Below are 66,439 nucleotides of genomic sequence, written 5' to 3'. Positions count from 1 at the left end.
AAAGCACTCTCGAGGACTCCTAGACATCGCTTCCTCTGATCGAACGCTGAAACTAAGGCCCAAGCACGCTCCTAGGGTTTTTCCCTGAAAATCCCCTACACGTCTAGCACACCAGACGCGTCCGTGATTTCCGAAGTTCTAAGACGCCATCGAGGACTCCTCCGCGATCCTTCCCCTTCGTCGAAAATGCGCCCCAGGCTCCGCGCCTCACTCTGCATTACATATGCCCTTAACTACGTTCTGATCTGATTCTACACACGGGTATGTATGCAGCCTATACCAAAAAGGCACGGTCACTCCTCATCCTTACCTCTTCTCTCCTCCGAGAAGTGCGTTGATTGGAGAAAACCTAGCTCGAGACTTTTGAGTTCACACCTTTGGCTCGGGTGTGGCCACTTGGTCCGGCCTTGGGTCGAACCGCCCGACACTTTTAATAGTTGTTCATTTTCGTGCGACAACATGAAAGCATACTACTTGGTTTTATCTCTTTTGGAGATATGCTTCTCGATCCTATTCAGCTTTGGGGAATCCTGCTTATGAGACAGGCTAAAGATTTCCTCTATATGAGTATTCAGGGAGTGATACTTGTCGAACTTACTAGAGAAAGGCTTGGCGGATCCTGCCCCCGAACGACTCTTCTTCGGAGGGCGAGTATCCTCGGACTGTCGTCTCCTTGGCTCTTCTTGTCGTGTTTTTCGGAGCTTCAACCTTTCATTCCCCCAATCTGGCTTCCTTAGCATTAATATAGTTCTTCATATCACCTCAGGTCCGGCTCCTTGTAGCAACATCCATGATGTAAAAGTATCGAGGTCATCTATAATGTCCGCTTTTCCATCGTAGGTCATGATGCTTGACATCTTGAAACGATCACGCATGGGATATTCTAACAGCAGAGCCGTGAATGAAGAGTTGGATCTGTCTAGCCCAGTGCTTCTTCCTCTATTCGATGCTTCAATTTTTTTATGTTGGTCTCATTGGTGCTTGCTTTGTCTTTGGTTTTGAATTGTCTTTGGGACCTTTCATGGTCTGAGACGCTCCTTTCGGCTGAGGGTTGATACTGATCATGAATCTTTTCTTGACTAGCCAGGTACCCATTAGAATTCGAATTATCTTCATCCTTATCATATTGATATTTAGCATGCTTCTGGGATTTCTTAATCCGTGGCTCCTACCCAGCATGTTCTTTGCCTGATCGGTGTGAGGGTTCCTCATTAGGAATTCCCACCGCACCTCGTAGGGTTAGCCTCTATGATCGAGTTTCTCATCCAGTTCCTTAATGATGGCTTCATGAGCGAAGAGACGCTCTTGCATCTCTTTGAACTATTCGGCCAAGCTGGGGCGAGGTAGATACTCAGCGAGTTCCTCAGGGGCAAGTGGAAAGGTGCGGTTATGGTGCTCAATCTAAGGATCGATACCAGTGGTAATGTTGGCATCTCTGGTTGGAGTTTACGAACTAGTCATCGACCTTCAACGATATCCTCTCCTTAGCGCCAAACTGTTGACACAAAAAATTAGTACAACAATTGTCTCACGAAGAACACTTGGTTCCAAGCACGCAGTCCCGAGAACTTCGATTATCTGGCAAGATAATCTCTAAATACAGACGAATCTAGTCAAATAGAGCAGGTATTATAAGGTGTTGAATGATAGGTGAAACTTCTGGTGTGTGCTTGAGCGTGCAAAAATGTGAATGCCTCCTTTCATCCATCTCTTCTTATATTTATAGAACTAAGGGCCGAGTACGTAGGGTGATCAGTCCCACGTCTCCGGAGTTTATCAAGTAACTATTCCCATAACGTTCATAGTGGGCGGTTATTTTTTTTGTCTGCTTGGCATAACCGTTGAGGTGAGCGTTTTACTGAAGTTTGAATTTGTTTACACATGTTTATATTTGGTTTGACTAGTCTTTGACCTGCCATTTTCTCTTCTCTCAGAAGTTCTGCTTGATAGGATTCGTTCTTAACTTATGAACAAGTCATTCCTCATCCTTTGTGAGTCCTCGGGTCTATTTGATTCGGGCACGATGCTGGATTCCTTCCGTTCTCAGTGTCTCCATCTTGCTCGGACTGTGCTAGTTATATGCGCAAAAGACTAGTTATTAAAAATACATAATTGTTATAAACAACTATTTATCATTATAAAAAAAAAGTCTACTATTGACTTTTATAAACAATTATAAAGAAATACGTGGAGAGAGAAAATAATAAAATTAATGGAAGTTTTAGTTTTGGAGTTTCTTTGCTTAAAAAATATCATGAGACAAGATGACCACATTGCGATTAACGGTGCTAAGCGAGTGGTGTAGGCAAAGAATTTTTAAAAGTGTGCGTAGGGTAACTTCATTTTATAAATTACATGGTCAAAGTCTGGCTACTTGAGATTTCAATAGATTTTTTTTATTCTTCTGATAAGGATAAGTTAAAATTGAAATACATACTTATTGATACTAACATTTTTATATTCTCTTTTGTGTTTGATACTAACATTTTTATATTCTCTTTTGTGTTCTATTTTTCCATTTGAACAAGAAAAAGATTGTTGGGAAAAAAAAAAGCACTCTAACTAAAGGCAATGTAACTTTTAGTAAAAGATGAGTTTTTTTTATTAGTTGTTCACTAAATTAGAAAATAATGTATTATTATTTGTGAAATATATGAATGGGAGATGGTAGCACATGGATTAATTAATAATTACTTAAGCTCCTTATATATGTTCACTAAGAACTCATTCGCGCTTTGCTTACGCAAGAAAGTGCGATCACGATGTCGTTGACGTCAGTCTTGGGCTCGGGCTCAGGTTTGGGCGTAGAGGGCCAGTGACTCTTATATAGGAACACTTAGGCATCGTGGCGAGTCTGTTCAACATTGTGGTTCATGGGCATGCTTACGGAGATTCTATATATGGTAGTTGCCTCTACAATTTTCGTGCCCTCTAGTTATTTGTTCATTATTTTAGTTACTATTTGAAGGAATAGTCATGTCATCTTGAAAGAACAACCGTTAGCCATCTATCGTGTTGTTTGCAGTAATAATTGTCATTCAAATATATATGAACGAATGTTCATCGTTTACCTTTGACGAACATGTGCAATTTCTACTTTAACAACGTTGAGTTTCTCAAAATCTTCACTTAAATTTGTATCAATCTCCTCTTTTCGGATTCCACTGTGTTTTGGTGGAATCCAAATTCAGGTTTATCGTATCTCGCGGCATTGTTTTTTTAATACATTCGATACATTTTTTAGCTATAAGAGATACTATAAGAAAAACGTATCTCATGTGTGATTTAAATAGGGATATTTAATAAAAAAAAACAATTAACGTCATTTAACGACATAAAAACACAGAGAAGGTTTAAAATAGACGAGGTGACGATTGGAATGGTAAAATAAAGAAGAATAAATTACATAAATGCCCCTTGTATTACAGGCCTTGTAACATTGTGCCCCCTATAATATAAAAATTCGATCTTTGGTCATCAATATCATGTTTTGTTGACTAGGTTGATTAGGTTTCTCTTTAGCTTTGGACCCGACCAGAGACAGTACTGCGAGGAAGAGGAAGAGTGAGACTTGGGTTCAAGGTTGAGCCGAGAAATAGTTGTGGACTCAGACTCACTTTCACTACTTGCATTTTCACCTCATCTTAAATCGGACCAAAAAATATTATCGTCAAGAATCTAATCCAGGGACGAAGAAGAGAAGATTTGATTCAACAACAGAGTGGTTTGCTTTCCAGTTCGTGGGTTCGTTGTTCTTCTTCCTTTTTTGAGAACGAACAGAGCAAGCTTGAATGGAAGGAAAAATAAATAAGCAAATTAATCTTGTTCCAAAGTTCGGGTCTTTGCTTGTTTCAATATTAAACCCTTTTTGAGCATTAAAGAACAAAAGAATAGTGAAGCCAAAAGAACAGTGGTCTCCTGCTTGAACCCTTTCAAGTCAAATTTCAGGCAATTTTTTTTCCATGCTCTTTGGTTCTGAGAAACTAGTTTGGGGATTAGGTCATTAGGGGTTGGAATTGAATTGTTTATGTATAAGAATGATAATTTGAATAAGTGGCTGAGTGGGAAGAAGATGAAGAGATGAAGATGGGGATGGTGATGTTACGAAGAAGAAAATGCTGAGGAGATAAATTATTTTTTGTTTTCTTTGTTTGTAAATATATTAAATAAATTATTGATTTTTATTATTTTATTTATGAATATATATTGTTTTATTGTGAGTTAAGGGTAGTGATGTAACTTCAATTATTTTGTGTCTCACGTCACCATTTAAATGACGTTTTGGTTCCAATATAAACGGAATGACTGTATTGATACAAAACATGATATTGAGAACAGAAGATCGAGTTTTTATAGTATAGGGGGCACGGTGTTACAAAGTCTATAATATAAGATGCATTTATGTAATTTATTCAATAAAGAACATGTACAATAAACTATTATCAAAATAAATGGAAGTGTAAAAAAGATGCCACCAATGGAAGATTATGAATTGAAAACCATAGAACAAAAAAATTGCTCAAACCTGTATTCAAATTTTGATAAAAGAATATATGAATTTTGCTCAAACTATTAATTCTCTAAATTTTATAATATGTACAAAATCGCTAAAATCGAGTAGAGATGAAGTTAAAAATCTCACGTAATTTTGCAACGTGTTTTAAGGGTTTGTACTTATTCAATTACATTATGTGATTTGTGATGTGCTTTATTGATAAAAAAAAATTCATCCATTTTGATAAGTTAATATTAATCGTGATGTGCTACCAATATTGTAGTCAATTACTTTCTTCAGTTCACGTTACCTTCTTATTTCGCGTTCATAAATATTATTTCAAGCGGCCGCCTCCTCATGGGACCATTCCATAATACATTATTAGTCGTCGTCGTCGTCATCATTATTTTTATTATTATTATTATTATGGGCTGTAACCCAATGACCTTTTTTTAAAAAATATATCGTGTCATTTTATTAAAAAAAATAGTCTATCACAATAAATTACACTAATTAAGAGTTATTAATTTGAAAAATTGACAACATTAATATCGTTTGCTTGACAGTTACCAAAAATCAACTAAAACCCAAAATATAACACATGTATTACTAAAACACCTTTGCAAAGACTGTAATATCTTTAATGAAATCTGACACGAAATCGAAGGATTTCTTGACAGGTCTGTCACGAAACTGAAAGAATTCGTGACACTTCTATCACGAAATTCTCCAATTATGTGAAGCATTTGTCACGAAATTCTCTAATTTCGTGACGTATTTGTCATGAAATTCTCTAATTTCATGATACATCTGTGAAAAGTGGCTATCTAGCCATATGAAACGTTAAAAAAATTTATATAGTCAACGTTTTTTTAATTTTTACTAATATGTGTAAATAACATTAGTAAACGTCATATTTTTTTGGTTATTTACAAAATATTTATGGTTATTTACGAAAAATTTACAAAACATTAGATAAAATGCAAATGCTTATATTTTTGTGTCTTATATCGCTAAATATTTGTTTAAATAATGATATTAATTACTTACTCTAAGTTAACATCTTAATTATTAAACTCATTTCACAATCAATTTGGCTTATAATAAATTCCGTATGGTACAAGAGCTTATCCCTAATTCGCCGCCTCTATATAGTTATTATTTATTTTTCAATATCAGCCTCTCGTTTTCAAATCGTTGGCTTATATATCTATAAATTTCCTAGCATTCGAGATCCGCACGGCAATGTCCAGTAAATAGCAACACTAAATTGACTCCCAACCCCACTAGTACAACGCCACGTCTCATTTCGAAATAAATAAAGCAAATAATGAAGCCCTATCTGAATTTGTAGTATCTCAAATATCTAGCTCACTGGTGCGGCGTACAATACAGGAAGACTAAATCAGAAAATTTAATATATCCATAGTAATCAGCACCAAGTTAGTATTTTCTATATATATATATATATATATATATATATATATATATATATATATATATATCTCAGTATAACAAGCTATATATAAATCTCAAGGAAAAAACAAAACTCTACATCATTATCTCTCTTATACAAATGAAGCTGATCATAATCATAGTAGGCCTAATAAGCTGCCTGTGGGTGAGCGCCACGTCAGCCCAAGAGCCGGTCCTCGACACCGACGGAAACCCTCTCAGGCGAGGCCGCACGGCGGAGTACTACGTGAAGCCGGCGGCGTCGGAGAGCGGCGGCCGGTTCACACTGCTGGGGCGTACGGACAAGGCCTGCCCGCTCTTCGTCGGGCAGCGAAACGTCACTTCAGACGACGTTCGTGCGGTCAGGTTTTTGCCCCACGACACGGCGGAGGACACGGTGCTCCTCGGCCGGAACTTCAGGGTCAAATTCTCGGGCGAAGCGCCTTGCGGGGGCTCGATGACGTGGCAGGTGGGAGGGTTCAATCCCCCGAACAGGCGGCCCGTCACGATCGGCGGCAGCGACGACGGCTTCACCAGCTATTTCTTCATCTCCAAGTTTCAGAATTTCGATAATATGTACGTCATCGAGTGGTGCCCGGCGGAGCTCTGCCCGTTTTGTCGGTTCGCTTGCGGTTCGGTCGGTTTGCAGATCGTGGGCGGAAGAAGGTTCTTCGCTTTGGACGGAAACGGGACTGGATTTCCTTTCACCGACGCTTTCCCGGTTGTGTTTGAGAGGGTTTATTACACAAGAGCTCATAATGACAAGGATGCTAAAATGAGCATGAACTAATCATTTGCTCTATGTACACCACATGCTAATGGCCCGATAATATAAATCTTGAACATCTATTATAATAAGAGTACAAGATTCATAAAAATAGCAATGGTTTGTCAAATTACTCCTAACTTTATGAATTTCGAAAGTATGCAGTTCACATAATTTAAAGGGTTCTAATTTAAATGCATCGTAGAATAAATCTGGAAAAAAAACCATTAATAGCCTCTATTAAAATTTAATCTCTCAAATGCATATTACTTTTTCAAATCTATTATAGAGATTTGCTAAGTAACTAATTTTGTTTTTATAAATTTTAAGTAAAATATAGTTATTATAGTGATGTGAATTTGTTTGACCATTTTAAGCATGACGTTTTTGCCTTTAAAGTCTGATAATTTATTTATAATTCTTAATGTTTATTTACAATTACTAACATCTTTTTTTGTTTTTTTTTTGTTTTGCGAATAAAATCTCGTGACTATTTATTTAAAATTGATCAATCACAAATTCTCATATAACTATTTATACAGAGAGTCCTTACTTTTTTATTCCATAATTATCTTTTATATATAGATTTTCTTTATTGTATAAATTTATTTGGCTTTTTTTTTTTTTTTTTTTTTCATTTCCAGCTTCAGTTAAAATAATGAAAAAGTTGTATGAAAAGTTAATAATAAAGAGACATTTGTTGAAGATCATAGAAAGACTAAGCGCCGCTCACTAATTATATGGTTAATGAAATTTGTAAATCGGCGGATTTTTTTTACATTCAAGCGTGTAGAATATTAGAACGGGGTATTTGTATAATTTTCCTAATTGAATTTAGTAGACGGCCCGAAATCCTAAAACTAAGAAAATTGGGATACTACCAATACTATCTCAATAGTTTTGGACTAAAAGTCATTAAGTGGATTTTAATTCAAAAGAATGACTAACTATTTTGTGTAATTATATTTCTACTTTTTATTCATTTCACTCATTCTTCCAATTTAATCAAAACATCAGCCAATAAAAATAAAAACCACTCTCTCTCTCTCTCTCTCTTCAATTTTCTCTTCTTCTACATTCCTTTTTTCATTTATGTTCTTCCTCTTCTCAAGTGATTCCTATTCTCAACTAAAAAATGAGAACAACAAAAACCGATATCATTAGGACAAAAAGTAATTTTGGATGCGACATTTATCGTATCCAAAAGTCTAATAGTCGCATCCAATAATCAAAATGGATGCGACATTGGATGCGACAGTCGCATCCAATAGTCCGCATCTTTTGACCATAGATGCGACTACTTGCATCCAAAAGGCATGGACTTTTGGATACGATTTTTTGATGCGACTTGTCACATCCATTATCGCATCCGTAGTTATTCCACCATATTTGAATGAATATATCTAGGATTAAGAAAAGATTATCGCTTCTAGCAAGCGGTAGAATATAAAAATTTCTTTTAAAACACGTAAAACTATTTTACTACCTAGACAAAGTGCATGAACGTATAATTTAAAATTTAAAAACTACTATGAGTTTTCACTCGGTACCAGCCTCGTTAGAATCTTGAGCGTTGAGAAGTCTTTGGGAAAGTTGAATCGCTCGTCTCCCTACTAAGCTTGCCTCCCTCGATTCTTCTTGAACCCGTGAGTAACCACGAACGTTTCTACCACTAGAGTCTTTCGAGTATGATTAGGATTTAGTGTGTGGGCACTTTTAAACACTATGACTCAAGAACTTGTCTTGGAGCCAAAGAGCTAAAACAAAATACTAGGTCTAATGATGACCTAGGTGCCAAAACAAAAGAGCTAGAAGAGAGAGAGAGAGAGAGAGAGAGAGAGAGAGAGAGAGAGAGAGAGAGAGAGAGAGAGAGGGGGGGGGGCGGCCAAGTCTATAAAGAGAAGCTCTCAATCTCAAAAACTTGTGTCTTCAACACTGTGAATGAGGTGTGGTATTTATAGGAGGAGGGATTGCCTTGAAGAGGTGGTTCACTCTTTTCTATAGAATATCACATATTCATGAGCACAATCTTTATTTTCCATTCCTATCAAAATACCAAGGTTGGAAATAGTTTCCCTTTTCCTTAGTCTTGACCGTTCATACCACTATGACATGTGCCATAAATTTGTTTCATCTTTTTCTTTTTGGCAAGTATCTTCATACATCAATCTATGCACAAAATAAATTCCCTTTCTCTTGATGGAGGGCCACGAAATTGAGCATCTAGAACAAGCTTCTAGATGTTTCTTTATTTGTTCATGACAATATAAGAAAAGCCAATGTAGAATTTTCACATAAAATTTCATAAAATGAAATTCAATCCTCAAGGCCCAATTCTCATTTATGGCCATGTGGATCAATTTATATTGTCATCATATGACAATGACCAAAATCTTATTTTGACATTTATACCATCTTGTTACCCTTTAGACAATTTTTGTAAAATTCGTCTAGTTCAACACTTGAACTTGTTTTGACTTAGCTACTATTTTAACAAATTCTACTCTAATGACTTGTGGTAGTGATCTCATGGATCCAAATGAAAAAAGCTTGAGCTAGCATGCTTGGACACAAAAGTTCACAAACCTTTTCCAAGTTCTAGCTTAATGGCAACTGACTTCACTAAAAAGTTGACACTAAAAATCTCTCGGTTCAAATGAATATATTTTCTACTAAAAAATTCTACTTAATTGTGATGTGTGGATCCGTTGAATATTATCTATGTTTACCCTTCATGAATATCATCAACTAGATGAGATTTATAAAATTACCATTACCCTTCTAGTTGTTATTTCCTCAACTCCTTTGTCATTTGTGAATAAGTTAGAAACAATGTATTGACGAGGAGCTAACAAGTCATGTTGATTCATCCAAAAAGAGTCATGACTCAATTTGGACACTGGTCAGTTCATTAATTCACATTCCAATGAACAAAGAATGAAGTGATATACATTCATTTCAGCAATCTTGTAAATTAATTTCATATCTATGAGATCTTCCCAAAGTTGTTCATGACATCTTCATAACTTAGTAGTTCACCAATAGGTCTTGTCTATATCACATAGTGAATCTAGAACTCTGACTTTCTCAAATGAGAGTACGTAAGCTATGAAATGACATGTCTCATTTCAGGATTGAGGTAAGCATGGCGCAATTCATATAGTGACTTTGAGACAGAAGAGGTTAAATAGTTTGTTCTTACAATGTCTCTAGAAGTGCACTGGTCAATTCAGTATCTTCAGATGATACCTAGGAAGAACTATAGAGTCTCCAACTCTCTATGTCTCATAACCAGACATCATAGATTCTCCTAACAATCATACTGAGATCAATAGCCCTTTGATCCTTAGATTGTGAATATACTGTTTTAAGCAAACCGTGAAGAGTTTGTTCATGTAAATCTATATTTGACTCTTCATTTGTTGTTAGGTTTGTTTAAGGACTAAAGACTAAGGTTTATCCTAAAGCTTCAAACAAAGAAGAAAGAATGAATGAAAGTTTCAACTCTTTATTAATTATTCAGTAGTTGCAGGCAAGAGTCTTCGTGAGACTTTATTACATCAAATGTATATAATTTATGACTACTACTCTTCTTGTGGGCACCAATGCCAACAAACTCCCACTTGTCTCGAAGAAAATGTGAGTAGTCCTTCATGCCCAATCCCTCTTGATGTTGGTCGAAGACCTTGGTGGCTAAGCCTTGGTGAATGGATCTGCCAGGTTGTCCACCATCGAGATCTTCTTCACCTCCACGTCTCCGCGCTGCACGATCTCTCGAATCAAATGGTATTTCTTCTCAATATGCTTAGAGCGCTTATGGCTTTGAGGTTTCTTTGAGTTAGCGACAGCCCCACAGTTATCACAATGTCATGGGCTCGTCGACTTTTGGTACGACTTCCAAATACTTTAGGAATTTTTTAAGCCATACAGCCTCTTTGGATGCTTCACAAGCGGCCACATATTCTGCTTCCATTGTGGAGTCAGCAATGCAAGATTGCTTGATACTCCTCCAAACAACAGATCTACCATTTAGGATGAACACAGATCCTGAAGTGGATTTCCTGAAATCCTTATCTGCCTGAAAGTTGGAGTCGGTATATCCCGTCATAGTCAGATCAGTACCTGAATATGTAAGCATCAAGTTCCTAGTTCTCCGAAGATAATTAAGAAACATGCTTAACAGTAATCCAGTGCTCGGGTCTAGGGTTGGACTAAAAACGGCTTACTACGCCAACTATAAAGCAGATATCTGGTCTAGTACAAAGCATAGCATACATGAGACTTCGCATGGCTAAGCAGATATCTGTTGTGCAGTCTTGGGAGACTGGTCCTTAGAGAGTGAGATTCCATGCCTAAAGGGTGTTGGACCTTCTTGGAGTCTTGCGTCGAGAATCGATCCATCACCTTATCAATATAAGATGCTTGAGAGAGCGATAGAGTCCGGTTCTTCCGATCTTGAAAGATTTGAATCCACATAATGTACACGACTTCTCCTAGATCCTACATATCGAATTGCTTTGTTAGCCAAATTTTAACCTCAGTTAACTTACCCACGTCATTACCTATGAGTAATATATCATCGACATACAATACCAGAAATACAATTTTTCCCTCGTGCATTAACTTGTAAACACAAGGCTCATCTATCGACTACTCAAAATCGAAGTTTTTTTTACAGTTTCATCGAATCTAATATTCCATGACCTAGATGCTTGCTTTAATCCATCACCTTATCAATATAAGATGCTTGAGAGAGCGACAGGGTCCGGTTTTTCATATCTCGAAAGATTTGGATCCCCAGAATGTACGCGGCTTCTCTTAGATCCTTCATATCGAATTGCTTTGCCAGCCAGACCTTAACCTCAGATAACTTATCCACGTCATTACCAATGAGTAGTATATCATCGACATATAGCACCAGAAACACAACTTTACCTTCGTGTATTAACTTGTAAACACAAGGCTCATCTATTGACTGTTCAAAGGCGAAGCTTTTCACAGTTTCATCGAATCTGATATTCCATGACCTAGATGCTTGTTTTAATCCATAAATGGACTTAAGCAACTCATAAACCTTGATCTCTTGACCTTCTTCAACGAAACCGTCTGGTTGAGCCATGTAAATGTGCTCGTCAAGATTGCCATTCAGAAAGGCTGTCTTGACATCAATTTGCCAGATCTCATAGTCGAGAGCTGCAGCTATGGATAGAAGTATGCGGATGGATTTAAGCATCGCGACTGGCGAGAAGGTTTCTTCATAGTCAATACCTTCCTTTTTGGTATAACCCTTAGCCACTAGTCGTGCTTTAAACGTCTCGATGTTCCCATCCGGACACATTTTCTTCTTGTATATCCACTTACACCCTACGGGTTTAATCCCTTCGGGAAGCTCTACAAGTTTCCAGACATTGTTGACGTACATCGAGTACATTTCAAATTTCATGGCATCAAGCCAAAGGTTTGATTCAGAACCAGCCATTGCATGGATGTAAGAAACATGGTCATCCAAGTAAGAGACGGCTACGAGAGTATCTCCGTAAGACATGTACATGTCAGGCTTTTGAGAAGCTCTCCCACTACGTCGAACTACTACTTGACGAGATTCTGATGAGTTAGGTTGTGTTTCAGTTTGGGTATGAACAGTTCTTACGGATGAGGTAGAAGCATCCTCACCCAACTTTTCTTCAAGCACAAATTTGCTTCTAGGTTTTACATCTTTCATAAAGTCCTCCTCAAGGAAACGAGCGTTCATGCAAACGAATGTTTTGTCATCCTCGGGACTATAAAATGTGAAACCTTTGGTTTCCTTTGGATATCCAACAAACATAGATAATTCTGACCTGCTAGCCAACTTGCTAGTCTTTTGCCTTAGCACATGTGCAGGGCAACCCCAAATTATGATGTCGCCTAGATTTACTTTATGGCCAGTCCATTGTTCATAAGGAGTACCAGGAACCGTTTTAGACAGAACTTGGTTCAGAATGTAAGCTGTTGTTTCGATGGCATATCCCCAAAAGGAAAGAGGGAGTGATGAGTAGCTCAACCTTGATCTAACCATCTACATTAGAGTTCAGTTCCTTCTCTCTGACACTCCGTTTTGTTGGGGTGTGCCAGGTGCTGTAAGCTGAGAAGTGATACTTTCTTCTTTAAGAAAGTCATCAAACTCTCCATACATATACTCACCACCTCGATCGGTTCAAAGGGTTTTGATCTGTTTGCCAGTTTGCTTTTCCACTAAAGCCTGGATGACCTTAAATATGTCAAAGGTCTCGGATTTGTGTTTGAGCAAATAGACAAAGCCGTATCTTGAATAATCATCGGTGAAGGTAACGAAGTATTCGTATCCTCCCCGTGCCTGTGTACTGAGCGGACCACATACATCAGAATGTACGAGTTCCAACAACTCAGTGGCTCTTCGTCCCTTAGCTGAGAAAGGTCGCTTAGTCATTTTCCTTCTATACAATCACAAGTAGGCAATGAACCTATTGCAGAGGCTTGGAGTGGACCATCTCTCGCAAGTCTCTTAATCCTGTCTAGACTGATATGACCAAGTCTTAAGTGCCAGAGATATGTTGATTTTATTAGATCGGAGGAATAAGAAATTTTGATCCTCTTTGGCTTCCTAACTCGATCATTATCTATTTTAGTGTCTAAAAGCGAAGGTTGCGTGAGATAAATGTAAAAGAGAGCATTCTTCATACATGCATCAGTGACGAAAGAATTATTCGAAAGAGAAATACGAATTCCATTCTTAATGAACTTTAAACAATAATATTAAGTTTTTCCTGAAGGAAGGAACATAATAAATATTATTCAAATTATCTTCAAAAGAGAGCGTCACTGATCTCACGGCCTTCGCTAACACCGAGCTCCCATCACCCCATCTGAAGGAGAAGTCACCTTCCTCTAAACTTTTCCTTTTCCTGAAACCAGTCAAGGAACAACAAATATGATTAGTAGCAGCGGAGTCAAGAATCCACGTTGATACATTATCAGGTACTAAGCATGCTTCGGTAATAAGTACAATACATTTTTCCTTAGTTTTGAGGTAGGTAGGACAGTTCCTGCGCCAGTGTCCGGGTTCATTGCAGTGGTGGCACTTGTCGTTAGACTTGTCCACCTAAACTGCCCGGGGCTTTTTCTTCTTCCGAACCTTGGTTTGGTTCTTCTTCTCGGCCTTACAAGGTCTCTTCTTAGATCCAGAGGTGGAGGCTCTGTGCTCAGTAGCCTGTGCCTCTCCTTGATTCTTCTTTTTCTTAGTGAGACCTTCAGCAGTGTGAAGCTCCTTCATTAGCTCGGTAACAGTGTACTCTAGCTTATTCATGGAGTAGTTCAGCTTAAAGGTATCATTAACTCGGAGTAAAAAAGCCGTAGACGGCGACTCCGATGTCTAATTGAGCTAATTCCAACTGTTTTGGAAAGTAGACTCGCATGCCTTTAATTTGGTTTAAGAACCATTCAAATCCAAGTTTCGATCAGTTGGAATTGAGCTAATTCCAACTGGTAGTAGTGCCTCAAGTGTTCCGTATTCCACGGGTGGCGGATCGAAGTTCCGTCCGTGTGTTCGATGTAGGGGCCTTCCCAGTTCGGGCCTAGGATGCCAGTACCTTACACTTGTGTATTCTGAAACACCCATCTGAGTACGCGACTTCCGACGGCAAAAGTTTGTCTTTTGATCTTGGAGTTGTAGTATTTTTCGACCTTGCGCTTTTGTGCGGCAAGGCGATTGAACGCTTCCGACCTCTTCTCATTGATTAAGTCTAACTCCAGGCGCATGGCCTCGTCGTTGTTTTCTTCGTTGAATGTCTCAACTCGGAATGTGGGGATCTCGGTTTCGATCAGCACCACGGCTTTGATCCCGTATGCGAGGGAGAATGGCGTCTCACCGGTGGCATTTCGTGCGGTCGTCCGGTAAGCCCACAGGACGAAAGACAGCTCTTCAGCCCAGGCACCTTTTTTGTTTTCGAGCTTCTTTTTAAGATTGCTCTTGATAGTCTTGTTGACTGCTTCGACCTGGCCGTTGGCCTGAGGATGACGCGGCGAGGAAAATGTCTTGCTGATCTTTAGCTGATCGCAGATATCTCTTACTCGCGCGTTATCAAATTGTGTGCCATTGTCGGTCATAATCGAGACAGGGATGCTGTGCCTGCATATGATGCATTTCAAGATGAAGTTCGTCGTATTCGCTTCAGTTATTCTGGCGAGCGGCTCGGCCTCTACCCACTTGGTGAAGTAGTCTATGGCAATTATGGTGTACTCGTATTGTCTTGGCGCTCTAGGGAGCTTGCCAATAATGTCAACGCCCCATTTAGCAAAGGGTCGTGGGACGATGATGCTGCTTAGTGGGGTCGGCGGCCGTCTCGGGATTTCAGAGAAGCGTTGGCACTTGTCGCAGCGCCTGGCCCACTCACAAGCATCTCTCTTCATGGTAGGCCAGAAATAGCCTTGTTTAAGCGCTTTGAGCGCGAGGGAAACTCCAGCGGCGTGGTTCCCGCAGATGCCCTCGTGTATTTCACGGAGGACCTTGGTCGACTCGACGCTATTGAGGCATCGGAGCAGCGGTGTTGAATAACCGCGCTTATAGAGTGTGTCATCTCGAAGCGTGTATTTGGATGCTAAGACTCTCAACTTATCTTCTTCTTTGTGGTCTGTGGGAAGTTCCCCTCTTCGCATAAACTCGATAATTGGGTCCATCTAGGTAGGCTGAGACACAACCTCTATAGTCCTGACTTCGTCTCGGGAGACGGATGGCCGTGGGTGAAATTCGATGGGTACGGTCCCCAAGCCGTCTGCGTCGATGCCAGATCCGAGGCGAGCAAGCGCATCAGCCTCTGAATTTTTCTCTCTCAGGATTTGGAGAATCTCGATCCAAGAGAAGGCATCGAGTTTGGAGTTTTTCTTTGCCAGATATGCAACCATAGGTTCCTTGGCAGTATAATCTCGTTTAACCTGGGTTACGATCAACTGCGAGTCGCAGTGTATTCGCAAGTTCTTTGAGCCGGGCTTTTGCGCTAGCTCTATCCCTACAATGAGAGCTTCATACTCGGCCTCATTATTGGAGGCTTGGAAGCCATAGTGGAGGGCGTATCGCAACTTTTCCGTGTCGAGGTTAGTCAAAATTATTCCGGCGTCAGCCCCCTGGGCATTAGATGCTCCGTCTACGTATAACTCCCAAATAGGACCCGTTGGGTCAACCTTTCTTTTCCAAGTCAATGCGTTATCGGTTAAGTCATTTTCTGCTCTTCCCTTATTGGGAGTGTAGGAGAATTCTGCCACAAAGTCGGCTAAGGCCTGACCCTTTATAGCCGCTCTTGGGTGAAACTCAATCTCGTACTCGCTCAATTCTTGGGACCAGATCGCCATGCGAGTCGATGTTCCCTTTTGAAGAGCCTTACCGATCGCGATGGGGTGAGCTTCGAAATACGGACGCAGCTTTTTGGCTGCCATTACGAGAGCCAGAGAAAGTTTCTCTATCTCAGTGTAACGCGTTTCTGCGTCGAGTAAGGCTTTGCTCACGTAGTAGACCGGCCATTGGACCCTATCTTCTTCGCGGGCAAGAACAGCGCTTACGGCTCTTTCAGAGACGGTGAGATATACATATAGCATCTCGCCCTCTTTTGGTTTGGAGAGGAATGGCGGGGACCCAAAGTAAGCCTTCATTTCTTGAAAGGCTTTTTCGCATTCGTTGGTCCATTCAAAGCCGTCCATCTTCAGAGCTTTGAAGAACGGTTGACACTTGTCGGTGGCTTTTGACACGAAGCGCGTCAGAGCAGGAATCCGACCGGTCAGGCTTTGCACCACTTTGACTCATCTTGGAGACTTCATCTCAAGAAGTGCCTTGATCTTTTCGGGATTCACCTTTATCCCTCGTCGGCTGACGATGTAACCAAGGAATTTTCCGGATCCAACCCCGAACACGCACTTATTGTGGTTGAGTTTCATTTTATACCGGCGGAGGATTGTGAACATCTCCCTCAGGTTGTGTACGTGATTGGTTGCATGTAGGCTTTTAACGAGCTTATCGTCCACGTACACTTCCATGGTCTTACCGATTTGATTGGCGAAGATCCGATTAACCAAACGTTGGTATGTTGCTCCCGCGTTTTTAAGGCTTAAATGCATGACCTTATAACAGTAGAGACCTTGATTAGTGACAAAGGTTGTCTTAATTTGATCGGGCTCATGCATTCGAATCTAGTTATAACCCGAATAGGAGTCCATGAAGCTGAGGAGTCCATGGCCAGCCGTGGCGTCGACCAGCTGTTCGATGCACGGGAGTGGGAAGCAATCCTTAGTGCAGGCTTTGTTAAGATCTTTGTAATATATGCAAATACGCCACTTCCCATTAGGTTTTTTCACCATTACCACGTTGGTGACCCACTTAGGGTACTTAGCCTCTCGGATGAAGTTTGCGGTGAGAAGTTTCTCGACCTCTTCACTTATAGCCAGGTATCACTCGGGATTGAACGTTCGTCTAGCCTGCACTTTCTCGGCGACCCTTGGGTCGTCGTTTAATCGGTGCACTATTATCTCGGGATCAATTCCGGGCATGTCCGCATGAGTCCATGCAAGCACATCCTTGAATTCCCGGAGGAAGGCAATGAGCTGAGTCTTGATGGCGAGTGGAAGTCGAATGCCGATCTTTACAACCTGGTTGGGTTTAGATTCCTCTAGCACGATCGGCATAAGATCATCGGAGGTTTCCACTTTGAGTCTCTCGACTTCGTCCTGAGGGTTAAGTTCTCCGAACTTCCTTGCGTCCCTTAGGTCGCATGGGTAATCGTCTTCCAGTTGGAAGATTGTGTTGACCATTTTTCCCGCGGACTTGCCATCGACTCCTTGCACGTTGCATATCCTAACATGGGATTGGTCTCCGGCCATGATGCCAATTCCCTCTTCAGTTGAGAATTTCACCAGTAGGTGATATGTGGAAGTAATAGCACTCAACCGGTTCAGCGTGGGTCGCCCGATGATTAAGTTGTAGGGCGACTCCTGATCAACCACTAGGAATGGGACCATGTGAATGACACCAATGCCTCCGGGGGTCCCGAAGGTGACTGATAGATCGATGATGCCTTCGGTCATGACTCTCTCCCCAGCGAACCTAAACAAGGGTGTTTGGGTCGGAGTCGGGCGTAGCCCCCCGAGCTTCATGCGTTTTAGGGTAGACTTGAAAATTATGTCGGCAGCACTGCCGTTATCGATGAGAACCCTTGTCATCAAATTATTAGCCACTTTGGCTTTGAGCACAATCACGTCATTGTGCGGATGCACAACTCGCGTGGCCTCTTCGTTGGTGAAATACATCGTCTCGTGAGGCACGGACGGAGGTTCTTTGTACGTAAAGTTGACGTGCATAGCAGCGTCTTCCTGAGCCACGGCCCTAAGAAGTTTCTTCCATTGTCGAGCTGAATCTCCATCTTGCGGACCACCCAGTATGGTGGTCACAACGTGGAGTTGTGGATTGGCGATGGCAGTAGCAGCGGTTCGGTCGGCAGAAGTGGCTGTCCCTCCTCCCTTGCCAGACTGTGGTCTTTTTGTGGTGGGGCCCGCAGCGCTGATCATACGTAACACGAACTCCTTCAACTCACCCCGTTGGATCAAAGCCACGATCTGCCTTTTAAGATTGTAGCAAAAGGAGGTCAAGTGACCGTATTCCTGATGGAACTCGCAATATCTAGATCGATCGCGAGTCGCGGGATCTTTTTTCATCGGAGCCGGGGGAGTGAACTTGTCACGTGCCAAAGCCAGGATCAGTTCCGCCGTCATGTTCAACGGTGTGAACGACGAATACCCTTAAATTCTTCCGCAATTCGCGGCTTCTGGGGTGTAGTGTTGTCAATGGTGCCCACAAGAAGAGTTGTAATCTTTATATTCTACATTTGATGTAGTAAAGTCTCATGAAGACTCTTGCTTGTAATTGCTTATTCATTAATAAAAAGTTGAAACGTTCATTCAATCTTCCTTGTTTGAAGCTTTATGATGAAACCTTAGTCTTTAGTCCATAAACAAACTAAACAACTTACGAAGAGACAAATGTAGATTTGCATGAACAAACTCTTCGTAGTTTGCTTAAAACGATATATTCGCAATCCAAGGGTCAAAGGACTATTGACATCAGTATGATTGTTAGAAGAATCTATGATGTCTGGTTATGAGGCATTGAGAGTTGGAGACTCTATAGTTCTTCTAGGTATCTTCCGAAGGTACTGAATTGACCAGTGCACTTCTAGAGACAAGATAAGAACAAACCATTTAACCTCTTATGTCTCGAAGTCACTATGTATGAATTGCATCATGCTTACCTTAATCCTGAAATGAGACATGCCATTTCTCAGCTTACGTATTCTCATTTGAGAAAGTCAGAGTTCGGACTCACTATGTGATTCCGAACAGGGCCTATTGGTGAAGTACTAAGTTGTGAGAATGTCATGAGTAACTTTGTGAAGTTCTCATAGATATGAAATTCATGTACAAGATTGCTGAAATGCAATGTATGTCACCTCATGCTTTGTTCCTTAAAGTGTGAATAAATGAACTGGCCAGTGTCCGAATTGAGTCCTGACTTTTTTGGATGAAACAATGTGACTTGTTAGCTCCTCGTCAATACATTGTTTCTAACTTATTCACAAGCGACAAAGGAGTTGAGGAAATAACAGCTAGAAGGGTAAAATGGTAATTTAGTAAATCCCGACTAGCTGATGACATTCATGAAGGGTAAACATAGATAATATTCAGTGGATCCGCTCATCATAATTAGGTTGAATTCTTGAGTAGAAAATAAATTCATTTGAACCGAGAGATTTTCAGTGTCAACTCTTTAGTGGAGTCAGTTGGCATTAAGCTAAACTTGGAAAAGCTTTGTGAACTTTTTAGTCCAAGTGTTTAGCTCAAGCTTTGTTCATTTGGGTCCATGAGGTCACTGTCACGAATCACATCGATTAGGAATAGTTAAACTGGAAGCTAAGTCAAAACAATAACGAAAATTGTCGAAAGGGTAATTTTGTCTTTTTGGACATGGCATGAAATGAATGTCAATAAATTTTTTTGACAATGTCATATGATGAGATATTATATCACACGGCCATAACATGTTTATTGGGCCTTGTGAATTAATTTCATTTCATAGAATTTTACTAGAAAATTCTTAATGGGCTTTTCTTATGTTGTCATGAACAATTAAAGAAAACCTAGAAAGCCTTTCTAGAAGGCTTTTGGCCGTCCAACCCAAGTGAATGGGAGACCAAATTTCGTGCAGCCCTTAGTGAGAAAGAGAGTTTATTTTGTGCATTAATGTATGAAGATACTTGCCAAAAGAAAAAGAGGAAACAAATTTCCTCTAGGAGAGTATGACATGGGCGGCCAAGGCAAGCAAAATAGGAAACAAATTTGCTTCTAGATGGCAAGGCTTACACGCCCAAAATGAGAAATGGAAATAAGGATTATTTCCTCATGAATATGTGATATTCTAAAGAAGAGGAAACTACCTTATTGAAGGTAAAGCCTCTCCTATAAATAGGAGCCTTATTCTTCTCATTTCATTCATTCCACATAAGTTAGAGATTGAGAGCCTCTCTCTCTAGAACTTGTGGTTGCCGCCCCTTCCTCTCTCTCTAGTTTATTTTCGATTTTTTGTTTTGGCACCTAGGTCCTCATTTGACCTAGTGTTTAGCTCTGCGACTTCAAGACTCGTTCTTAAGTCGGGGTGTTTAAAAGTGCCCACTCACTAATTCCTTTATTTCGAGTGATTTAGTGATAGAAACTTTCGTGGTTGCTCGAGGTGCCGAGGAAAGAAAGAGAGACGTGTTGCGAGGGGAGACGAGCGTTGCAAACTTTCCAAAAGCTTCTCAAAGTTCAAGCTTCAAGAAAGGTTAGTAAACTTCTATACTCATAATAGTTTTTAATTACATGTACTTGCTCTTTGTCTAGGTTAGTAAAAAACAGTTTTTACTTGTAATAGAAAATTTTTAAAATTTCGCCGCTTACCGAAGCGTTAATTATTTTCTTAAACCCTAGATCAATTCCAACATGTAGGGGGTTGGCTATTGGAAATCTGATTCCCCTTATTTCATCCTTTTCGAGATTCGCCTTGTTCGTGGCTAGGTTCGTCTCGATGACGAGAGCTTTGATTATTGCTCTTGCGGCCGTCGAGGTAATCTTTGGTTCCCATGAAGGTCTTAGCTCGAGTCATCAACTCGGCCATGGTAGAAGGGACACGGCCAACGACCGACTTGAGGAAATCACTTGTGCGCAAGCCTTCAATGATAGCGGCAATTGCATCACCGTCGTCAACTCGGTCGACCTTGTTCGACTGTTCGGTGAATCGGGCGAGGTATCGCCTAAAAGACTCGCCACTCTCTTGCCTGATTGACCACAGGTACATCTTGGTCTTCTTTTGGACCATAGATGTGGTGAACCGTGCTAGGAACATGTCCTTCAAGTCTTTGAACGAGTGGATGCTTCCCGACCTTAAGTTCTTGAACCACTCGAAATCGGGTCCGGCGAGGGTAAGACTAAAGGCTTGGCACATGGCGCCGGGAGAGACATCCTGCATCGTCATCCAGGTTTCATAGTGCTGGATGTGGTAAGCAGGATCTATTTTTCCATCATAGGGAGTGAGCTTTGGGAGTTTGAAATTTCCCGTACAATCCTCAGCCAATATCTGAGCCGTGAAAGGCGAGGAATTCTACTCAACGACTCCATAGGCACTTCCGCCTATTCCGTATTCCCGGAGATGTCGTACCTCCTTTCGAAGATTGTGGATCATAGTGACCACATCGAGACCGGTTGTCGGAGTAACTCTCTGTTCGGGAGGAGTCACCTGTCGCCTTTCATTAGACCCTTGACCCGTGCGGCAGTTCCCGTTAGTTGGGGCTGCCAGTGGGATGTTGGGTCGGGAGCTCAGTCGCTCTCTCAGATCATTGCCACGTCCGTTGCGTTGAGCAATGAGATGGTCCCAGAGATAAGGTCTTGTCGTACGGAGGCGCAGGCTTCGTCTACGACAGCGCGCTCTCCATGTGCCCTGACTTTCCGCAACATTCTCCCTTTGACCAAGTCGATCAAGGGCCAAACGTCAGGAGTTCCCCTCTTGGGAGGCCGCAGGTACGTCCCCAGTCTTGGGCAAGGGATCCGAAGGACCGGCTTCAAAGACGGCAGGGAGTTCCCCATCCTTTGTGAGAGAAGTTCTCGGGATCCCCATTGGGGATCACCTTGTTATGTGTAGGTCGCTTTGCAGCCGGTCGACTGTGGTACCTTGCATTCTTCGCCTTCAGTTGGCGGATATTCTCCTCCAAATCCATGATGCGGTCGTCCCTGCTATCTGGAGATGGAGATGGCGAGCGGGTCGAGCTCTCTTCATGGAGCGACTCTTCGTCACCATGCGCTTGGGAGCGCAAGAAATATTTTTCGGTCCCAGTGATGTTATCGGGGTTGTTAACGCCCTCAGAACGTACGGATGGCTGACTGCTCATCTTTTCTCGAGTCCGAGAAAGTCTAGTCTCCAAGAAAAAGGAAAAGATGGATAAAAGGGATTTCGAGCTGAACAGGTCGGGAAGTCCCCTCCTTCTAGCGCCATAATGTTATCGCACGAAAATGAACAATGATTAACTACCTCAGGCAGTTCGATCCAAGGCCGGACCAAGTGATCGCACCCGGGCCAAAAGTGTGAACTCGAAAATCTCGAGCTAGGTTTTCTCCGATCAACCCACCTGTCAGAGGAGGGAATGGGTGAGGAGGAGGAGTGACCGTGCCTTTTGTGTATAGGCTGCCTACGTACCCGTGTATGGGATCAGGTCAGAACGTAGTTCAAGGTGTATGTAACACAGGATGAGGCGCAGAGCCTAGGGAGAGGGCATTCTCAACGAAGGAGACGGAGCGCGGAGGAGTCCTCGGAGACGTCTCAAAACTTTGGAAATTGTGGACGCGTCTAGCGTGTTAGACACGTAGGGGATTTTCGGTAGAAAACCCTAGTGGCGTGCCTTAGGGAACGACATCCAGGAGTCCCTGAGAGTGCTTCGGAACCTCTGAGAACGAGAGAGACATGTAGAAAGCGCTTCAGGCCAGAGATGGCATCAAAAGAAGTAGAGGAGAGCGAGAATTCGAGCGTATCGATTGGAGTGAAATTAGATTACCTCCCCTCAATGAAAGGCGGTATTTATAGTTGTTTGAGAGCCTTAGGACACTCCTTTCTCATCCGTGTGGGACTAGGGGCACGCGCACCGTCAAGAGGAGCAGCGCAGTGTGCGCGCAGCACGCGGCGCACGGCATGCGTATGCGCGGCGCGCGCCTGGCCGACTTTTTGCAGGCCTTCACAGCCTTTGTTCTATTGGTTGGGCCGTTTTGGGCTTCAGATATTGTGCTTGTCGCGCGAAATATGAGAGTCTCTACTCGATGAGCGAGATTTGATTCGAGGAGCGCGACTCGAGACTCGACTCGAGGAGAATGACTCGAGGCTCAACTCGAAGAGAATGTCCCGAGGTTCAGCTCGAGGAACGAGGCTCGATTCGAGGAGAACGACTCGACTTGAGGAGCGAAGCTCTCGAGGAGAACGACTCGACTGGAGGAGCGAAGCTCGACTCAAAAGAGTGAAAGTCTCGGCACGAGGGCTTTGCCGGCGACTGTGGCAGGAGGCTTGCCACACTAAAGGACCTCCGACCTGACCATCGGCCATCTGCGTGGCGTGCCTTTCTGACGTTCCGGGTTTTCCGAAAACGACTGACAACATTTGACTCAATTTGGACACTAGCGAGTTCATTTATTCACATTCCAATGAACAAAGCATAAGGTGATATACATTGCATTTCAGCAATCTTGTCAATGAATTCCATATCTATGAGATCTTCACAAAGTGTTTCATGACATCTTCATAACTTAGTACTTCACCAATAGGTCTTGTCTATATCACATAGTGAATCTAGAACTCTGACTTTCCCAAATGAGAGTACGTAAGCTATGAAATGACGTGTCTCATTTCAGGATTGAGATAAGCATGATGCAATTCATACATAGTGACTTTGAGATAGAAGACGTTAAATGGTTTGTTCTTACAATGTCTCTAGAAGTGCACTGGTCAATTCAGTATCTTCAGATGATACCTAGGGAGAACTATAGAGTCTCCAACTCTCTATGTCTCATAACCAGACAACATACATTCTCCTAACAATCATACTGAGATCAATAGCCATTTGATCCTTAGATTGTGAATATACTGTTTTAAGCAAACCATGAAGAGTTTGTTCATGCAAATCTATATTTGACTCTTCATTTGTTGTTAGGTTTGTTTAAGAACTAAAGACTAAGGTTTATCTTAAAGCTTTAAACAAACAAGGAAGAATGAATGAAAGTTAAAACTCTTTATTAATTATTCAGCAATTGCAGGCAAGAGTCTTCGTGAGACATTATTACATCAAATGTATATAAGTTATGACTACTACTCTTCTTGTGGGCACCAATGCCAACAATATTCACTTTCGCGGGATATTTGACTATTGGATGGGATAAGTCGCATTCAATGCTCTTTCAGCCAAAACGCGGGAACTTTTTGGATGCGACTTGTCGCATCCAATAATATTTTCAATAGTCCGCATTTCGTGACTTTGATGTGCATCAACGAAACCAATAACATACCAATACGAATTTTTAATAATCCATTCAATAATTTCAAAATCAAATTCTATTATTCGTACTTTGTATCATATATTTAACCCGAAACATATTAAACCATGTAAACGAATATTCATGCACCAGAATACTGTAAAATATCCATTACAGCATGCAATTAATTTCTTAATTTACAGCGTGCAATTTGTAAGTGGTGGAATGAGGCTAAAATAACAACAGACCTTCAGAGGCAGAAATTGAGAAGGCTCTGCTGGGTTGGCCAAATCCCAAATGCAAATCTCACCATCGTCGGCACCGGATGCAAGAAGGTTTGGGGCAATTCCATTAAATTCAAGACCCCGAACCTGTGACATAAAAATATAAACATACAACATTAACATTAGACAATGGAAGTGAGTTGAATGTTCAAAACATAAGTAACCAAAGAAGACGTTTGGTGCAGAAATTAACTAGTAAAAAATTTCAGGTGCAAGGAAATCAAAGATTAATGTCTTCCAAAGATTTTCTTTAAGTTCATTCCTTATAACACCAATTATAACTTGTCACCACATACGTATGCAGGCTCAAGATCTGCAGCAGACACTAGTGTCAACTACCAGTATGAAATATTTAAATATACAAGAAAGTTGAAACCTAGTGTTATTTAAGAAAAAAAAATGACAGCGCATGTACAGTGAGAAAGATATGGTTGAACTTACGAAGTCGAGTTAACAAGGTGTACCACTCTCTGCTTATATGTTCGACACTGTTCAACCAAATCGATAACGACCTCTTGTCGAAGCCCCTGTAAGCAAAGAACAAAAATATAATGCCAAATACTTGCCTCCCTTAACTATATGCTCTAGAAGTTATTTCACTGGTAAAGCTGGAGCACTGCCCAATGAACAGTATTGCATTTCTAAATGTTCATTTTAAAATAAAGATTGACACAACTTCTAAGTTACAAGTGATATACCTTTGTAAATAAAAATTTCTCATAGTAGTTTTGTACACAAGAAATACCGTCTTTTTATATTTCATTGTTTCTTTGTTAGCCATTGTGAAGAAACTTTTCATTGGAAAAAGTACCTCTTTGTTCTCAGGGTCTATCGCATTTATCATTTCTGAAAGAACATCCATTATTCCTCGTGCATTCTGAATTTCTGACAAACTAAAATAAGAATTTCTATCAGCACAAAAATTTGGCGCAAAATAAAGATTTCATATCAGCTAAACCATCAGCAGTGTGCGGAGGAGGGATAATGATATACATAAGTCTCTCTAAGTAGAAAAAGGTAATTCCAGATTCCAGACATGTTTCACTATTGTATAATAAATACTTAACCCAACAGCTAAGATAGCATCTGATGGTACAGCCCAACAGGTTAGCATTGTATAATGAGATCTCAATAATTAAATTTTAACTCATAGTTTAACTTTAATTTTCAGGACAAGTACATCATAGTGTAAAGCCGTAGACATATAACACAAATGAGAAAATAAATAACAGTTTTGTATTTTAATTCGTTCTTCCAAAGAGTTTAACAGTGAAGTTCCATCAGTAACATTAATTGACGTTTACTCTTATCAGCAACTCATAATAGCTATCCATTCCCATGGGGCAGAAGAGATAGCCACAACTACTTATACTTATGGTAAGACATCAGAGTAATGTTAAGCCAAGCACTCAAACACAATACATTTTTGTACTTTCAAGTCAATGACTAAAAAAACTTAGCCGTCTAAAATAAAACGAGCGATGCATAAATGATTTCAGCTAAATGGCTCAAAGACTAAACTAGTGTATTGTAGCTTGATAGAAATATATGAAATAAGTTGGGCCCCAATTCATATACAAATAGGGATCTATATATGCACCTCAATGAAGGGAATTCAGACTCTGCAGATGGTTCAGCTGCTTCTTGACGAGTATCAGAAGTTTGCACATTTAGAGGATATGATGACAGTGGTTGCGTCTGTGGAGGTGTAAACACCGGTGCAGCTCTCTCCGATCTCTGAGGGAACACCGCTCCAGCTCGCTGGGAAAGCAGAGTATAAAGAGAGGCAAACACTAATTTTAAAAATGTAGACAAATTAAGAGCCCTACTTTTTGTTTGATTAAAGTGTAGTATACTGAGAACAGAATTGTATGTACACTTGCATGCATACCAATAATTCCTGGTAAGCAGCATAGTATTGCGGATATCTTGCCCTCGGCCCTCCAAAAGCCTCTTGCAAGGTATCTATCAGAACTAATATCTTCTCTTTGACATGTATATCAGGCTACATGCATATGAACAATGTCTCCACAATTCTTTATGATAGTCTCTAAGAGCTAATATATAGTCACCAAATGAAATAGAACAAATCAAGTCCTCTGTATTATAAGCTCGTAAGCGAAGATATTGAACAAGAAACCCATGTTTTACAAGGTATTATGTAAGAGAAACAGATATATCATCAACCATTAAGCTATCTTAACAGATCTTCCTGACCTACAGCTAATGTGTATTACATAGGTGTGAAAGATAGTGATAATTATTTTTAGTATAGCTGTATAAGGACCTAGAAACACGTTAACAAGTGTACTTTTCCTTATCATACATTGTGGTTAAGGTAGAACGGTCATTTATAATTTAAGGAGATACACGTTAAAACACTTCACTATCCATCAAATCTCAACGATGGAAAGCTACAAATTATGATAACAAGATAGATGCACAATACTTAGCCACGCTAGTAAAAAAAAAAAAAAAAAAAAAAATTCACCTCTGATTTTAAGAAATCTACTCTAGAGGGACTCATAAAAAAACAAAAAAAGCCCCAAACCTCATTACCAAAAATCACAAGCCAAATATGGTCTGCCAACCTGACTTAAAAAGACAACCGAATATCCAAACTAATTAATAATGATGACAACAAGTGAAATTGCATGACTCATAAGATTGTAAGAGTTCAGTGGTACTTACAGTAAGGGCTAGAAGTTGAACTTTAGAATTCCTACTCCCAATGCGTCTTTTAATGCCTTTCACGACATCTTTTGCTTGCCTGATAGCATATAACAGAACATAAATGTAAGGAACCTGAAAAACAAAATATTATATAACCTAGGGAAACAGCCTAGGATTCACTCAAACGATCCAGTCAAGTTAATACAGCAACAGTGGAATCAGAAGCTAAAAGAACTAATAGCATCTCGTAGCCGCTCAAACTCCCCACCATCGCACTTTTCCGATAGCAAAAAGTGCTGAACAAAGGTTTTCAATGTTTGCCAAAATTTACAGCCAATACCACCATTCCAATCCATGAGTTAGATTCCATATCCCGGAGCAAGACCAAGCTACTTGGTTGCAAGAATCTCATATTTTCCCACCGAGTCTTGAACCAAATTTCTAGTGCTCGCATGCTCATTCACAATTTTGTTGAAATAAGACTATCCCATATTAGCATTACAACGCAATTGATTTAAACAAAATTACAGCACGCACACCAATAAAGAAAACATCCCACTTTCGTACAACAACATTGTAATTTGTAACACATAGAGAAGCTCGTTTACAACAACGAAAAAAGCAATGGTATAAGAGCTTGTATTTTTATAATAATGGAGTTACTTGAACCACCCATTGATTTGCTATATAATGGAGTTACTTGGACCACCCATTGATTTGCTATATATCCTACTTTTATTTTTATTTTAATTTTTTCTATTAGTTCTAATCAGCCTATGCTCACAATATACCGGGAAAGCCACACACACACACAAAAGACACTGATATATATGATTCCCAAAAAAGCCACACACAAAAGTATCACAATGTTATTAAATCACAATTTTACCCAAAATATGGAACATAGCCTTATATGATATATATTATTCCCAAAACCATATATATTGTTTCATTATCTGATATGTAAGCAATAATACCAAACAACAGAAATTGACGAAAAGAAAAAACAAACTCTGAACTGAAATGATTAACTTGGTAACAACTAGTGTAGTATATATCAAGACGTTTTAGAGGTACAATAATACTTAAACGACTTTAAGGTACAAACGACCACAAATGGATTAAATACAGAGAGAGAGAGAGAGAGTAAAATAATACTTACACGACTTTAAGGTTTGAAATACCAGCGAGTTTCCTTGGGTCTGGTCCACTTAGCTAGTTGTCATTAAGCCGCCTAGGAATAAAACTTTAATCAGAAAGCGGCAATTGTAGTCTAGCTCTGTCACTGCGTTTAAGCATAGAGACTCTATTTCTAACATCCATGTTAATATAACAAGGTCCAATTTGTTCCAAAAACAGCGAATTACTATTCACATGTTAGTTCTGCAGGCAGTGAATTTGATTATCTTGAAAAATATAATAGTTATCAAAACATATGTAGTGTTGCGAGAAAAATAAATTGAATAATAACAATAAAACCAAGGATGCAGCAACCCATACCAACCCGTACCCCGGCATAAAACTCAATAAATTTATACTTGCAAATGAGAGAAATGTACTTTGCTCATATCATAACAAAGCTATCTCATCATTGACAATGTTCTTCGCCGCTGAACCTGCTACCGTGTTGTCCTAAAGCAAATAATTCAAAATTCAGGTATATGAAAATTCAATTAATGGAACTGTAATGCAACTAGCAATAAACTCTTAAGAATAAAAGGCAAACCCTAATTAAGAATTCGGCACCACTCGTTGACAGAAGTATCTATACATATGGCCCTCTCTACAAGTCATTATATTATGAGCATTTTTCTTGTTGTGTATGAACAGCTTCAATTCATGATGCACTAAAGCAAAAGCACTCACACAGCCTTTTTTTTTACTTCTTCTTATTCAGGAACAACAAGTTGAAATAGCAATATATCAGGATGACTATACACAAATTACCTCAAGTACATCTCAGGACTCGCATATTAAGTAAACAGGAAATCCATATACAAAGCACTTGCATAAAGAACATTTTCATAGGCTTAAATCATATGGATATGTAACATGAAGCAAGAGCTAGCCTTTCCTAAATTTAAAAAGAAATTAGGTACATTAAACTTTAATTCGTGTCTAAATCTGTAACACTTTCAGCAAGTATTTGGACGTGGTGCAAGACTCTGGCTATGATGATGCATCAGTGGTAGAAGTTGAGGTAATAATTTATTTATTTTTTGATAAAAGTAATCATACTTTTTCATGACTAATGCAAGTATGGTGACCTGTTATCTTTGATGGTCTGCCCCTTTATGATTTATTTTGATGTTGAAATGTCTACTTATGCAGAACAAGTGATTTATTTTGTGAAGACACTGGATTGTTTTTGGAGAGACCATCTGATAAACATGAACAGGCTGAATTCAGCGGTAATCGCACATTATTAATATTACTATTACTATTATCATAAATGGCATTTTGGTTAGCCCGTCTTGACATGGAAGAATTAACTGTGCAGGTGAATGTAAGAAGTTTTGGGCACCGAAATCCCCTGGAGGAATATAAAATTGATGGATGCCGATTCTTCATATCAATGCTTAGCACAACTCGGCGCTTGACCGTCGAATCACTTCTACAGTATTGGTCATCCCCAATGGAGTCCCAAGATTTATTTGTATATTAAGACTTGTAAGTTAGTGCTTCAATAGTTGAATTACCATTACCATTTTCAACTGCGTTGCAAGAGAGAGAGAGAGAGAGAATAAGAAAGAGACCTGAGAGAGAGGCGGTTGAGATAGGTCTCGCAGAGGCCGTAGGCGTCGTTGACAGGGTGGAGGATTCGGTAGTGGAAGAAGAGGCAGACGATGACGACACGGAGGAGGCTGTGGAAGCAGCGGAGTCAGAAGGGAAGGGAAGGGAAGGGAATAGAGAGAGAGAGAGAGAGAGAGAGAGAGATATACAGACCTGAGCGAGAGGCGGTCGAGATAGGGGGACGCTGGCGAGCTCAGAAGGCTTGCCTTCTTTCTCGTACCTGTGGAAGCAGCGGAGTCAGAAGGGAAGGGAAGGGAAGGGAAGGGAAGGAAAGGGAAGAGAGAGAGAGAGAGAGAGAGAGAGATACAGACCTGAGCGAGAGGCGGGCGATGGGGCTTTGGTCGAGAACCAGATCTCGCAGATGAGCCAGAGGCCATAGGTTGTCAGGGTGGAGGATTCGGTAATGGTTGTCAATGGCTTGACATTACTCGACAAAGAGTGAGCAAAGAGGCTAGGGTGCGTCCGTGGAAAACGTGGAGAACGTGAGTATTTGGAGAATTGGAGAAGATGGTTATTATACTCAGATTTATTAGGGGTTTTTTCTATGGTTAGAAATAGAAATAAACTGCCATATTTTTTACAGCGTTTTCCCATAAACGCTGTGAAACAAAAACTAACGATATAAAATAAATACAATTAAATTAAATTCTGAAACTTACACGTGTCAAGTTATAATTGTACATTAACTTTTCACAGCGTTTGTATATAAACGCTGTCAAAACTTTTTTTTTCAAACCGCGTCTTCTCCACATGGCTTCTTGTAATTTGAGGGAATAAAATGAAAGCGCTTATATATAAGCGTTGTCTTATGTTTTCCACAGCGTTTCTCTTCACATGCCACGTGTCTTCTGTCGATTCGACAATAAAAAAAAATGATGTTTTGACGGCGTTTTTTTGCCAAACACCGTTAAAACATGTGCTATGAAACGAATGATTTCTAGTAGTGATTCTTTATTAGCTTTTCTTATGTTGTCATGAACTAATGAAGAAAAATCTAGAAACACATTCTAGAAGCCTTGCACATCCAACCCTAGGAAAAGAGGGCTGAATTTCGCTCATGCCATAGTGTGAAAGAGAGTTTATTTTGTGCATTAATGTATGAAGATACTTGTCAAAAGAAAAAGAGGAAACAAATTTCCTCTAGGAGGAAACTATGTTGGGCGGCCAAGGCAAGCAAAAGAGGAAACAATTTTGCTTCTAGAAGGCTCAAGTCACACGCCCAAATGAGAAAGGGAAATAAGGAATATTTGCTAATGAATATGTGATATTCTATAGAAGAGGAAAGTACCTTATTGAAGGTAAAATCTCTCCTATAAATAGGGGCCTTATTCTTCACATTTCATTCATCCAAAGTTTTAGAGATTGAGAGTTTCTCTCTCTAGCTTGGCCGCCCATCCTCTCTCTCTCTCTCTCTCTCTCTCTCTCTCTCTCTCTCTCTCTCTCTCTCTCTCTCTCTCTCTCTCTCTCTAAGTTCTTTTCGTTTTTGTTTTGACACCTAGGTCCTCATTTGACCTAGCGTTTTTAGCTCTTCGACTTTGAGACTTGTTCTCGAGCCGACGTGTTTAAAAGTGCTCTCTCACTAATTCCTTTTTCTCTCGAGTGATTCTTGTGATAGAAACTGTCGTGGTTGCTCGTGTTGCCGAGGAAGGAAGAGAGACGTGCTACGAGGGGAGACGAACATTGCAACTTTCCAAAAGCTTCTCAACGTTCAAGCTTCTAAAAAGGTTAGTAAATTTATAATGCTCATAATAGTTTTATTTACGTGTACTTGCTCTTTGTACATGTAATTAAAATTATGAGCTTGAAAATCGTTTTCGAAAGTTTACTAATTTTGTGACAAGTTAGAATTGTTTTTTTAGATTTTTTTTAATTTATTGCTCTTGTCTTTAAATTAAAAATTATGTTGATTTTCTATGAGTTTGAGATGTTATTAAAACACATTAGAATCAGTTCTAAAAGTTTTTAATTTTTTATATTAAAAATCGTGTTTTTAAGTTTGAGAAGATTTTGAGTAAATTTTGTGACTAGTTTTCTTGTCTTACTAGTTTCTTTTATTTGCTTGAATCGTTTGATGCTTGTTGTTATTTATTTTATATCATGTTATTACCATGTTAATAAAACACAAATAAATGCCTTAACAACTTCCTAAAACGTTCCATCTCGAGGAAAAAATGTTTTTTTATAAGATTATAAACATAATGTGAAAGATTAAAATGTTTTTATTTTTGAAAGTTTAATTGAAATTGAATTTTTACAAAACTAGTTTGAATTTTGAAAAACCGTTTTCGTTTTCAAACTTGAAAATATTTTGTCATTCAAATCAAATAAGTTTTCAAAATGTTTTCAAAACTATATCTATATCACATATGTTCAAAATCTATATGATCTTGAAAATTTGAGTGTGAGGTCTCTTCGTAGACAAGCCGAAAAATAAAAAGATGTGTAATCTCAAACTTTCAAGTGTTCGAGTGAGTTGAAGTTCACACTTCCCTCATGCACTTTCCCCGAATAGAAAATAGGAAAAGATCCGAGTATGTACCTTGTGTCTTTATGAACTAACACTGCTCTGAACATAAACCTCTAGTATTCTTTTCTAGTTGTCCGCTCTATCGCTCTATAACTAGGAAATCCGTTTCCGAACTTATAAGAGTCGATGTACCAACTCCAAAAACTAATTGGGAGGGTTATACTCATTGTTTGTAACCCACGATCCCCAACACTAATGAAAGAAGTAATTAACGTGAGACTAAGAGTCACTCTTGTGGCCCTCTTTTAAATGAGAGTACTCTATGGCGTTTTTACTTCGATCATTGCTCAATGAGCTACGTCCGAGAGTGAGACGATGAAGACAAGGCCTCCTCTTAGGGGATTGTTTTTTCAAAGTTGATCTTTTGGACTAAGTGGTTGGTTGCACACTTAGGCTCGATCCCTAGTAATCCTCCCTTGAGGCTCTGCGAAAGGATGTGAGTGATCAAAACAATTTAAAAGGTGGCTAGTCAAATTGGAGTATTGACATCTTGGCTAAGCATTAATGATGTGCCATTTACTTATAAATGGAGATTTTTTGCGGCCTTCTCTTGAGGGAGTAAATTATCGTTTGGTTTATAACACCTTGGATTTTATCAAGTCTTAAACAAACTTAAACCCTAAACCAAAGACTAAATCATAAACTTGTTTCAACTTAATTAAGCAACATGTCTCTCAAACCTCTCTCGATCATCCTTTCCTCAAACAAACTCGAAACCAAAAACTACGTTAATTGGATAAGTAACATCGACATCGTCCTTACCATTAACAAGCACAAATAGGTACTCACCACCCCGTGTCCTCCTCAAACGAATGATGATTCGACTCGAGAGGACAAAGACGCCCTGGCGGCCTGGCTCCGATCCGATGAGATTGTGTTGCAACAACATGCTCTACATGCTCTACAATCTCCTTAGCATCAATGAACAATGTGTTGCAACAACAACATCGTGACATCGAGACTGCCGCCAACATGCTCTACAATCTCCTTGAGATGTTTGTAGGGCAAAGGTGTCAAACAAGGCAACAAGCAGTCCGACAGTTTATGAACTGTCGCATGAAGGCTGAGACTCCTGTTAGGGACCATATGATGCTGATCATTAGTTACCTGAATAAGATGGAAATCCTAAGATCTAAGATTAACGAGGAGACCAAAATAGATATGATCTTGGAAACTCCCCGACTCTTTCGATACCTTCAAGATGAACTACTCCATGACCAAGCTAAAGTACACTGTTACCAAGCTTATGAAGGAGCTTCACACTGCTGAAGGTCTCACTAAGAGAAAGAGGAATCAAGGAGAGGCACATGCTACTAAGCACAAAGCCTCCGCCTCTGGATCTAAGAAGAGACCTCACAAGGCCGAGAAGAAAAACTGTCCTTCCTATCTCAAAGCAAAGGAACATAGTATTGTACTAATTACTGAAGCATGCTTAGTAGCTGATAATGTATCAACGTGGGTTCTTGACTCCGCTGCTACTAACCATATTTGTTGTTCCTTGACTGGTTTCAAGAAAAACCAAAGCTTAGAGGAAGGCGACTTCTGTTTCAAATGGGGTGATGGGAGTCTGGTGTCTGCAAAGGCTGTGGGATCCGTGACGCTATCTTTTAAAGACCGCACTTTAAATTTGAATAATGTTTATTATGTTCCTACCTTTGGGAAGAACTTAATATATGTTGCTCATCTTCTTGAGAAAGGTTATTGTTTAAAGTTCATTAAGAATGGAATTCGTATTTCGTTTGCTGATAATTCTTTTGTGACTGATGCATGTATGAAGAATGCTCTTTTCTACATCTACCCCACTCAACCTTCCCTTTTACACACCGAAATAGATAATGATCTAGTTAGGGAGCCAAAGAGGATCAAACTATCTGAATCCTCCGATCTAATAAAATCAACATATCTCTGGCACTTAAGACTTGATCATATCAGTCTAGACAGGATTAAGAGACTTGTGAGGGACGGTCCACTCCAAGCCTCTGCAATAGGTATACTACCTACTTGTGAATCTTGCATAGAAGGAAAAATGACTAAGCGACCTTTCTCCGATAAGGGTCGAAGAGCCACTGAGCTGCTGGAACTAGTAAATTCTGATGTATGTGGTCCGCTCAGTCAACAGGCACATGGTGGATACGAATACTTCATTACATTCATTGACGATTACTCAAGATATGGTTTTGTCTATTTGCTCAAACACAAATCCGAGACCTTTAACGTATTTAAGGTCTTTAGGGCTTTAGTGGAAAAGCAAAATGGCAAAGTGATCAAAACCCTTCGATCCGATTGAGGTGGTGAGTATATGTCTGGAGAGTTCGATGACTTTCTTAAAGAAGAAGGTATCGCTTCTCAGCTTACTGCACCTGGCACACCTCAACAAAACGGAGTGTCAGAGAGAAGAAACCGAACTCTTATAGAGATGGTTAGATCAATGATGAGTTACTCATCACTCCCTCTTTCCTTTTGGGGATATGCCCTCGAAACATCCGCTTACATTCTGAACAAAGTTCCGTCCAAAACGGTTCTTGGTACTCCTTATGAACGATGGACTGGCCGTAAAGTAAATCTTGGCCGCATCAAAATTTGGGGTTGCCCTGCACACGTGCTGAGGCAAAAGACTAGCAAGTTGGCTACTAGGTCAAAATTGTGTCTGTTCGTTGGATATCCAAAGGAAATCAAATGTTTTACTTTCTATAGTCCCGAGGACGATAAGACATTCGTTAGCACGAATGCTCATTTCCTTGAGGAGGACTTTATGAAGGATGCAAAACCTAGAAGCAAAATTGTGCTTGAAGAAAAGTTGGGTGATGAAGCTTCTACCTCATCTGTAAGAACTGTTCTTACCCCAATTGAAACACAACCTAACTTAACAGAATCTCATCAAGTAGTACTTCGACGTAGTGGGAGGGCTACTCAAAAGCCTGACAGGTACATGTCCTATAGAGACTCTATCGTAGCCGTCTCTGACATGGATGACCCTGTTTCCTATAGCCAAGCAATGGCTTGTTCTGAATCAAACCTTTTGCTTGATGCCATGAAAGTTGAAATGCACTCGATGTATGTCAACAAAGTCTGGAAACTTGTAGACCTTCCTGAAGGGATTAAACCCGTAGGGTGTAAGTGGATATACAAGAAGAAAATGGGTCCGGATGGGAACGTCGAGACGTTCAAAGCACGACTTGTGGCTAAGATTTATACCCAACAAGAAGGGATTGACTATGAAGAAACCTTCTTGCCAGTCACGATGCTTAAATCCATCCGCATACTTCTATCCATAGCTGTAGCTCTCGACTATGAGATCTGGCAAATGGATGTCAAGACGGCCTTCCTGAATGGCAATCTTGACGAGCGCATTTACAGGGCTCAACCAGACGGTTTCATGGAAGAAGGTCAAGAGACCAAGGTTTGTAAGTTTCTTAAGTCCATTTATGGATTAAAGCAAGCATCTAGGTCATTGAATATTAGATTCGATGAAACTGTGAAGAGCTTTGTCTTTGAGCAGTCAATACATGAGCCGTGCATTTACAAGTTAATGCACGAAGGTAAAGTTGTGTTTCTGGTACTATATGTCGATGATATATTACTCATAGGTAATGATGTGGGTAAGTTATCTGAGGTTAAGGTCTGGCTAGCAAATCAATTCGATATGAAGGATCTAGGAGAAGCTGTGTACATTCTGGGGATCCAAATCTTTCGAGATCGAAAACCGGACACTGTCGATCTCTCAAGCATCTTATATTGATAAGGTGATGGATCACTTCTCGATGCAAGACTCCAAGAAGGGCCAAACACCCTTTAAGCATGGAGTTTCACTCTCTAAGGACCAGTCTCCCAAGACTACACAAGAGATTGAAGACATGAGAAAAATTACGTACGCCTCAGCCGTAGGAAGTCTCATGTATGTTATGCTTTGCACTAAACCTGACATCTATTTCGCCGTTGGCGTAGTTAGCCGTTTCAATCCAACCCTGGACCCGAGCACTGGATTGCTGTTAAGCATGTTCTTAAGTATCTTCGAAGAACTAGGAACTTGATGCGCACATACTCAGGTACTGACTTTACTATGATGGGATATACCGACTCCGATTTTCAAGAGGATAACGATTCCAGAAAATCCAGTTCGGGATCTGTGTTCATCCTTAATGGTGGTGTTATCGGCCCGACGAGGTCCGACGACGCGATCGATATTTCGGGCGGCCGGACGAGCTCACCCGGCCGATGGCCGGCCCAGTTCACTCGGCCATTGGCCAGCCCAAGCAATTCACTCGGCCAATGGCCGAGTGAATCTCAGCCGGCCCATCATGCTCACTCGGCCAATGGCCGAGTTAATCTCAGCCGGTCCATCATGCTCACTCGGCGAATGGCCGAGTGAATCTCAGCTGGCCCATCAAGATTCACTCGGCCAATGGCCGAGTGAACCCTCAGCCGGACCATCAGGTTCACTCGGCCAATGGCCGATTGAACTCCCTGTCGGCCCAACAAGTTCACTCGGCCAAAGGCCGAGTGAAGCCTCCTGCCGGCCCAACAGTTCACTCGGCCAATGACCGAGTGAATCCTCTCTTGGCAGTCAACATTTCACTCGGCCATTGGCTGAGTGAAACTCATCCGGCGTCTAACATTTCACTCGGCCAATGGCCGAGTGAACCTCTCCCGGCAGTCAATGTTTCACTCGGCCATCGGCCGACCGAGTCTCACTCGGCCGATGGCCGACTCAACCTCACTCGGCCAAGGGACCTTCAAAACGTCCCTTGGTCGCCTATAAATACGAGGCTCGACCCCTCAAGATAGGTAATTCAAATTTGAGTACTGAAATGCTGTCGAACTCGTACCTCACTCGTTTCTCTCAAGTCTAGACCTCAAAACACCTAAACCCTCTATATCCACATCAATCCTACTAATGTTGAGCGTCGGAGAGGTAAGCAGAGGTACCCCCTCTGTTTCCCCATTGTATTTCACACCTCTTTGCTTACTTTTTCAGGTGCTTGGACGAGATAGACACCATCAACAGCTAAGGGAAGACTTGGGATACCAAGTCCGACACGCTCGAACCGAAGCGAGATCACTTGGTCCGGCCTTGGGTCTAACCGCTTTTGGTTCCTAAATCGTTGTCCCAAAACAAGCGACAACATTTTGGCGCTAGAAGGATGGGATCTCCCAACCTTTGCGATGCTCTCCCTTCCAATCCTCTTTCTTACTGCATCTACAACTCTCGAAAGTTGAGTGACATTCCCGCTACCTCCGCAGGCACCTGAGCGACGAGCTCGAGGTACGGTCTCCGAAGCCTCGTGCATCGTCTTGAAGTGCAACCTCGTGATAACGAGAGCCAGCCCTAAGACCCGGTGAACGACCCCGAGGCCGCGCTCCGAGAGGACACGGCTCGGAGGCTTGCGGAGCTCCTAGACCGTCCCGGCGTCGATGGCACGCTCATCGCCAACCTCCTCGGCTACGACGTCGAGGATAGGTCCGCCCGAGACGACTCCGACCCCGACTATGTGGGGGGAGTCAAGAACCGATGAGGCAACTCCAAGCCTCACCCATTCACGGCCCGAGAGGTCGAATGACGCTTTGGCCAGACCGTCGCCCCCGACGCGACAACAGGCACGGTCGCACTCCCGGGGACTCGCCCCCTCGGTCTCAAGAGGCGGCCGGACACGACCCCTCGCCGAGGAGAGAGAGGCCCTAGTGGATGATGGGGCCGATAGTCGAAGCGCTCGCCAGACAATCCGGCCAAGGACGACCTCGCCCCGCCAAGCGCCGAGTGCGGACCTTAGAACGCACCTGACGGCGCAGAGAAACTCCCGAGGGGAGGATCTCCACCAAAGGCTCAACTCTCGGAGAGACGCACTTCCCGCCACCACTCTTGGCCGACCTCATGCCAATGTCGGGGAACAAGCGTCCAACGAGCGCCAACAGGCGACTCCCGCGGTCCCGGCAGTCAGCCCTGCTAACGGGGAGAATCGGGGAGGCAAAGGACTTATGGAGGGATGAGAGAATCGGGGACAATGATTCAAAGCCTCCAGAATCAAATCATTGAGATGAGAGAATCGGGGAGGCAAAGGACTTATGGAGGGATGGAGGAGTCATACTCTCCCTTCGCCGCTCAAATCCTCGCGCAACCTTGCGTGGGGAATTTCAAGCTACCGTCCATCCCCCCCTATGACGGGCGGACGGACCCGAACTTCCACATCCAGCACTACGAGACGTGGATGACGGTGCAGGGACAGACAGACGCCACCCTATGTCAGGCCTACAGCCTGACCCTCACGGGGTCAGGGTTTGAATGGTTCCGGAGTTTGAGACCGGAGAGCATCTCGTCCTTCCGGGCTCTTTGAGAAGCCTTCCTTGCTTGTTTCGCCACTCTCGTGGCACAAAAGAAGTCGAAGACCTACCTCCTGTCTATCCGGCAGGGGAGAGACGAGACCTTGAGACAATACCTCGCTCGTTTTACCGAGGAGTCTCACAAGGTCGAAGGGTTCGACGACAAGGACGCCATCACGGCGATCACCGAGGGGGTTCGCACGAGCGACTTCCTCAAGTCTATTGTTGGAAAGGTCCCGAGGGACATGGCGGAGCTAATGTCGAGAGCCCGCACCTACATGGCGATCCAGGACTACCTCGATGGTCGAGACGGTCGGAAGACGGGGGGACAATACAGTCGCCGCCGCGACGATCAGGACAGAGATCGTCCCGACCCTCGAAATTGGAGGAACAAGGGAGGACAGGCCCCTAACGGTCGTTCCCTCCCTGGACAGAGGCCTCCGCACGTCGATAGCTTTCGAAAGTTTTCATCGTTTACCCCCCTGAACACTCCGCAAGAGCGGATCCTAGCCCTACACCGCGATAAGCTAGGAAGCCCTGCTCCTCTCACGAAGGATCCCACAAAGCGGGATCGAAGTAAGTTCTGTGTATACCACCAAGATCATGGGCATCTGACGTCTGAATGTTACCAGCTCAAGCGTCAGATCGAGGCCCTAATTCAATATGGAAAGTTGAAAGAGTACGTCCTTAGAACAATCGGGACGGCCGCGGCGCACGGAGAACGCCCACGGCAAGAAAGAAAAGGTCTGGTGACGGTAACCGTTATAGACCGAGCAGCAATAGAAGAACCGAAAAGCTCACAACTGCACGTCGTGGGCTCGATCATGGGCGGCCCGGAGTTCGGAGACTCGAGCACGCAAAGGAAGAAGTACGTGCGAGAAGTCTCCCAAGGGAAGATAGTGCACTACATCAACCACACGTACGAGACTCCTCCTCCGGCCCCGTTCGAGTCCATGTTCTTCACCAGCCAAGAGGCGGTGCGAGTTCTCCACCCACACAACGACGCGATAGTCGTCTCAGCCCCGGTCGCCAACAATCTCGTCTGGAGAATCTTAATCGACAACGGCAGCTCCGCAGACATAATCTTCAAGTCAGCGTTGGACAGGGTGAAACTATCCGAGATGAGACCGACCCCGATCTCAACCCCACTCTTCGGCTTCTCCGGGGAGAGGGTCATGACGGAGGGCACCATCGACCTCCCGGTCACCTTCGGGACACCGGGGGGGATTGAGGTCACCCACATCGTGTCGTTCCTAGTTGTGGGCCAGCCCTCGGCATACAATATCATCATCGGCCGCCCAACTCTCAATCGGTTGAACGCCATAACGTCCACCTATCATCTGATGATGAAGTTCCCGACCGAGAAGATGATTGCCATAAAGATGGGAGACCAATCAATGGCAAGGATGTGCTACATCCAAGGCGTGGACGGGAAAGGACAAGGAAAGATGGTGAGCACCATCTTCCAGCTCGGGGACAAGCTCCCATGCAAGATAGAGGAAGGGGGCACCTTCGGAGAACTGGACCAGAGGGACGATGTCGAGCGTCGGAAGGTGAAGACACCGGACAACCTCGTTCCCGTCGTGTTGGACGACGCCAAGCCTGACCAAGTAGTCAAGGTAGGCGCCCAACTCCCGTCCGAAATCCGACTCCAGCTCGCCGCCTTCCTCCGCGAGTTCAAAGACGTCTTTGCATGGACACACGTCGACATGCCGGGGATCGACCCCGAGATAATGGTTCACCGTCTCAACGACGACAAGAGAGTGACTGAGCGCGTCCAACCAAGGCGGGCGTTTAGTGGAGAGAGGTACCAAGCCATTGGTGAAGAAGTTGACAAACTTCTCGCCGCCAACTTCATCAGGGAGGCGGAACACCCCAAATGGGTGTCCAATGTTATGATGGTTAAGAAGCCGAACGGGAAGTGGCGGATTTGTATCGATTACAAAGATCTCAACAAGGCCTGCCCGAAAGACAGCTTCCCTCTCCCGAGGATCGAGCAACTTGTGGACGCCACGGTGGGCCATGAGTTGCTGAGCTTCATGGACGCCTACTCATGCTACAATCAGATCCGCATGCACGAGTCGGATCAGATCAAGACCAACTTTGTTACGAACCGCGGACTTTACTGCTACAAGGTCATGCCCTTTGGCCTCAAAAACGCGGGAGCAACGTATCAAAGGTTGGTGAACCGAATGTTCACCAATCAAATTGGCAAAACTATGGAGGTCTACGTGGACGATATGCTTGTCAAAAGCCTCAAGGCCCACGACCACGTTCGAGACCTTAGGGAGATGTTTACGATCCTGCGGCGCTACAAGATGAAGCTCAACCCCAATAAGTGAGCTTTTGTGGTTGAGTCCAGAAAATTCCTGGGCTACATGGTGAGCCGCCGCGAGATTGAGGCCAATCCCGAGAAGATTAGGGCGATCTTAGAGATGAGATCGCCACGGAAAGTGAAAGAAGTACAAAGTTTGACGGGGAGGATTGCCGCCCTGACACGATTCGTTTTCAAGGCGACCGATAGGTGCCAACCATTTTTCAAGGCACTAAAGAAGACCGACAGATTTGTGTGGACTGAGGAATGCGAGGAGGCATTCTGCGAGATGAAGGCCTACTTCAGCTCCCTCCCGTTCCTCGCAAAACCGAAGGATGGCGAGACCTTGTACATCTACCTCACGGTGACCGACAGGGCCGTGAGCGCGGTTCTGATACGCGAGGAAGAAAAGGTACAGTGGCCGGTTTATTATGTCAGCAAGGCGCTCTTCGACGCTGAAACTCGATACCTTGAGATCGAGAAATTGTCCCTCGCCCTCGTCACGAGCGCGAGGAAGCTTCGCCCCTACTTTCAAGCGCACCCGGTCGTGGTGCATACGGGATACCCCATCGAGAAGGCCCTACAAAAAGGGACCTCGTCTCGAATGGCCATATGGTCCCAAGAGTTGGGCGAGTACGGGGTCGAGTTTCAGCCGAGAAAAGCCCTCGCCGACTTCGTAGCCGAATTCACAAGCGCACCCTCAACTGACGAGGGCAACAAAGGCAATAAGAACGAGGAAGACAAGGAGAACGACCACGACGGGTCATCAAAGAAGAGGATTAACGGCCCGATAGGGCCGGTCTGGGAGTTGCACGTGGATGGCGCGTCAAACGCCCGGGGGGCTGGCGCCGGCGTTGTGCTCACAAATCCCGATAGGGAAAAATTGAGAAACGCACTGCGGTTCGAGTTCAAGGCTTCCAACAACGAGGCAGAGTACGATGCTCTGATCGTTGGCTTGGAATTGGCAAACAAGCTAGGTGTCCAAAACGTGCGCATTTACTGTGACTCGCAGTTGATTGTGAACCAGGTCAAGGGCGACTACGCAGCCAAAGAGCCTAACATGATCGCATATCTGTCGAAGACCCAGAAAAATCTTGAGGCCCTGTCGTGGTTCGAGATAGTCCAAGCTCCCCGAGAGGCGAACATTGACGCCGATGCCTTGGCGCGCCTTGCTTCCGGGATCGACGAGGAGGGGGAAGGTAGCATCCCAATAGAAGTGCTAACTCGACCCTACGTCTCGAGAGGCGACGTAGGGGTAGTCGACGTAACTCCGCCCCCCTCATGGATGACGCCACTCGTGGAGTATCTCAAGCAAGGAGTCGTCCCCGAAGACAAAGAAGAGGCAAAAAAGCTGAGAAGCTTGGCGCCGAAATATACAATGAGGGAAGACAACTTGTTCAAGAGAGGATACTCCATGCCCTTTCTCCGATGCCTGACCGAAGTCGAGGCAAAGAAAGCGCTCCGCGAGGTACACGAAGGCGTGTGCGGAAACCATGCCGCCGGACAATCTTTGGCACTGAAACTACTGAGACTCGGATACTTTTGGCCGACCTTGAAAAAGGACTCCCATGAATGGGCCAAAAAATGCGAGAAATGCGAAAGGTTCGCCCACGTCCCGCGCCAAGCGCCGGCCCCGTTGTGCCCGATCATTGTGCCTCGACCCTTCGCGAAATGGGGAATCGATCTCATCGGTGAGCTGCCTATGGCCCCGAGGCAGTACAAGCACGCAATCGTGGCTATCGATTACTTCACAAAGTGGGTAGAGACCCTTGGCGAAGATCACCGAGGCGAACACGACGAGCTTCATCTGGAAGAACATTGTCTGCCGCTTCGGGATCCCCGCGTCGATTATGACCGACAACGGAAAGCAATTCGACAATCCGTGCCTCCGAGACATGTATGAACAACTAGGCATCAACAAGACTTTCTCTTCTCCCCGCCATCCTCAAGCCAACGGTCAGGTCGAGGTGGTCAACAAGACAATCAAAGAGAACCTGAAGAAGAAGCTGGAAGAAAGAAAGGGGGCTTGGGCCGACGAGCTTCCCATGGTCTTGTGGGCATACCGATCCACCGCGCGAAATGCGACTGGCGAAACCCCTTTTGCTCTCGCATTCGGCGTCGAGGCCGTGGTACCTGTCGAGACCAAGCTGCCAACCTTGCTCATCGAGGAGTATGAAGAAGCCACCAACGACGACGCAATCAGGCTCGAGCTGGACCTCATAGACGAGAAGAGGGCGGACGCACTCTCCCGCTTTGTCGTGCATAAGAGAAAGGTCGAGAAGTACTACAATTCCAAGGTCAAGCTGCGAAAGTTCGCCGACGGAAGCCTTATCCTTAGAAGGGTGTTCCAAAACACCAAGGTGCAAGGAGCAGGAGTTCTGGGCCCCACCTGGGAAGGCCCGTATCGCGTACGCCGAGCCATTCACAATGGCACGTACGAACTCGAGAACCTAGAAGGACTCGTATTTACACACCCGTGGAACGCGGAGCACCTACGGCAGTATTACCAATAAGAAGCCCGTTCTCGATTTCCCTATGTTTTGTTGTTTTCATCTTATTTTCAATTTCAGCAAGAGACAATTTCAAGTTTCAAATAAGGCCAATGGCCTGGGAATATAATTTTTGACTATTTCAACACGATAATTGAATTACATTTCACTTGGAAACCTTTATCCTATAGTATTATAATTTCTAGTCTCCTCTACGAGTACACAAGAAACTCGGGGGGCTAATGAGGATAACAGGTACACATTTTTCGCGCGACGCACTCGCGCGACTCCATGTTTCGCGCACCGAGAGGTGGTGAAACATCAACAAGTCGGATCCGCGCACCGGACCTCCGACCCTACACATCCTTTGTGCGATGCCCTCGCATGACTTGACGCTTCGCGCACCGAGAGGTAGCGAAACGGGGTTGGATCCGCGCACCAGACCTCCGACCACGCACGCCAACGATCGCGTCCGCGCACCGAACCGTTGATCTTGGCAGCCAAAACTCAAAACGTGACAGGCGTACCGACAGGTATCGGGCTCGCTGGGAACTACGCTCGCCTCAGGCCCATGCTGGCGCATAACACGCACGCCGATAGGTAGCGTACGTGCCGCCAGCTGGGCGCGATAGTCATTCAGCTCGCACACGCCGATAGGCAGCGAGTCACAAATGAACGACAAAGACTCGCATCCGCCCGACAAAACTGGTCTAGCCAGCGTCCGCGGGAAACCTCGCCGCCAGGTGCGGTGCTAAGCCGTGCAAACAGGTAACGCTAGATATAGTAAGTCGGGTTCGTAAGACACACACTAAGCGGATTGCGCGAATCGGTTACACTAAGCATAGTAAATCGAGAAAATAAGACGCATGATGAGTTGGAAGAAGCTTTAACCAAAGCAAATAATGTTGCATAAACAACCCAATGGAAAAGAAAACACAATAAATGTCAAACGAAGGAAAAACATAACAAGTATCCAAAAGGGAACACAATGCAAGCGCTACACAAGTGCGCGGAAGATCAAAATAAAGTTGGCTACTCTGAGCCGAAGTCGATCTGCTCCTCATCATCCTCGGGGCGAGGGACGCCCGACCCATCGGTAGCATCGCCGTCAGGCAGACGGTTTGTCGATTGTGCAACCTCCGCGGGGACCTAGGGACGCGGGTCGCTCGCCTGAGGCACATCGTCCAGAGGAGGAAACATAGCGTTGAAGAAGGAGAAGGTGGTCCCACGAGACGCGTTCTCCTTCGCGGTTGCATCTCGAACCCCCACGACCGCCGCATAGCGAGCCTCCTCAAACGCCAAGTCCCAATCGTCCTCTAGGTCCGTCTTGGATCGCACGGCATCGTCTTTTTCCTCGGTGAGGGTCTGCACCTCCACCAGTAAAGAATCCCTCTCTCTCTCGGCCTTGACCCGAGAGATCTCTTTCGCCGATAGTCGAGCGTGGACAATGTTCAGCTCCTCGTCTCGGCTCGAGAGCGCCGCCTGGAGTTTCTTCGTCTCCCCTAAGAAGGTACCGGATGCTTGCTCCGCCTTCTCCCGAGACACTTGCTCAGCCACGCGCAATGACCTCTCGGTCGCCAGTTCCTCGCGAGTTCGCTTCGACTCCTCCTCGAGTTCCTGAAACTCTTGGACAGTCCGGACCCCCACTAGAGCAGCAGCGTGGTCGGCCGCCGCGCTCTCCATGTCTCTCTTCATAATTTGCATTCTTCGAAGTAAGTCCCAGAGGATGCGTTCACCTCGTTCTTAACACGCGAGCATCTGCAAAGAATGGTGGTGCACACATTATCATAACAAGTACAAGGGTCGCGTATAGGTCAAACAAATGGGCCATACCTTTCGAGCGTTGCGGACTCCGTTTTGGAAGTCATCGAGATCACTCGTCGTCAGCAGACTCTTGAAGTCTCCCAGAGGGGTCTCGAGGATTCTCTGGGAACATTGGCCTCGCAGCTCCGCCGCCTCCGCTAGGAGCATGGAATCCATGCCGTCTGACGCCGCTAACGTGTGAGCGCGCTTGTGGCTGGAAGACGAGCCGCGGAAGGCCGTCGACGATGGACACTTGTTCGAAGAGTTCGCCTCGTTCCTCGCCCGCGACGGCAATCCCCCGCGACGAGCCTCAACTCGGGAGTGAGCCGCGACCTCAGTTTCAGTAGTAGGGTCTACCCTCGTCACTCGCGCGCGCGACCGGCGTACCATGGTATCTGTAAAAAAAAAGAGGAAAAGACGTCAGTCGGTTAGAACATAACAATAAGCGTAAATAATGGAAAGCAGCAATAGCGCGAAAGCGTATATATGGTTAGTACCCCCCACGTCGGGTAAAGGAGCAGACGAACCCCCCGCCTCGGACTAGGGATCCTCCACGGCCTCCGCTCCGGGACCGGAGCGCTGGGGATCTTCGTCATCAGGCGCGAACCACCCGGTGGTCACCATAAGATTCGGGGTCTCGAAAAGCGACCCATTTCGCCTCGAATCTGGTACCGCTCCAACCACGAGCGCGAGTTCGGAACTCTCGATGCCGTAATCGGCCGGGAAGTCGGCCGCGGGGCCGAAGGTGAGAGGCGCTGCTCCGAAGGCGGATTCAGATACCCACACCCAAGGGTAGCGATGTTTGGAGGATAACTTAGTAAGTATGGGGAATCGCTTGAGGTGTTGAACCTTGTAGAATCCGGGCTTCCCGGGGACGTCGTAAACAGATACAAGGTTCCTAATGTCGTCAGCCGTCACGACTCGCCCCGTTGCTCGATGAAACATCATGTGGCACGCCGCCACCATGCGATAGAAAGATGGAGACAGCTACAACGTGTGGACGTTCAGTCGAGCCAGAAGATCCTGGATCACGGGTTGGAAAGGCAGCCGTAACCCTCCGCAGAGACTCGCTTCGTGAATAGTGGCGTATCCCCTCCGCGAACGAGTCGGAAGGTCGTCGGGTAGCGGTCGCAACAACGAAACAGATAGCGGAATGCCAAACCGCTTCCTCAGGCCATTGAAGCTGGCAAGTGAAAGAGAGCTCGAGAAATCAACTCCAGGACAATCGAAATCTCCTCGAATCGCCGGTTCTCCGACCGGGTACGATAAGACGCGTTCATCTTCTCTCGCGGTCAAAGTAGTTGGGGCGGTCGGTAGGGTGCGGCGACTCGACGACTCGCCCGAGCCCTCGGCATTGGTAGCAGCCCTCGACCCAAGAAGTTCCTCTCGTCGATCGCTCGAATGAGCCGGCCGAGCCGTAGCTTGCGCGCTCGGCCCGACGGGGCCCGTTTCCCGCGTGTAGACCTCAGGAGGCGGCCCCGTGACGCGCGTCGGGCACTCGAACCCGAGGGTCAATCTCGCCAGGGGCCGACACGAACACGTCCCTCTCGCGCCCGTCGGGTTCTGGGTCGGTCGGGTGGCCCCCGTGACGTGCGTCCGGCAGAAACGCGTGGCACGACCCGAGTCGGGCTGAACCTCCTCCACCTAGGCCCGGCCCAACGGGCCCTAGGGTTTGCAGGGGAGCCAGGCTAGCCGCCCCTCCCTCTCCGACAATAGGCGGCCGGCGTCCCTCGTCTCCAGCGCCGGCGACCCCGCCTGCAGCGCCGGCCGCCGGCGGCGGCGCTCCACCACCGTGCGCACGCTCCAGCCCGGCCAGGGCTGGTCCCCCTGGGCTCCCATGGCCGCCGGCCACCTGCAAACCAGCCCCACCCGAGAGGGTGGGGTCCTTCCCGGCACCGGCGTCGTCCCCAGCGGCGTCTCTCCACGCCAGCGCGTCGTCCCCGGCGCCCATCCCGCCAGACGCGTCGTCCCGAGGCTCGCCCGCCCCTCCGGCGTCCTCCATAGCCGGCCAAACCCCCTCAGACCGAGGGGTATCTCCTTCGGGGCTGGGTTTGCCCCAGACGACGCTGCCCCGGCCAGGCGCGGCTCCCTCCACGCCGGCGTCGGTCTCCTCGGCCCTGTCGGCGTGCTCCCCGGCCAGACTCGTCGCGCGCGGCCGGCAGACGTCCCTTCGGGGCTGGGTCCAGCACAGACAGCGCCGACCCAGCCAAGCGCGGTTCTCCCCACGATGGCGCGGCATTGCTCGGCACCATCGGCCCCGTCGGCGCTCATACCGGCCGGGATCGCCGCGCGCGGCCCGGCAGAGTCCTCCTGGGCGGTCTTGGGCCTCCAAGCCACGCTTGGCCTCCTCGGCCGTCGGGTGATCGTCCTCGCCCGCCAACCAGCTGTCCATCGAGGGGAAGTCCTGATCGCCCAAACCCATTGTCGCCCGGTCCGAGAAAATCAAACCCAAGGTTGGGAGAGATTGGTGGTCAACCGGGGGCGGTGAAAATTGACCTAAGAAATCGTCTAAAGTCTCACAAGGATCGTCAAGGAAGAAAGAGATGAGATCCTCAAGGGGCCCATTAGCCGACAAGTGATTGGGGGACCCCATCGACACGTGTAACGATAAACACGTCGGAAAACAATAAAATAATGGTTAAGTAGAGGGGGCTTACCAGTTCGAGGCGAGACGGTCCGGCGAGACGATGAAAGATGGAGTTTGCTTGAGTTCACCACACGGGCTACGCCCGGAGGTAAACTCGGGGGGCTAATGTTATCGGCCCGATGAGGTCCGACGACGCGATCGATATTTCGGGCGGCCGGACGAGCTCACCCGGCCGATGGCCGGCCTAGTTCACTCGGCCATTGGCCAACCCAAGCAATTCACTCGACCAATGCCCGAGTGAATCTCAGCCGGCCCATCATGCTCACTCGGCCAATGGCCGAGTGAATCTCAGCCGGCCATTCATGCTCACTCGGCCAATGGCCGAGTGAATCTTAGCCGGCCCATCAAGATTCACTCGGCCAATGGCCGAGTGAACTCCCTGCCGGGCCAACAAGTTCACTCGGCCAAAGGCCGAGTGAAGCCTCCTGCCGGCCCAACAGTTCACTCGGCCAATGGCCGAGTGAATCCTCTCTCGGCCCAGGCCTTTCACTCGGCCAATGGCCGAGTGAAACTCATCCGGCGTCTAACATTTCACTCGGCCAATGGCCGAGTGAACCTCTCCAGGCGTCCAGCAATTCACTCGGCCAATGGCCGAGTGAACCTCTCCCGGCAGTCAACATTTCACTCGGCCATCGGCCGACCGAGTCTCGCTCGGCCGATGGCCGACTCAACCTCACTCGGCCAAGGGACCTTCAAAACGTCCCTTGGTCGCCTATAAATATGAGGCTCGACCCCTCGAGACAGGTAATCCGAATTTGAGTACTGAAACGCTGTCGAACTCGTACTTCACTCGTTTCTCTCAAGTCTCGGCCTCTAAACACCTAAACCCTCTATATCCAACTCATTCCTACTAATGTTGAGCGTCGGAGAGGTAAATAGAGGCACCCCTCTGTTTCCCCTTTGTAGTTCACACCTCTTTGCTTACTTTTTCGGGTGCTTGGACGAGATAGACACCATCAACAGCTAAGGGAAGACTTGGGATACCAAGTTCGACACGCTCGAACCGAAGCGAGATCACTTGGTCCGGCCTTGGGTCTAACCGCTTTTGGTTCCTAAATTGTTGTCCGAAAACAAGCGACAACAGGTGGTGCTATTGTATGGAGGAGTATTAAGCAATATTGCATTGCTGACTCCACAATGGAATCAGAATATGTGGTTGCTTGTGAAGCATCCAAAGAGGCTGTATGGCTTAGAAAATTCCTTAAGTATTTGGAAGTTGTTCCAAACGTCGACGAGCCCATTACCCTTTATTGTGATAATAGTGGGGCTGTCGCTAAGTCAAAGGAACCTCGAAGCCATAACCGCTCTAAACATATTGAGAGGAAATACCATTTGATTCGAGAGATCGTACAGCGCGGAGACGTGGAAGAGAAGAAGATCTCAACGGTAGACAACCTGGCAGATCCATTCACCAAGGCACTAGTGAACAAGGTCTTCGACCAACATCGAGATGGATTAGGCATGAAGGACTACATACATCTTCTTTGAGTCAAGTGGGAGTTTGTTGTCAATGGTGCCCACAAGAAGAGTTGTAGTCTTTATTTTGTACATTTGATGTAATAAAATCTCACGAAGACTGTTGCTTGTAATTGCTTATTCATTAATAAAAAGTTGAAACGTTCATTCATTCTTCCTTGTCTGTTTGAAGCTTTATGATCAAACATTAGTCTTTAGTCCATAAACAAACTTAACAACTTACGAAGAGACAAATGTAGATTTGCATGAACAAACTCTTCGTAGTTTGCTTAAAACGATATATTCGCATTCTAAGGGTCAAAGGACTATTGACCTCAGTACGATTGTTAGGAGAATCTATGATGTCTGGTTATGGGGCATTGAGAATTGGAGACTCTATAGTTCTTCTAGGTATCTTCCGAAGGTACTGAATTGACCAGTGCACTTCTAGACACAAAATAAGAACAAACCATTTAACCTCTTATGTCTCGAAGTCACTACGTATGAATTGCATCGTGCTTACCTTAATCCTGAAATGAGACATGCCATTTCACAGCTTACGTATTCTCATTTGAGAAAGTCGGAGTTTGGACTCACTATGTGATTCGGAATAGGACCTATTGGTGAAGTACTAAGTTGTGAAGATGTCATGAGTAACTTCGTGAAGTTCTCATAGATATGGAATTCATGTACAAGATTGCTGAAATGCAATGTATATCACCTCATGCTTTGTTCCTTGGAATGTGAATAAATTATTTGGCCGGTGTCCGAATTGAGTCTTGACTCTTTTGGATGAAACAATGTGACTTGTTAGCTCCTCGTCAATACATTGTTTCTAACTTATTCACAAGCGACAAATGAGTTGAGGAAATAACAGCTAGAAGGGTAAAATGGTAATTTTGTAAATCCCGACTAGCTGATGGTATTCATGAAGGGTAAACATAGATAATATTCAATGGATCCACTCATCATAATTAGGTTGAATTCTTGAGTAGAAAATAAATTCATTTAAACCGAGAGATTTTCAGTGTCAACTCAGTAGTGGAGTCAGTTGACATTAAGCTAAACTTGGAAAAGGTTTGTGAACTTTTGAGTCCAAGTATTTAGCTCAAGCTTTGTTCATATGGATCCATGAGGTCACTATCACAAATCATATCGAGTAGGAATAGTTAAACTAGAAGCTAAGTCAAAACAAGAACGAGACAAGTTTTACGAAAATTGTCAAAAGGATAATTTTGTCTTTTTGGACATGGCATGAAATGAATGTCAATAAATTTTTTGACATGGTCATATGATGACATAAACCACTCGGCCATGATGTGTTCATTGGGCCTTGTGAATTAATTTCATTTCATAGAATTTTACTTGAAAATTCTTAATGGGCTTTTCTTATGTTGTCATGAACAAATGAAGAAAAATTAAGAAACTCATTCTAGAAGCCTTGCACGTCCAACCCTAGGAAAAGAGGGATGAATTTCGTTCATGCCGTAGTGTGAAAGAGATTTTATTTTGTGCATTAATGTATGAAGATACTTGCCAAAAGAAAAAGAGGAAACAAATATCCTCTAGGAGGAAACTATGTTGGGCGGCCAAGGCAAGCAAAAGAGGAAACAATTTTGCTTCTAGAAGGCTCAAGTCACACGCCCAAATGAGAAAGGGAAATAAGGAATATTTGCTAATGAATATGTGATATTATATAGAAGAGGAAACTACCTTATTGAAGGTAAAATCTCTCCTATAAATAGGGGCCTTATTCTTCACATTTCATTCATCCAAAGTTTTAGAGATTGAGAGTTTCTCTCTCTAGCTTGGCCGCCCATCCTCTCTCTCTCTCTCTCTCTCTAAGTTCTTTTTGTTTTTGTTTTGACACCTAGGTCCTCATTTGACCTAGCGATTTTAGCTCTTCGACTTTGAGACTTGTTCTCGAGCCGACGTGTTTAAAAGTGCTCTCTCACTAATTCTTTTTTCTCTCGAGTGATTCTTGTGATAGAAACTGTCGTGGTTGCTCGTGTTGCCGAGGAAGGAAGAGAGACGTGCTACAAGGGGAGACGAACATTGCAACTTTCCAAAAGCTTCTCAACGTTCAAGCTTCTAAAAAGGTTAGTAAATTTATAATGCTCATAATAGTTTTATTTACGTGTACTTGCTCTTTGTCTAGGTTAGTAAAATCGTTTTACTTGTCAAAAGAAAATTTTTAAAATTCCGCCGCTTACCCGAAGCGTTAAACTTTTTCTTAAACCCTAGATCCATTCCAACAACAATCCCGATTTCCTGGCATCTCTCATTGTTGCAAGACTTGCATGGACACTTACATTGGCCATTTTTGTTCGATCATTTACTTGCAAGGTGGATAAACTCGTTTACCCATGTTCTATACCGCAAACCCAACTGATCATTCTCCGTAATCCAATCTCTACTTGAATTTGGCATTTACTGTACGAGAAGGAAAACAAGAATGACAGTTAAGTTATTAACTAACTTTGAAAGAGAATTATCTATAATGGACCAAGAGCAAATTTATTAAAGTGAGAGAGAGAGAGAGAGAGAGAGAGAGAGAGAGAGAGAGAAAGAGATTGTGAAAGGTATGTTAACTAAAAATATTCTACCGAATTTCGGAATAGTTTCTCCTATAATATTGACACACCAAAAATATGAAAATTCATTTAAGAACGTATAAATATCATCCAGAACTATCCTATTAATCAACTAAACCCTAAACCAAGTCTCTGTGGCTCGGTCACAACAATTTAATTCAATTATATAGCGAAACAAGTCATTAATTTCAATCCAATCATGTAACATAACAACTCATTAATTTCAACTCAATTAAAAATAATATGTGAACTAAAACCAAACTAGTACGATAACTTAATTTCAATTCAATGCAAACTAACAATTTACACATTTAAAATTTACTAACTAAACTAATGATAACTTAATCAACTACAATTTACTAACTAATTATATATACCATTTACAATTTACTTTAAAAACTAACAAACTAACAAAGTCTAACTAATTATATCATATTAACAACTTAAATCATATTAATATATTTAATATTAACTAATTTTTACATTATTATCATTTACATATTTTTAACATTTACACATTATTAACTAATTTACACTATACCTATTAACATTTACGAACTTAGTAATTAATTTAGTAATTATTAACATTAACATTTACATATTGTTAACTAATTTCATAATTATTAATAACATTAACTTATATTAATAAATCAAGTAATTATTAACATTAACTAATAATAATATACTAACTAAACTAAAAAAATAACTAAGTACTAACCTGTAACGGGCAGCGACGAAAAGGCAGCCTCAGTCAGCGACAGAGACGAGGTTGCGGACGTATTGCGTCGACGACGCTGAAATAGAGAGAGAGAGAGAGAGAGAGAGAGAGAGAGAGAGAGAGAGAGAGAGAGAGAGAGATGAGAGAGATTCAGAGATAGAGCGAGATAGAGAGAGAGCGAGAGAGAGAGAGAGAGAGAGAGAAAGAGAGAGCGAGATTGTTGAACTGGGAAAGAGAGAGAGGCGGTGGTGTGTGGGCCCAGTCACACATAAGAACACTGGGTGAGAAAGAGAGAGAGGTGGCAGGGCAGAAGTTGTTTTGGTTCAAGGGCTCAGTCGGAGCATGGTAAAAAATGGCGACGGAGCACGACGTCAGTGGGCGAATCTCATGGTAGCGTCAGTGGTCAGAGACCTTGTATTTGTAAGACAGAGAATCAGAGAGCGAGAGAAGAATGAGGAGTGAGAGAGAGAGAGAGAGAGAAAAACAAACCTTTTTTTTAAAAGAATTAGATGAACGACAGATGAGGAGCTTTGTAGTCGGAGGAGCAGTGGAAGTGGTCCGAGTTATGTGGTGGTCGAGGTGGCGTAGGGATTTTGGAGAGTGGCAAAAGGATTTCGGCGACGATGTGCCGGTGTGGTCGGAAAAAAGAGACAGAGGAGGAGATGGCGGAGGTTTGGTCTGAGAAGGGTGGTCGCGTGTTGGAATTGATCTAGGGTTTAAGAAAAAGATTAAACGCTTCGGGAAGCGGCGGAATTTTAAAAAATTTCTTTTCAAGTAAAAACAGTTTTTACTAACCTAGACAAAGAAGGAAGTACATGTAATTAAAAACTAATATGAGCTAGAAGTTTACTAACCTTTCTTGAAGCTTGAACTTTGAAGAAGCTTTTGGAAAGTTTGCAACGCTCGTCTCCCCTCGCAGCACGTCTCTCTTTCTTTCCTCGGCACCTCGAGCAACCACGAAAGTTTCTATCACTAAATCACTCGAAAAGAAGGAATCAGTGAGTGGGCACTTTTAAACACTACGACTTAAGAACGAGTCTCGAAGTCGCAGAGCTAAACACTAGGTCGAGTGAGGACCTAGGTGCCAAGACAAGAAAAAATCGAAAATAAACTAGAGAGAGAGGATTTTCGGCCAAAGTTCTAGAGAGAGAGTCTCTCAAATCTCTTAAACTTGGATGAATGAAATGTGAGGAAATGAGGCTCCTATTTATAGGAGAGGTCTCACCTTCAATAAGGTAGTTTCCTCTTCTATAGAATATCACATATTCATGAGCAATTTCCTCTTTTTCCCTTTGAGAAACTCGGCCAACACAAGGCTTCTAGAAGCCTTGATTTGTTTCCTATTTTGTTCAAGGCCTTGCCTTGTCTCTCACTTGGCCGATTCCCACTTTCCTCTTGGAGGAAATTTGTTTCCTCTTTTTCTTTTGGCAAGTATCTAAATACATTTATGCACAAAATAAACTCTCTTTCCTTGGGTATTATGGGCGCCTATTCTCATCTAGAAGGAGCTTCTAGAAGCTTCTTCATTTGTTCATGTCAACATGAGAAAAGCCCATTAAGAATTTTCAATAAAATTCTTATGAAATGAAATTAATTCACAAGGCCCAATAATCAAATTATGGCCGAGTGACATTAAGTCATTAAATGAACTTGTCAAAAAATTTATTGACATTCATTTCATCATATGTCTCAAAAGACAAAAATACCCTTTTGACTATTTTCGTTCTTGTTTTGACTTAGCTTCCAGTTTAACTATTCCTATCGATGTGATTCGTGACAGTGACCTCATGGACCCAAATGAACAAAGCTTGAGCTAAACACTTGGACTCAAAAGTTCACAAACCTTTTCCAAGTTTAGCTTAATGCCAACTGACTCCACTAAAGAGCTGACACTGAAAATCTCTCGGTTCAAATGAATTTGTTTTCTACTCAAGAATTCGACCTAATTATGATGAGCGGATCCACTGAATATTATCTATGTTTACCCTTCATGAATGTCATCAGCTAGTCGGGATTTACTAAATTACCATTTTACCCTTCTAGCTGTTATTTCCTCAACTCCTTTGTCGCTTGTGAATAAGTTAGAAACAATGTATTGACGAGGAGCTAACAAGTCACATTGTTTCATCCAAAAGAGTCAGGACTCAATTTGGACACTGGCCAGTTCATTTATTCACACTCCAAGGAACAAAGCATGAGGTGACATACATTGCATTTCAGCAATCTTGTACATGAATTCCATATCTATGAGAACTTCACAAAGTTACTCATGACAGACTCACAACTTAGTACTTCACCAATAGGCCTTGTTCGGAATCACATAGTGAGTCCGAACTTTGACTTTCTCAAATGAGAATACTAAGGTGTGAAATGGCATGTCTCATTTCAAGATTAAGGTAAGCATGATGCAATTCATACATAGTGACTTCGAGACATAAGAGGTTAAATGGTTTGTTCTTATATTGTCTCTAGAAGTGCACTGGTCAATTCAGAACCTTCGGAAGATACCTAGAAGAACTATAGAGTCCCCAACTCTCAATGCCTCATAACCAGACATCATAGATTCTTCTAACAATCATACTGAGGTCAATAGTCCTTTGACCCTAAGATTGCGAATATATCGTTTTAAGCAAACTACGAAGAGTTTGTTCATGCAAATCTACATTTGTCTCTTCGTAAGTTGTTAAGTTTGTTTATGGACTAAAAGACTAAGGTTTTATCATAAAGCTTCAAACAAAGAAAGAATGAATGAACATTTCAACTTTATTAATGAATAGATAGGCAATTACAAGCAAGAGTCTTCATGAGACTTTATTACATCAAATGTACAAAATAAAGACTACAACTCTTCTTGTGGGCACCATTGACAACAAACTCCCACTTGACTCAAAGAAGGTGTGTGTAGTCCTTCATGCCTAATCCCTCACGATGTTGGTCGAAGACCTTGTTCGCTAGGGCCTTGGTGAATGGGTCTGCGAAGTTGTCCACCGTTGAGATCTTCTTCACTTCCACGTCTCCGCGCTGCGCGATCTCTCGAATCAAATGGTATTTCCTCTCAATATGCTTAGAGCGCTTATGGCTTCTAGGTTCCTTTGAGTTAGCGACAGCCCCACTATTATCACAATAAAGGATCATGGGCTCGTCGACGTTTGGAACAACTTCCAAATACTTAAGGAACTTTCTAAGCCATACAACCTCTTTGGATGCTTCACAAGCAGCCACATATTCTGCTTCCATTGTGGAGTCAGCAATGCAAGATTGCTTAATACTTCTCCACACAACAGCTCCACCATTAAGGATGAACACAGATCCCGAAGTGGATTTCCTGGAATCCTTATCCGCTTGAAAATCGGAGTCGGTATATCCCGTCATAGTCAGGTCAGTACCTGAGTATGTAAGCATCAAGTTCCTAGTTCTTCGAAGATACTTAAGAACATGCTTAACAGCAATCCAGTGCTCGGGTCCAGGGTTGGATTGGAAACGACTAACTACGCCAACGGCGAAACAGATGTCAGGTATAGTGCAAAGCATAGCATACATGAGGATTCCTACGGCAGAGGCATAAGGAATCTTTCTCATGTCTTCAATCTCTTGTGCAGTCTTGGGAGACTGGTCCTTAGAGAGTGAAACTCCATGCCTAAAGGGTGTTTGACCCCTCTTGCAGTCTTGCATCGAGAAGCGATCCATCACCTTATCAATATAAGATGCTTGAGAGAGCGACAGGGTCTGGTTTTTCCTATCTCGAAAGATTTGGATTCCCAGAATGTATGCGGTTTCTCCTAGATCCTTCATATCGAATTGCTTTGCTAGCCAGACCTTAACCTCAGATAACTTACCCACGTCATTACCAATGAGTAGTATATCATCGACATATAGTACCAGAAACACAACTTTGCCTTCGTGTATTAACTTGTAAACACAAGGCTCATCTATTGACTGTTCAAAGCCGAAGCTCTTTACAGTTTCATCGAATCTAATATTCCATGACCTAGATGCTTGCTTTAGTCCATAAATGGATTTAAGCAACTCACAAACCTTTGTCTCTTGACCTTTATCCACGAAACCGTCTGGTTGAGCCATGTAAATGCGCTCGTCAAGATTGCCATTCAGAAAGGCTGTCTTGACATCCATTTGCCAGATCTCATAGTCGAGAGCTGCAGCTATGGATAGGAGTATGCGGATGGATTTAAGCATCGCGACTGGCGAGAAGGTTTCTTCATAGTCAATCCCTTCTTGTTGGGTATAACCCTTCGCCACAAGTCGTGCTTTGAACGTCTCGACGTTCCCATCAGGACCCCTTTTCTTCTTGTATATCCACTTACACCCTACGGGTTTAATCCCTTCAGGAAGGTCTACAAGTTTCCAGACTTTGTTGACATACATCGAGTGCATTTCAACTTTCATGGCGTCAAGCCAAAGGTTTGATTCAGAACAAGCCATCGCTTGGCTATAGGAAACAGGGTCATCCATGTCGGAGACGGCTACAAGAGAGTCTCCATAAGACATGTACCTGTCAGGCTTTTGAGTAGCCCTCCCACTACGTCTAAGTACTACTTGACGAGATTCTGATGAGTTAGGTTGTGTTTCAGTTGGGGTAAGAACAGTTCTTACAGATGAGGTAGAAGCTTCCTCACCCAACTTTTCTTCAAGCACAATTTTGCTTCTAGGTTTCGCATCCTTCATAAAGTCCTCCTCAAGGAAACGAGCATTCGTGCTAACGAAAGTCTTATCGTCCTCGGGACTATAGAAAGTAAAACCTTTGGTTTCCTTCGGATATCCTACAAACAGACACAATTCTGATCTACTAGTCAACTTGCTAGTCTTTTGCCTTAGCACGTGTGCAGGGCAACCCCAAATTCGGATGCGGCCAAGATTCACTTTACGGCCAGTCCATCGTTCATAAGGAGTACCAGGAACCGTTTTTTACGGAACTTGGTTCAGAATGTAAGCGACTGTTTCGAGGGCATATCCCCAAAAGGAAAGCGGGAGTGATGAGTAACTCATCATTGATCTAACCATCTCCATAAGAGTTCGGTTTCTTCTCTCTGACACTCCGTTTTGTTGAGGTGTGCCAGGTGCGGTAAGCTGAGAAGCGATACCTTCTTCTTTAAGAAAGTCATCGAACTCTCCAGACATATACTCACCACCTCGATCAGATCGAAGGGTTTTGATCACTTTGCCAGTTTGCTTTTCCACTAAAGCCCTAAAGACCTTAAATACGTTAAAGGTCTCGGATTTGTGTTTAAGCAAATAGACAAACCCATATCTTGTGTAATCATCAGTGAAGGTAACGAAGTATTCGTATCCTCCACGTACACTTCCATGGTCTTGCCGATTTGATTGGCGAAGATTCGATTAACCAAACGTTGGTATGTTGCTCCCGCGGTTTTAAGGCCGAAAGGCATAACCTTATAACAGTAGAGACCTCGATCGGTGACAAAGGTTGTCTTAATTTGATCGGGCTCACGCATTCGAATTTGGTTGTAACCCGAATAGGCGTCCATGAAGCTGAGGAGTTCATGGCCAGCCGTGGTGTCGACCAGCTGTTCGATGCGTGGGAGTGGGAAGCAGTCCTTAGGGCAGACTTTGTTAAGATCTTTGTAATCTATGCAAATACGCCACTTCCCATTAGGTTTTTTCACCATTACCACGTTGGCGACCCACTTGGGGTACTTAGCCTCTCGGATGAAGTTTGCGGTAAGAAGTTTCTCGACTTCTTCATTTATGGCCAGGTATCATTCTGGATTGAACGTTCGTCTAGCCTGCACTTTTTCGGCGACCCTTGGGTCGTCGTTTAATCGATGCACTATTATTTTGGGATCAATTCAGGGCATATCCGCATGAGTCCATGCAAACACATCCTTGAATTCCTTGAGGAAGGCAGTGAGTTGAGTCTTGATGGCGAGTGGAAGTCGGGTGCCGATCTTTACAACCTGGTCAGGTTTAGATTCGTCTAGCACGACTGGCATGAGATCATCAGAGGTTTCCACTTTTAGTCTCTCGACTTCGTCCCGAGGGTCAAGTTCTCCAAATTTCCTTGTGTCCCTTAGGTCGCATGGGTAATCATCTTCCAGTTGGAAGATTGTGCTAACCATTTTTCCAGCGGACTTGCCATCGACTCATTGCACGTAGCATATCCTGGCCTGGGATTGGTCTCCGACCATGATGCCAATTACCTCTTCAGTTGGGAATTTCACCAGTAGGTGATACGTGGAAGTAATAGCCCTTAGCCGGTTCAGCGTGGGTCGCCCGATGATTACGTTGTAGGGCGATTCCTGATCAACCACTAGGAATGGGATCATGTGAACGACTTCAATGCCTCCGGGGGTCCCGAAGGTGACCGGTGGATCGATGATGCCTTCGGTCATGACTCTTTCCCCAGTGAATCCAAACAAGGGCGTTTGGGTCAGAGTCGGGCGTAGCCCCCCGAGCTTTATGCGCTCCAGGGTGGACTTGAAAATTTTGTCGGCAGCTCTGCCGTTGTCGATGAGAACCCTTTTCACCAAGTTATTAGCCACTTAGGCTTTGAGCACTATCGCGTCATTGTGCGAATGCACAATTCGCTTGGCCTCTTCGTTGGTGAAATACATCGTCTCGTGTGGCACGGACGGAGGTTCCTCGTACGTAAAGTTGACGTGCATAGCAGCGTCTTCTTGAGCCACGACCCTAAGAAATTTTTTCCGTTGTCGGGCTGAATCTCCATCTTGTGGACCTCCCAATATAGTAGTAACAACGTGGAGCTGTGGATTGGCGTTGGCAGTAGCCACGGTTTGGTCGGCAGAAGCGGCTATTCCTCCTCCCTTGCCAAACTGTGGTCTGTTTGTGGTGGGGCCCGTAGCGTTGATCATACGTAACACGAACTCTTTCAGCTCACCCCGTTGGATCAAAGCCTCGATCTGCCTTTTAAGATTGTAGCATTCGGAGGTCAAGTGACCGTATTCCTGATGGAACTCGCAATATCTAGATCGATCGCCAGTCGCGGGATCTTTTTTCATTGGAGCCGGGTGAGTGAACTTGTCACGTGCTAAAGCCAGGATCGATTCCGGCGTCGTGTTCAAAGGTGTGAACGACAAATACTCTATAAAGTATTCCGCATGTCGCGGCTTCTGGGGTGCAGGGGGTTTGGCTATTGGAAGCCTGATTCCCCTTATTTCGTCTTTTACGAGATTCGCCTATTTCGTGGCTAGGTTCGTCTCCACGACAAGAGCTTTGATTATTGCTCTTGCGATCGTCGAGGTAATCTTCGATTCCCATGAAGGTCTTAGCTCGAGTCATTAACTCGGCCATGGTAGAAGGGACGCGGCCAATGACTGACTTGAGGAAGTCACTTGTGCGCAAGCCTTCAATGATAGCGGCAATTGCGTCACCGTCGTCAAAGCGGTCGACCTTGTTCGACTCTTCGTTGAATCGGGCGAGCTATCGCTTAAGAGACTCGCCACTCTCTTTCCTGTTTGACCACAGGTACATCTTGGTCTTCTTTTGGACCATAGACGTGGCGAACCGTGTTAGGAACATGTCCTTCAGGTCTTTGAACGAGTGGATGCTTCCCGGCCTTAAGTTCTTAAACTACTCGAAACCGGGTCGGGCGAGGGTAAGACTAAAGGCTTGGCACATGGTGCCGGGAGAGACACCCTGCATTGTCATCGAGGTTTCATAGTGCTGGATGTGATAAGTAGGATCCGCTTTTCCATCATAGGGAGCGAGGTTCAGGAGTTTGAAATTTCCCGTACAAACCTCGGCAATATCTGAGCCGTGAAAGGCGAGGAATTCTCCTCAACGACTCCATAGGCACTTTCGCCTATTCCGTATTCCCGGAGATCTCGTACCTCATTTCGAAGATTATGGATCATAGTGACCACATAGAGACCGGTTGTCGGAGTAACTCCGTGTTCGGGAAGAGTCACCTGCCGCCTCTCATTAGACCCTTGACCCGTGCGGCGGTTCCCGTTAGTTGGGGCTGCCAGCGGGATGTTTGGCCGAGAGCTCAGTCGCTCTCTCAGATCATTGCCACGCTCACTGCGTTGAGCAGTGAGATGGTCCCTGAGATCAGGGCTTGTCGCACAGAGGCGCAGGCTTCGTCTACGACGGCATGCTCTCCGCGTGCCCTGACTTTCCGAAACATTCTCCCTTTGACCAAGTCGGTCAAGAGCCGAACGTCGGGGGTTCCCCTCTTGAGAGGCAGCAGGCATATCTCATGTCTTGGGTAAGGGGTTCGAAGGACAGGCTTCATTCATGGCAGGGAGTCCCCCGTCCTTCGTTAGAGAAGTCTCGACATCCTCGGAATCACCAGTATCCTCATAATCAGGGTCGCGGTCGCGACTTTCCCCGTTGAGGTTCTCAGGATCCCCATTGAGGGTCACTGCATTACGCGTAGGTTGTTTTGCAGCCAGTCGGCTGTGGTACCTCGCGTTCTTCGCCTTCAGTTGGCGGATATTCTCCTCCAACTCCATGATGCGGTCATCCCTGCTATCTGGAGATGGAGATGGCGAGCGGGTCGAGCTCTGTTCATGGAGCGACTCTTCGTCACCATGCGCTCGGGAGCGCAAGAAATATTTTTTGGTCCCAGTGACGTTATCAGGGTTATTAACGCCTTCAGAACGTACGGGTGGCTGACTACTCATTTTTTCTCGAGTCCGAAAAGTCGAGTCCTCAAGAGAAAAGAAGAAGATGGACATGAAGGATTTCGGGGTGAACAGGTCGGGAAGTCCCCTCCTTCTAGCGCCAAAATTTTGTCGCACAAAAATGAACAACTATTAAAAGCGTCGGGAGGTTCGACCCAAGGCCGGACCAAGTGGCCACACCCGAGCCAAAGGTGTGAACTCAAAAGTCTCGAGCTAGGTTTTCTCCAACCAACGCACTTCTCGGAGGAGAGAAGAGGTAAGGATGAGGAGTGACCGTGCCTTTTTGGTGTAGGCTGCATACATACCTGTGTGTAGAATCATGTCAGAACGTAGTTAAGGGCGTATGAAACGCAGAGTGAGGCATGGAGCCTGGGGCGCATTTTCGACGAAGGGGAAGGATCGCGGAGGAGTCCTCGATGGCGTCTTAGAACTTTGGAAATCACGGACGCGTCTGGTGTGCTAGACGTGTAGGGGATTTTCAGGGAAAAAACCCTAGGAGCATGCCAGGGCACTAGTTTCGACGTTCGATCAGAGGGAGTGACGTCCGAGAGTCCCCGAGAGTGCTTTGAAACCTCTGAGAACGAGAGAAACTCGTAGAAAGCACTTCATGCCAGAAATGGAATCAAGTGAAGCAAAGGAGAGCGAGAATTCGAGCGTATCTATAGGAGGGAAATATGATGGCTTCCCCCTCAATGAGAGGGGGTACTTATAGTGGTTGGAGGGCCTTAGGAGGCCCATTTCTCGTCCATCTGGGAATGGGGGCGCGCGCCCCGTCAAGAAGAGGCGCGCGGTGTGCGTGCGGCGTCCAACGCGCGGCGCTCAGCCTGCCCCGCGCGGCGCGTAACCCGCGGCGCGCGGCGTGTTGGGCGCCGCGCGCCCCTAGCGAACTTTTCGTGGGCCTTCGCAGCTTTTGTTTTATTCGGCCCATTGGGTCGTCTGAGCTTTGGATATCATGCTTGTCGTGTGAAATATGAAAGTCTCCACTCGTGGAGGGCAACTCAACTCGAGGAGCGAGGATCTACTCGAGGAACGAGGCTCGACTCGAGGAGAATGACTCGACTCGAGGAGCGAGTCTCAACTCGAGGAGAATGACTCGTCTCGAGGAGCGAAGCTCAACGCAAGGAGAACGACTCGACTCGAGGAGCGAGGCTCGACTCAAGGAGAATGAATCGACTCGAGGAGCGAAAGCTCGACTCGAAGAGCTAAAATTTTTGGCACGAGGGCTTGCTAGCGACTCGTTACAGAAGGCTTGTCACCCTTCAGGACCTTCGTCCTGACCATCGGCCCTTTGAGCGGCGCATCTTCTCGGCGCTCCGGATTTTCCGAAAATGACCGACAACATTTCCATCACAACATGGGCCATAAAACTTCGGAGTGCTTAATCCTGAAGGAAGACATAGAAGCATTGATCCGAAGAGGATCACTAAATAAATTTTGAGCTGATCTGGGAGAACACGCTGAGCGAAAGAACGAGGCATATGGTGGGATTTTCTTTATCGTGGGCAGACCACACGTCGGAGGAAACACATGGAATGCCCAGAAAAGCTACATCACAGAGACTCTGATTTGACACTGCCAAGTCTTCTTTGCCACATAACATAGACCGAGCAAGGTCATCAAGTCAAGGTTGGAACCAATTACCTTTACAGAAGAAGATGCGCGATGGGTAATGTTCCCACACAACGATCCTTTGGTGATCTCGAACGTCACCGATAACAGAAATGTCCATCGAATCTTAGTGGATAATGGGAGCGAAGTCGATATTCTCTCTGAAGAAACATTTGACAAAATGGTGCTTAAGAAAGAATCCATTTCTCCATTTTTAGAGAACCTCTATAGTTTTAGAGGAGATTCCATCAAACCAGGAGAGGTCATCTCGGTCTCAATCACGGTAGGAGAGCACCCGACGTTGAAGACCATTAACACCAAGTGGGTGGTAGTCCCAGGAAATTAGCTTTTAAAACGATAATAGGGAGGCCGACCTTGCTAGAGCTCGGTGCCACCACTTTAGTATAATACCTGAAGATGAAGTTCCCAACTGAGGGAGTTGAAGAATTTCAGTGAACCTAAGCTCTCATAAGTAGTAGTTACGCGGACTATCTCAACGATAGTCAGGACAAAAAAGGCCACAAGGTAATGATGGTCAGCGCTAACTATGATCCACGTGTTCCATGCCAAGAAGCAATCGGACTAGGAGAAAAAGTGGAAGAAGTCGCCCCAAATCCGAGTAGCCAGAGAAGAAGCTCAGAGTCGGTAAATACCTTGAGTCGGGTACCAAAAATGATATCATCTCTCTTCCATCTAATAATTTAGATATATATGCATGGTCTTAGGCCGATATGATAGGGATAGATCCCGAACTAGCATGTCATAGGCTGAACATAGGTCTAAAAAAATCTACTAGGCAAAAAAAGAGGAGCATTAAATAGTGAAAGGTACACTGCATTAAGAAGAAGTAGACAAGTTAATCTTGAATGGATCAATCCGAAAAACTATATATCCAAGTTGGGTAGCTAATCTTGTCTTGGTAAAAAAAAAAACCAAACGTGAAATGGCAAACTTGTGTGGATTTCATAGATTTGAATAAACCTTGCCCTAAAGATAGCTTCCCCAAGTCGAGAATAGACCATTTAGTCGACACTACGATAGGCCAGGAGCTTTCTAAGCTATATGGATGCATACTCGAGGTATAATAAAATACCTATGTATTGTCTAGACCAAGATCACACGACATTTATAATAGACCGAGACTATACTGTTATAAAGTAATTCCTTTTGGATTAAAAAAAATGCAGGAGCAACATATCAAAGATTAGTTAATATGGTGTTTGCGGACTTATTTGGAGTCACGATGGAAACATACATCAATGACTTTCTAGTTAAGAGTCGAAAAATAAGTGAACATACCGAATACTTAAAAAGATCTTTTGAAGTACTCCGACAATTTGGCATGAAACTTAACCCTTTGAAATGCGATTTTGATGTCTCTGCAGGAAAATTTCGGCCATGCTAGATATGAAACCGTCTCCAAACATAAAAGAAGTGCAAAACCTCATGGGATGCATTGGAGCTCTTATTCGATTCATATCTCGATCAATTGATCGAAATATCCATTTTTTCGATGCCTTAACAGGATCAAGGACTTCAAGTGGACGGAGTAATGCAACAAGGATTTCAAAGAAGTGAAAGAGCATCTGAGCTAGGCTCCAACTCTGTGGAAAGTCTGTGTAAAGAATAAACTTTTGAATTTCTCGACTTGTAAATCCACGTCTACTATATGAGGCTTCCGTTTGTTACAATTATATTATTGAGAAAATTATGGTCATATAAGTTTATCGAATTAATTTAGAATATCTTAAGTTAATGGAAAATCTCGGAATAAGTAAAGAATTTATCGAGTTCGTCTCGAATAATAAATTATTTTCCGAGGAAATATTCCGGAATTTAGTTTAATAAATAAATTCTCAAGGACGAGAATTATTTACGAGAAACCTTAAATATATTTGAATTAATCGAGAACGAACGAGAAAATTCTCGGTTTACTCATATAATTAAAATCCGTTCGGTCACGGATTTAATTAAATAATTATGTGATGAGTAATATAATTGCAACAACATTCAGGACTCATTTGAAATGAATTTTTACTTCCTTATCTCATTCTTCTTCCTCTTTGCGTTTATCTATATCTCCTCTTCACCTCTCCCGTGCGTTTTTCTACAAGACAAACCGAACAAAAGAGAAAAAAAATATAATAATAATTCAGCAACAATCAATAGTCAATCCGGCCATCATCACCATCCTAACCTTCTTCATCTCCTTCTTATTTCTTCTCCTTCATCGCTCTTCTTCCTCGCACGCCATCATCTCCCTGGACCGAGCGCCGCCGTGCACGACCGCCGCGAGCTGCCAAGCACGCCGACCGAGAAGAGGCGCCAGGGAACAAGAGGGAGAGCGGCAAAGGAATTGAAGTGATTTTAGGGTTCTTAGTTTGGATTTGGGGCTTTTGATTTCTGAGCTTGATTCGTGGAATTGAAGTGATGTTAGACTCGTTTTGGTTCTCATTTAGGTTGAGAATTGGATTGGTTGTGATAAGTTCTTCAGTTTGGTCGGAATTTTGAAAAAAAACAAAATTAAATTGTTGTGAACAGCCTCTGTAAATCGACGTGGGCAGGTCAATACGAGTTAATTTGGGATTTGTTGATATTTTTCCTGGATAATAGATGTTATGAGGTTTCTAAAACATCCAAGAACGTGCAATTCCGTTAAGAATTGAGTTAGATATGAATTTTCATAAACAGGGTTTCAAAGCTGGGAAAAGCTGGGAATACCGAATTGTAAACTGATTTTTTGTGGGATGCTTTTGAGTTAGCTTCCTGTTTCCAAAATTGGCTTGTATATCTTGTTTGAAAGGTGTGGATGTTAATTTTATTATGAAACTAGAATACTTGGATTTCGAGTTGTGTAGCCGAAGTTATGGTACGTTCTTTGCCGAGTGTCGAATCTGAGAATATCGTTCATGTTCGTTAGTTGGTTTACTTGATTTGAGAATTGGCTTGTTAGTTCGGTTTCATTTCGGAAATGATTTGGTATGGGTTGTTATGGTTAGGTGATTTGAGGAATGAAGGTTTGAATTTGGATTAAGGGTTAATCATGTCGATTTTGGTTGGCTAAGAAGGTTTATTGACATGTTTAGTGATTTTGTGACATGTTATGTCACTAGTACAAAAAAGACCTTTGGGTGCGACTTTTTTCGCACCCAAAAGTCAATTTTCGCACCCAAAGATATCTTTAGGTGCGACTTTGGGTGCGACTTTTCCGCACCCAAAAGTCCGCACCTAAAAGTCTTGGGTGCGAAAAGTCACATCCAAAAGTCTTGACTTTCGGGTGCGACTTTCCG

General features: G+C 43.9%; 3 protein-coding genes across 3 annotated transcripts; 1 reads left to right on the top strand and 2 right to left on the bottom strand.

Moving 5' to 3' along the window:
* The first annotated feature begins 5,857 nt into the window (after positions 1–5,857).
* Positions 5,858–6,846, top strand: LOC149401390 (kunitz type trypsin inhibitor 104-like). Its single transcript, XM_089611196.1, has one exon. It carries the CDS (start codon positions 6,072–6,074, stop codon positions 6,738–6,740), a length of 669 nt encoding a protein of 222 aa, XP_089467322.1. The 5' UTR covers positions 5,858–6,071; the 3' UTR covers positions 6,741–6,846.
* A 7,478-nt stretch (positions 6,847–14,324) lies between these two features.
* LOC149401389 (uncharacterized) lies at positions 14,325–16,322 on the bottom strand. The gene is made up of 2 exons (XM_089610695.1): positions 16,112–16,322; positions 14,325–14,668 (listed from the first exon to the last, which is right to left on the bottom strand). Exons 1-2 carry the CDS (start codon positions 16,320–16,322, stop codon positions 14,325–14,327), a joined length of 555 nt encoding a protein of 184 aa, XP_089466821.1.
* A 7,893-nt stretch (positions 16,323–24,215) lies between these two features.
* On the bottom strand, positions 24,216–27,943 carry LOC149401388 (TOM1-like protein 8). The gene is made up of 7 exons (XM_089611130.1): positions 27,606–27,943; positions 27,284–27,362; positions 26,484–26,649; positions 26,193–26,353; positions 25,404–25,485; positions 25,034–25,119; positions 24,216–24,679 (listed from the first exon to the last, which is right to left on the bottom strand). The coding sequence occupies exons 5-7, from the start codon at positions 25,452–25,454 to the stop codon at positions 24,559–24,561; spliced, it is 258 nt and encodes an 85-aa protein (XP_089467256.1). The 5' UTR covers positions 25,455–25,485; positions 26,193–26,353; positions 26,484–26,649; positions 27,284–27,362; positions 27,606–27,943; the 3' UTR covers positions 24,216–24,558.
* Between the last annotated feature and the right edge of the window lie 38,496 nt (positions 27,944–66,439).

The sequence above is a fragment of the Urtica dioica genome, chromosome 4 (assembly GCF_054948205.1).
Source record: "Urtica dioica subsp. dioica isolate 48M chromosome 4, U.dioica_male_clone48M_v1_H2, whole genome shotgun sequence".
In the NCBI taxonomy this organism is placed as follows: domain Eukaryota; kingdom Viridiplantae; phylum Streptophyta; class Magnoliopsida; order Rosales; family Urticaceae; genus Urtica; species Urtica dioica.
Note: the sequence above shows the minus strand (reverse complement) of the source record. Positions and strands in the feature narration are given on the sequence as shown.

Excerpts from the sequence above, each read along its gene's own strand:
- LOC149401390 (XM_089611196.1), top strand. The coding sequence starts at position 6,072 with ATGAAGCTGATCATAATCATAGTAGGCCTAATAAGCTGCCTGTGGGTG.
- LOC149401389 (XM_089610695.1), bottom strand. The coding sequence starts at position 16,322 with ATGCTATATGTATATCTCACCGTCTCTGAAAGAGCCGTAAGCGCTGTT. Across the intron at positions 14,669-16,111 it reads AGCTCACCCCATCGCGATCG|GTGCCTGGGCTGAAGAGCTG; the intron begins GTAAGGCTCTTC and ends AAAACAAAAAAG.
- LOC149401388 (XM_089611130.1), bottom strand. The coding sequence starts at position 25,454 with ATGGATGTTCTTTCAGAAATGATAAATGCGATAGACCCTGAGAACAAA. Across the intron at positions 25,120-25,403 it reads TAGACCCTGAGAACAAAGAG|GGGCTTCGACAAGAGGTCGT; the intron begins GTACTTTTTCCA and ends CTTTGCTTACAG. Across the intron at positions 24,680-25,033 it reads CACCTTGTTAACTCGACTTC|GTTCGGGGTCTTGAATTTAA; the intron begins GTAAGTTCAACC and ends TTTATGTCACAG.